Genomic DNA, 72089 nt, shown 5'->3' with positions numbered 1-72089 from the left:
TAATAAATAACTATTCCTGTTGTTCAGCAAATAGAGGTGACCGAGACTTCAATTTAATCATTTCTTCTTTCTCTCTTAGTCTAGCACCAGGCTATGACAAGAGTACTATATTTGGATGATTAATGTAAGCTGAGTTCTTCCTGGACAGAATGTATAACATAGACTATGTCAGATGTTTTGGCTTTTAGAACTGTCTTGCTTCACTTACAAAAAAAAAAGAAACAAGGCAAAGAAACTTATGAAATAATTCAAAAACTCACATTTTATAGAAAATAAATTCAATATTCAAAATATCACTGGAAACCTTTTGATAGTTTTGGCAAGCTATGAAAATTCTGTAGTCAAATACTTTAGTCTTTACAAATCCTATTCAATATTTAGTATTTTAGAGAGAGGTTTTTGGAGAAAGTGTGATGAGAAGGTGTCCTGGGTTCAGCAGTAGCAGTCATGTTTTTTCCTTTGTGGTAGCTGGTGCAGTGCTGTGTTTTGACTTCCAGCCTGAGAACAGTGTTGGTGAAGCCGAGTTTTCGGTTGTTGCTAAGTGATGTTTACCCTGACCAAGGACTTTGTGAGGCTCATGCTCTGCCAGGGAGGAGGGGAAGCCGGGAGGAAGCAGAGACGGGGCGCCTGACCCGGGCTAGCCGGGGAGGTATTCCATACCACAGCACGTCATGGCCAGGGTGGGGGGTAACTGGGAGTTACCCGGAAGGACAGGGGCTTCCGGGTGGAACTCGCTTTCTTGGCCGGTGGTATCGTATTCTCTTCCCTTGTTATTTTCCCTTATCATTGTTGTAGTTGATGGTAGCGGTGGTGATTTGTGTTGTACATTGATTGCTGGACTGTTCTTGTCTCAACCCGTAGGAGTTGCACTCTTTCGATCCTCCTCCCCGTTCCTCCGGGAGCGGGGAAGGGGAGAGCCCCGGTGGGGGGGAATGGGGGGACGGACCTCTATTGTTGTCAGCTCGGCACCACTCACTGGGAGTGAGTGAACAAGTTACCTGACTGGGTTTAAACCACGACAGTAGGTCAAAATCTGGATCTCTGTACCACTCTTTCAGAAACATTGGAGTTACTGATTGCCATTTTATCTGTTGTTGTGTTAAATAAAAAAGATGTTGTCTAATATTAATAGTACATAAATTACCTAAATACTAGTTCTAAATACCTAAATAATTGATCAAAACTTCAAGTGAACTCACAAGTCGATTTCTTAGCTTCCTCATAAAAACCTGGGGTACTTATACACAATTTTCCATGTGGTTATGTGACTTTTTTTTTTGTTATTTCTCTGTGGCCCCATTTCTTGAGATGAGAAGATGCTTTCAGCACCAGAATTGCCAAAACTGTTGTTTCTTAAGTTATTAATGTTTTTGAAAGAAAAGCATGGTTTTTTTTTTTTGTCTTTAAAAATACTCTATGCCAGGGTACTAAACATAAAGTTACCCAATGTAAGTTAAAACTTTATGTTTAATAACTCATGTTTAATAAATTATGTTTAATGTTAAAAGTTTATGTTTACTAAACATAAAGTTACTACATGGTATATAAGCTATCTTATAAAATCTTGCACAATGGCAAAGTTATACTCTTCTTTTTATACATTTTAACCTATTAGGTTTCATTAAATATTTCTTGTAGGTCAGTATCATCTCTTTATATTTAGTTATTGCTGTCACTGTCCCACAGAAAACTAGCTCCTGTAGTTTTCTCATTTGTTGTTTTTTTGTTTTGTTGGTTTTGTGGTCTTAGATTGGTTGTTTTGGTTTGTTGTTTGTTTTTTTTTTTTTTCCGTTACACCATCTAAAGCAAACTGTGTTACACAAAAGAAGGGAATGAAAGTCTTGTGAGATTTTCCACTGATATTCTGCTTAACTACAAATTTAAACTCGGCTAAAGTACATGTCCATGTATTATGTTAGGGTGTAATTATCTGTACTGGTAAACTATTATCCTTGTCCCTGAAGGAGACTTATGCTTATAACAGCAGCAGTCTTCTGAATAATTTTCAGGAATGGCTTACAGATAATTCCAAATGGATAATTGATTTTGTAGGGAAGTGAGAAAAGACTTTGACCATATTGATGCTAACAGAAAATGCAGCAGCACTGAATAAATATGCAAATAAATACTTGTTATCTGTGAGTATTACCTCCTTGACTGTGGCTATCATTTTTGAATAACACATGGAAATACAAAAAAAATCCAAAACAAAGTAGCAAATTCTGGATTCTTTTGCAGATTCTATGTAACCACAAAAACTAAGAATATCTAAGTTTTAAAAGAGCTTATGGAGTAAGGAAAAGAACTGTAAGGGGATTTGGACCACACAAATAATAAACCCCATCTAAAATTAATAGATTGACAAAAACAAAAAAAAAAGAAAAAAAGTAAAAATTGGGATTCTTGTTGTAGCCACAGGCCAGCTGATACTATAGATAAATGTATGTGATTAAACTGAGGAATCTGTGAGTAACACACAAAGTGAAGGAAAAAAGGGGAAAAAAAAGTCTAGTATCTTAGTAATTGCTAGAATAGAGAGTATACTTTCTTCTGTATATTGACTATTTTTGCACTGCAATTTTTTTAAGAATAACCTCAAAGAATTAGTCTATTTAGTAATAAACAAAACCCTGTCACCCTGATAGTTCCCTGAATCTGCATTGGATGACAGTTCTTAGCTATTAAAGTGATTGGATTAAGGGAAGATGAAAATAAAATTTTGAACACTATATCTTCGACAACTTGCAATATCAAAGCACTAGAAAGACTTATAAACTTTGTGTTAAATGGGAAATTCCTGTCCAACACGTTAAGAAATAAAATATATTTAAAATGTAATAATTCAGAAGCTGTACAGTATGTTTTAACATATGTTTTGATTTCCTAAGACTAAAAATGTCTATAACTCTTTTTACCATTTCCGACAGGAGTGATGCGGAGAAAAAGGGAAAATACACAAGTGAACTTCCACCATCAGAAGAATGTAGCAGAACACACTTCAAAGACTATAATTTTAATGTGTTGTTTCTTTGATGTTTTTCTTTCTTTTCTCAAGAGTTTGATCCTTTTATTAAATTAAAGGTCTGCATTGTATGATTGCCAAATGGCAAATTTTTCAGTTACATACTTCTTGAAGATGCACAAGAACTGTAACTCTATAACTTAGATGTTTGCTTTTTTTGTTTCATTCATTGGTTGTTTTCTTGTGGAGTTTTTGGGCATTTTGCTTCCCCCCCCCCCTTTTTTTTTTTAAACCAAAACCCCTTTTTTCTAACCCAGCACCATTTCTCTGACAGTAACGAGGGTAAATGCTTCGAGAAAGATGATAAGAATTAGAGTTATTCTTTTCATAGAACAATATGATTCTATCATTTTCCTGGGAATGTCTTCTCCCAGCATGCAGTATACAATGGATGTCTTCACACAGAAAGTGCAGCATAATCTCATGTAAGAGTTACTATTGGACCTGACCTATGCAAGGACATCTCCTACCTAATTGAACATGATTTATATTCTTGGCTACTGCAAAACTGTGTGACAGTAAGTTCGCAAAATGATCACATACTAAGTGGGAAGTCCAAAAATCACCAGACTTCCCTTGTTCTATATCATCTTATTTCTTCATTTTCTCTCTAGTTCTTTCAGTGTAATAACATAACCTGTAAATAGAGAGAAAAATCTTTATTGATTCATCTTCTCCAAGCTTTACAATACTCAACCATGTTTTCTACAATTTCTCTTTTTTTCAAAATAAGAAATTGTCATTTCCTTTTTTTTTTTTTTTAAGAAGCCATTTCATGCCTTTGGTCATCTTTGATTCCTTTCTCTGTACATTTCAAGTGATATTATATAATTGTAAGGACAAGAACTATATTAAAACTCTACAATGTGCATGCATAACGAATTAAATAGTGCTGTGAAGTTTTTCTCTATTCTGTCACAGACATAGGCAATATTCAATTTATTATTTTGACATCTACTGAATCTTGACTATTTTAAAAGTTATTGAATCCTGAAGTTTTCTAAATACTATCTTTACTGATCACTACACATCTTATTTTTTTGGTGATAGATAACTTAGAGTCTGTAACTGGCTCACCAGTCATTTTATCATATAGCTACACATAAATTATCGTATCTTTTTTGTATTTTGCCTCTTTGCAGTTAGCTTTGTATTGGATTTTCTTCAGTGATTTCGTATCATGTCCAAATGTTGTTATTTCACTATTCAATCTGTTTTCCAGCTCCAGCTTGATATATATTCCTGTGCAGGAGCAGTACAGATCCCTGTTTGACCTGATATAGTCATCACCCATTTCAATCACTGCAAAGATTTTTCTCTAATCTGTTTTCTCTCTTTCTGTGTCTTTTAAATAAGAGATAACCCACTCTTCTGAGAGCTTTTATTCTCTCAAAGATGCTTCTCGTGAGATTTTTTTTTTTTTTTTTAAATTCAGAAATCTTCAAGTCATGCATTTTGCTTGCTTTGAATGTTTACTTGCCATGGTGCCTGTACCTCACCCATTTGCATTGCAGAACAACAGCTTCTCCCCTTGTTCATGACCAATGTGCCAGACACAGGTATTTGACTGGACCTATAATCATCTGTAACTAATGTGCTGAGGAACCCATTAGAGAGAAGTCACAGTGTTCCAGCTGCTGGAGTAAAAGTTGAAAATAAAATCATCAGAGCCCCCTCCCATCTCTCCAAAGGCTCATGTCCAAGGAGCTGTATAATGTCTTATGTTCTCTGTATGATAACTGATTCACCAGAATTTACTGTAGCCCTTGACGTCACACAGATCAATGTTCTGAACAATATTTTTGTGCAATATTGCACCCCAATCATATTGATATTCAAAGTAAATGAGTCCTAAATATATGAACAGAAAATTAATACCCCAATATATTGTAACTATACTTTTTAAAATGTGTATTTCTTTATTCTGTCTCTGTGAACTAATTACAATACCATTATCATATTGTTCCACTTCTATATGTCTATTAAAACACTTTCATAGCAAAAGTTGTATTTTGAATGGTTAAAATATTTTTCCCTCCATCTTGTACTAATCTTCCAGTATAGTCTAACACAGCGCGGCATAGGTTTCTCAAAGTCATACACTCTTCTTGGATTTATCTTTGACCAGACTATTAATAATTATGAAGGAACTGTGAATGAAGAATGATTTTTATCTTTCTGCTAACACATTATCTTGACCCACAGTTTCACAGATAGATAGAGTTGTCTCTGTTTCATTCTGGGCCTTCCATATTCACCTATCTCAAGGTCAACAGGATGATACAATAATGAGAAAATACAACAAACACTGTCTAATGGAAGTAGCATTTCATTAAAAAAGCTGTGTTGACAACTCTACAAAGACAGCAGAGGAATGCAGCTTTTTAACTGAGCACTACCTGACAGATTCAACAATCAAGGGAAAGCCTTAATTGATGACATTTCATTAACATAATGACTTGAAGCTGGGAAAAGAGAGCCTCTTATTAATTAATCAAACAAAGCACGAACAGTTTCAGTCCCTTACTCTCTGCCATTTTCTATTAATCATAAGAATGTGTTTTAAACTCATTTGAATTCACTAAGTGTTGAGTAGTTCTGTGGGAAAACTGTTGGCAGACTGGCATGCTCAAGAGAACACACTTATGCAGGTATGAAACACATTAGAAATGCATGTTTGTAATTTAAGCTCTCATCTCCGCAGGAAGTGCTGATAATATGTCTGAAAAAAGCCCCACCAGATCTCAGTAGCCACTGGTATACAGCTGAAAGCTGCCTCTTCTCTTAAAATGTTACCTGGCTGCAGGTGTTTAATCCATCAGGGTCAATTTTTATTACAACAGTGAATGCAGGGGCTATGTTGATGTTTGTCAGATTAAACTCTTACAGCACAGTTTGTCATTCATTGGACAATTTTTCTTGTTATTCCCAGCAGTATTTTCTCTGTCTTTGCTTTGCATTTTGAATATATGAAGAAAGTAAAAACAGGGTATTGAAGAGCTCAAGATGGTTCAAGTTCTGCTTTTTGATTGTTGTTGCATTTCTAATTTTCTGGCGAGCAATTGTAGTCTGTGTTGGTGACTGCCTCAGTAAATTTTTAATAGCTTGGGAAGCGGGGGTAAATCAAGAGTCTTCCACGTTCCGAGTAGAAGGACATTTTTCCTTTCCACCTTAAAATACTTCTCCCCAGGGAAATTAAAAAAAAAAAAAAAAAAATTCTTTATAATAGCACTTATTTTGTAAAAGAGAGATTTGTTTCCAAAGGTTTCATGTTCTATTTCTATAACTTTTACTATTAAGTTTATTACCAACTTTGCAACAGAGGTCCTTCTCTTATGTAGTGGGTTATTCTAATCATATGTTTTAGAGGGAAAGGCCATAATCTTTCTTTCAAGAAAATGTATTTGTTGACTGTTTTGAGTGGAGCTCTGTTCTTCATACACATTGGCTGCAAGATCAGCTACAGAATTTGGCCTTTGAAAGACTGTTGATAGATTCACTAAATTGTAGTAATTGCTCAGTCCTTCTAAACTGGTTGCAGAGCTATGACATTTTAGGCGCATAAATGTTTCACTGCTGAAACCTTTGTTGCAAAGAGGGTTAAGGGTTTGATAAAAACATCTTTTTAGATTTAGTTGCCTCAGCTCCTTATTCAAGTGTATTTTCTTATCTAAATAATATTGAAAATCTTGACCCAAATATTTCTTTTCTTGCTGAGTGACAGCTTTCATTTCTTTTCCATTTGAAAAAGAATCAATAGATTAAGAGAGTAGTTTCTGATAAGCCTCAAATTTACTGAGGGCCACAGAAGAAAGGCATTTAGTGGTGATAAGATTACAGTCTCTTGCCATTGTACTTGAATATTATTACAGCAGATAATAAAGAAAAACTGATAAAGAAACTTTTTTCAAAAATTAGCATTGATTAATGTTGATGGGATTTGTATAGCAGATGTGTTCTTCAATAGCTAGGTTTCAGTGGTAAGGTTGATGCAATGCAGGTTTATGGAGTTGAAGCACTGCAGTATAGAACAATATATAAATAGCAAGGTTGCATGCTTTTGTGCCTTTCATTTTAGTATCTAGGCTTTTATGATTGTACTCTAGGGCCAGAAATGGTACGTTTGTATTTTTTATTAAGGTATTCATAGTCACTGCAGATGACTAAAACATTTTATGTTGAATTTGAAACTTACTGTACTGTGACTTCAGATTATGTCTGTTTCTCTGTATTCACATGCATAACTTTACCTAAGTTCACACAGAAATGAGTGATATTCACGCAGCTAGTGTGCAACACCTTTTTCAGTTGTAACATCAATGGAAACTAAGCAAGAGTGCAGAATTGATCAATAAATGTTAACACTTCAGTTATTGTTGTGGTTTAACCCCAGCCAGTTACTAAATACCACACAACTGCTCACTCACTCCACACCCTCCCTTCCCTCTCCCCGAAGTTCGATGAGGAGGAGAAAACCAAGACAACTATGGATAAAAATGTGATTCAAGGAAAAAGTTATACCTTATTTAAACTTTCCGTACCTTTCACATGATCTTTAATCTGGTTAAGGTTCCTGTACAAGGACTATGTATGATTTCTAATCTGTTTTACTTAATATATATTAAAGATACAGATAATAACAAATCAGTACAAGAAAAAGAAAATAAATCTGTATATAGTGTAAGAGAGGGCATGTACTCCTTTTTTCTTTAATTAGTTGCAAAACATTTTATGCTCTCAGCATATCTGAGAAAAAATAAACTCAATTTTAACAGCTGAAGTTCAAATTTCTTTGAATATTATCAGTAGAATAAGGTACTTTTTATTTATCTCAAAACCCCATCCATCTAATATCCTGGAGTTCAGATTTTTTTAAATTTTTGGAGCTGCATAAGAAGAGAATGCATCTGATTTTTTTCTTAGTATTTTTATTTCAAGCTTATTAAAAATCTATCAGAACTTGGTAATTCAATACCCAATTTACTCTAGTATGAAATTATTAAATATTCATACTTTGTAAATAGGAATTGGTACTACCAATTAATAATATTAAAAGCAATACTGACACGGATGTGAATATTTTAGGACTTAAAATTACTTCCTGAAAAATATATTTTCTGCAGATAATTCTAACCATTATGGAATATGTAGAGGACTACAATAGCATGAAAATCATGTCCTCAAAGGAAAAAGCTTGTATTTTCTTCATTCGAGCAACAGATTAGCTCAAAAATAATCTCTGGAGAGTGACTTTTTACAAGGACGTGTAATGACAGGAGAAGGGATAATGGCTTTAAGCTGAAAGAGGGTAGGTTTTGATTAGTTATTATGAAAAAATTCTTCACTGTGGGGGTGGTGAGACACTGGAACAGGTTGCCCAAAGAAGGTGTACATGTCGCATCCCTGGCAGTGTTCAAGGCTAGGTTAAATGCGGCTTTGAGTAACCTGGTCTAGTGAAAGGTTTTCCTGCCCTTGGCAGGGTGGCTGGACCTTATTGAAGTGAAAAACTATAGGAAAATAAAATGTAGACAGAAACAACTTAGATAATAGCAGCAAACTATTCCTTCCAGTTAAAGTTTTGATCATACCCAGTTAGGTGGGTTATATGTTTTACTGCCTGTGACTGATTGTTAGTGCATCAACCACCAAAGTGTGCACAGAAAGCAGGCATCAAGGTACCAATGGTTTTTCACCCTATTTTATTCTTGTGATGTCTCCGAGTTCCTAAGTAAGGGATCATTTAAACTGTGGCCTTTGTAGTAACATACCAGCCCAGTCTCCAGACAGATTTTGGAAAAAACTGATTTCACATATGTAGTGTGAATATGGACATGGAAGTAAATAGGTTGGAGAAAAGAAGAATGAAAAATTTACTGAGAGTTGTTATTGAAAAAGATTTAAGGCTTTTGCATGTATCTACTGCTGGAGACTCAGGTATCTCACAAAGCTTTCCTAACTACGGATAGTGGATATCTACTCAAGAACTGAGCTTTCGGGCTAAATCCCCTTTGTAGATTTAGCCCACAGTGACCTGTTACATTTTTATTGTCTCAGTGAAGTACTGTACTACTCATTTGTTTCTAAGGCATGTTGCAATGAAAGAAATTCGTAGTTCCAGATGTAATTTTATATTTTACTGTCTCTCATAGGAACTTATATGGAATTATTCTCTCAGCCTTTCTCAATGGGCTTTTATGGAAATACCATCTGTACAGTTGGCTTTCACACTAAATATAAAAGCAGACCCTAAAAAAAAATAATAAATATAGTTAAAAGTATTTGTTGCCCAGAGGTCTAATTAGAAAAAGGAAAAAATAATGAGTATGTTTCGTCTCTGGACCTGCAGGTCCTATAGTATATTCTGACAATGCAGATTTCTAAAATCAGTGCAACATATCAGAAATTAGCATTTTCATGTCAGAGTGTGCTGGGTTTGGCTATTTAGTTCAGGAACTTCTGCGAAATGAGATACAGTCAGGAGAATCACTATATTTGGCATTACAGATTACATCTCTTGTCACATGGGTTATAAATATCTGGGCAGTAACACTGTAAGAATATAGTTGACTTTCTCTTGTTTGCATTGTATTATATCCCAGGAACTTGATTAATATTTATAAGCAGTAATCAAAGATAACATGGGGGGGCGCGGGTTATTCTTGAGCATCCCTCTACAGGGATAAGTAATCACTTGAATAATTTCATGCAGTATAGAAATAGTAAATTGAACATATTAAGAATGACCAAGTAAAGCTTAAACATTGCAAGCAGAAATTTATTTTCAAACTGCAATATTTCAACTTCCCATAATAAAAATAGTTTTGATAAGTGAATTTTTATGATTTTTGTCTAACCATACAAAATCAACGTCTTGGAAAATGTAATTTTAAATATGTCATTATGATGGATTTTTTCTGATATACAAGCTAGGTTATGTATTGGTGTTACAAAATAAATTCTTATTACACATTTTTCTGCAGAATATATGATATGTGACAAAATTTTTGAGAATAAGACTTGTTTAAAACAGCACAATAATTTTAAACAACTTTCTTAGAGATCACATTAAATAAAAAAGATAACTTGCTTCTTAAACAAACTCCTTACAATACCTATTGAATTACTTGAATTTTACATGAGGTTTAGTGCTCTTTCATAAAATAACATTTGTCAAAATCAGAGGAACATTTTCAACATATTTAATACCTAAGAATTAAAAGCTATTCCTGAAATTTTCTATGTGAAAATTGCTTTGAAATATTATCATAAGATCTTGCCTGAAATGGATATATTTTCTGGTTTTCTACAAAAACATTATAGGTGTTCAGAAATGCTGCAAAACTTCTGGTAAGTTCTGCTTTTTATTAACATCTGCAAGTTCCTTTTGAAAGCTGAAAAATAAGATCAAAGTTTTCTATACAAAATCATTGCACCAAAAAAAAAAAAAAAAATTGTGTGTAGGTTGTGCTCATTCCTAAAACATGATTGATAGCAGGTTTTATGGACCTGAGAATCCTACATGTATAAATATAGGCAAATTAATAAACATTTTGTCTCATAAGAAATGCTTTCTGAATTGGATGCAAGATCACAGCTATTTTCACTTGACAAAAAATACTAGGAAACATTCAATGCACCACATAAACTCTTTTTTTTTCTTTTCCTGGTTACATTTAAAATTTTCTTAATACAAAGTACTGATAAATTTTAGTTTAACTGAACTCTGATGTTAAAGGTGCTCCATTTCAATGTGAGCCATTTTTTTCCATGGGAAAACAAAAGAAAAAAAATAAGAGAAAAGGATGCAAACAGGAAAGGCAGATAATTTTCTACAACAATAAAACTATGTACATGTGCATCACATCAGGTGAACTTGATAAAAATGATAGATTATTTAAAAGACAAATTAATAAAAGTGGGTAATTATTACTTATTGCTTTCATACAGTAAGTAACTTATATAGAGTGAAATGCCCCATGTAAATCCCATGTGTAATCTGAACAGATTCTATGCCAGTCATTTTTGTGACTTGTCAACATTTCTGCATGACTTCAAGTTACAAGTTTACAGCAGCTGTTGCCTGTTATCACTGTGTTTAGTAAGACAGACAACTGAAAAAGTTGCCTCACAAATATTTCTAATGAAAATTTAGCAGTGCTTGCTTTTATACTTGGTTGTTATTGTGATAATCACTTTTCAGGATTACATTAGCTTGATTTTACCCAAGTTGTAAACCCCTAGAATTTGTGGTCATCTGGTTAATTCTTCTCACCTGCTTATTCACCTGAATTCCTACAACTCTAAAACCCAAAAATGCTTACACTTTTTAATGTTTCCTAAATGTTTTTGCACATTTTATCCATAGGTGAGCAGCATATAAAAAGGCAGCCTTTGTCTACTTTTATTTTCAATACAGACAAGCCTGGATTAGGTGTGAAGTTTTTATCTCAATTATGCTTTTAGTAAATACATGTTTTGAAACAGGAAAGCTGATGTATCAGACAATGATACGACAAAAATACTTCACACAAGGACATTAAATTGCCTAAACTTACACATGAAAGACTGAGAAAGATTTTATTAGACCTTACATATGCTGTGAAAGAAAAATGCAAAAAAATCCAAAACCACCCAGCCTCCTGACTACACAAAAGATTAGTCTGAACATTCTGACTCTGCATTCTAATCTTATTTCCAGCTCTCTAAGAAAGTTCAGCAGAAATTTCTGTCTAAATTGCGACAGAATATCAACAGACAAATGAAGTAGAACTAAGTTAGCCTTTGATGACTGGAACCCAATATAGACAGATTCATGATAGAGAGAAAAAAAGATAGAAGTCACTGTCATGTATTCTTTATTCACCAGGACATCTATCCCATTCAAATATCAAAAACTGAAATGGGTATACTATGAAAGGAATGAAATCTTTTCCAGCCCTAGATGACACACCCTACTGCTCCCGCCATCCATGGTTTTACATTACCTCATAGTTGACTTAGTATATATATACTAGTTTAGGGACACTTTAAATGTAAGAGTTCTGTCAATGCCTGCATGTATTTACAATGTCGCATGTAGCTGTTCTATCAATGACCACTATTAACAGTAGCTGATATCTCTTCAGATGTTTTATCCTCACTACACTTCACCTAATTGAAGAATCTCAAGTTTAGGAAAATAAAATTCTATCAGAAAGAAAATGTATTCTTTAAGATCAACAAGAATATTTAATTAGGAATACATTTCTAAATATATTTCCTAAAAATATCCTCAAGTTGGAAGGGAAGATGTTTAAAAGGGGAATATCTTAACCACTGGCTTTCATCTTTTTTTTTTTAAGTCTGGCTGCACTCAGGAATGTTTAACCATTTTAGATATGATTATTCTGTGTCAGTTCTTAGCTTTCACATGTCACCAGATCTTCTATAAAATACCTTTAGAACGTATTGTTCTATACATGATTGCTAAATCAATGCACTCAGAACAGAATAAAATTGACCACACTCACCATCTGTTACAGTCATTTCAGATGCCAGCTCCAACTGTTGTATTGACTGACACTCTGAGAATGGCCTCATGGTTAAGAGAGAAACGTGGAAGTCAAGAGGCTCAAGCTATTCCCAAGTATCCCAAGCATATCTCAGGTTTTTAATCAGAAAAATATAACTGGTTTGCCTCTCCTAGGCAAATTTTAAGGTGCTGCTTAGTTTTTAAAAACTGTGGTGAGTTCTAAGGATAAAAATTTTTCAAGTTCAACATTTTAAAAATGAATATTTAAAAAAAAAATGCTTGTTTTCTTCTGTAAATTCAGCTTATTTGCTGCATAGTGAACCTGAAGTTATCTCTTATTCTCCCACTTTATGTGTGATATTTTTCTGGGTTATTTTTTTTATTAATATGCCACTTTTTTCTATTTATTCTTCATTACTAAAGTCCTGTTAGTGGTTGGATATTTAGACTGATCTTTCCATGTTCTTATTTCCTTTATTTTCAAACTGAATTCCTAATCCAATAAGAAAAATATATTTTCACTAAAATTTGGCTTTCATGTTGTTTATTTTCAGAGTATTTTATCCAAGATAGATAAAAATCATAATTTTATTTTCCTAAGAGTCAGGAGTCCTGAATTTTATCCAGGATGCATAAAACAGATAACAGCGGGAAGAGGGGAGGGGACTACATGTAACTGCATATAATCTATAAAGAAAAGAAATCATGGAACCATGCAGAGATACAAAATGCAGAACATCTCTGCATTGCCATCAGTCTGCTAGAGATACCCAAGCTAGCTTTAAACTAGTTAGATCATATGCTAGCCATAATCCAGCCGAAACAACACATGGCTCTGTGCTTTTCCTTTCTGTGACTGTTATCACTATGTAAACCTACCTGGATAGTTACCAGTCATTTTAGTGCCATACTGAGGGTGTGTTTTGTCCTTCTTTCCATGTTAGTGAAACTTGATCTGTAATTTATTTAAATAGCTCATAGCAGTCTAACTGATACGAGGAATTTGTTGCAGAAAACGGCTGCTTTTCCCTGAGAATATTCTCAAGAAACAAGTAATGATATTTAAGCATTATTGCATTAGAGTCTTCACATTACCTACAGTACAAAAAAAGTCCGAGACCACCAGGTGTTACTCCAGTATAAGGCACAGCGTCTTCTCTACCATGCTAACATTAATTAATCTGAAACATACACAATAAAAAAATCATCATATGTTATAAGATTAAAACAATTTGAAGGTGACCAACTTATTTATTCTGTTACTTTTAGGAAAGCCAACACCTGCTTTATCATTATATCCTTTTCTTTTTCCATTGGTTTTCATTGATGTATGATCATTCTTTTTCCTTCTTTGCAAATATGAAGGATTTACGCGTCTTTCTTCCATTGTCTTTTTGGTATTCTTGATCTTGGATCTTTTATGTCTCATCAGATGTGGCAGTAATCAAATCTCCCTCAGTGAAACTAAGAACATTCCTGGTAGGACTGAAATACAATTCTCTGTATAATATTTAATATGTTTGGCTTTACATGTTTCCATATTCATGGCTGAGGTTTTACTCATAGTAAATATTGTAAGGTTCACAACAACATCTCAAGCCTGTCTTTAAAGCAGCCATTCATATCCTTCTACAGCCAAGCATGGTGTTGATATGGAAGGATTTGTAGGTTGATAGTGATTCCAAAAGCAGAAGTGTAAAACTGCATAGTTTAGTTACTAATTAGTTATTAATCCAGTACTTCTCTTTGTGTTAGCTGTTTTCCAGTGAATTTAGCTTCCAGGGACAGTTAGGAAAAACAGTATTTTTATTTGGGTACTGGAAATAAAACTATGGCATTCTAGATGTCCAGTGTTATAATTCTACTTCCACAGAAAAAAAATGGATTCATGGTGCAGCCATGGTGCAAATCAGCATCAATTCCTTTGACAAGAGTGATGGATATGAATTTACACTACAAAAATGTTCAAAATACAATATTCATTGATGCAGCAGCAACTCTGGATATATTTCTTTCAGGTTGATAATTTGCTTTTAATTATATTGTTTAGCTGATCTTATTCAAACACTATTATTCCTGTACTTACATGTTATTTGAACTTACTGATCATGGCTGTGCCAGAAAGCAATATGGAATAAAATGGTATCTTTTCTAGAAAGAAACCAAAAAGTTCAGTTACAATCTTATTTTGACAGCAACATTTGTTCTATTGTGAGTTCTCCAATATTGTATTTTATATATTTCCTTTGGTTTGTTTCATCTTCAATTTAATTTCATAGAATCAGAGAATAGTTAGGGTTGGAAAGGACTATAAGATCATCTAATTCCAAATCCCCTGACATGGGCAGGGACACCTCACACTAAACCATACCACCCAAGTCTTCGTCCAACCCGGCCTTGAACACCACCCTCCCTGGGCAAACCCCTCCAGTGCCTCACCACCCTAACAGGAAAGAATTTCTTCCTTATATCCAATCTAAACTTCCCTTGTTTAAGTTTTAACTCGTTGTCCCTTGTCCTATCACTACAGTCCCTAATGAAGAGTCCATCCCCAGCACCCTTATAGGCCACCTTCAGATAAGGGAAGGCTACTATGAGGTCTCCACGCAGCCTTCTCTTCTTCAGGCTGAACAGCCCCAACTTTCTCAGCCTGTCTTCATACAGGAGGTGCTCCAGTCTCCTGATCATCCTTGTGGCCCTCCTCTGGACTTGTTCCAACAGTTCCATGTCCTTTTTATGTTGAGGACACCAGAACTGCACACAATACTCCAGGTGAGGTCTCACAAGAGCAGAGTAGAGGGGCAGGATCACCTCAATCGACCTGCTGGTCACGCTCCTTTTGATGCAGCCCAGGTTACGATTGGCTTTCTGGGCTGCAAGCGCAAACTGAAGCCGGCTCATGTTCATTTTCTCATTGACCAACACCCCCAAGTCCTTCTCTGCAGGGCTGCTCTGAATCTCTTCTTTGCCCAATCTGTAGCTGTGCCTGGGATTGCTCCAACCCAGGTGTAGGACCTCATGGTTAAAATTCATAAGGTTGGCATCAGCCCACCTCACAAGCGTTTTGAGGTCCCTCTGGATGGCATTCCTTCCCTCCAGTGTATCAACCGAACCACACAGCTTGGTGTCACCAGCAAACTTGTTGAGTGTGCACTCAATCCCACTGTCCATGTCACTGACAAAGATGTTGAACAAGACCTGTCCCAACATTGATCCCTGAGGGACACCACTCATTACTGGTCTCCAGCTGGACATTGAGCCATTGACCACAACTCTTTGTGCGCAGCCATCCACCCAGTTCTTTATCCACCGAGTGGTCTACCTATCAAATTGATGTCTCTCCAATTTAAAGATAAGGATGTCATGTGGGTGTGTCGAATGCTTTGCACAAGTCCAGGTAGATGATATCAACTGTTCTACCCCTGTCCATCAGTTCCGTAGCCCCATCATAGAAGGCCACCAAATTGGTCAGGCAGGATTTTCCCTTTCTTGTTATGCAAGTGAAGATCTATGTCAAATTTCCAATCAATCCAAATTTTGGCAATCAGAGGGTTGTATTCATTATCCTGACTTCTCCGTCTTTTATTTCTTATTCTCTTAATGTGAAAAATTAAGGTGAACTTTGTGTTTACTTAGTTTTTAAACCTAACACTTCTCACACATACTGATAAGATTAACAGATCTAGTTTGATAATCTTATAGGAAACATTCCTATTTGCTATTCCTGTGTATTCTGTGTGTCTGTATGTATGGTTAACAAATCTGGTTGAGCTCATATTTTATTCACAACCATACTGTATTTCAACATTTACTACGAGTATATGTTTGTACGAGAGCAACAATCTAGGTTGTTATGTCACAATGCCTCAGCTTAAGCAGGATGCCTGAAAAAGATACATTAAAGTTATTGCTGGCAGTTGGTTTAGAATTCATGCCAGGAGAAGTATTGTTACACAAGATGTTGGAAGAGAAGCAGTGCCAGATAACAAATTGTCATCATTAAGTACAGACATTTCCAACTATCCATAGTTAGAAAACAATGGGCTTGTAATCTCTCAGAAGAAGCCAGCCTAAATAAGAAGAAATAATAAAAAAAAATCAGTCTTTCCTGGTTATGGAACAATTATTAACCATATCAGACAATGTTAGAGATGATCCTTTTAGGGATTGATGTACTTGTGGTACCTCTCTTCTGGATTAATAAAAGTTTATGACTTGACTTGATGTTGTAATGTAGAAAGAGCATTAATGTCATGCTTATGGAGCAAGAATAGAAGTAATATTATTCAGATTGCCTTCTATCATTGTAAGACACAGATTAAATTTACATTTTTCACACTAGATATAGAGGCATTTAATTTTGACTCTAGCCTAAAGGATTTGAATGAACCCATGATACACAGTAATACTGCTTGTTTCATCAGAAATCTGTGAAAGGCTTTGGACATCTTTACCATAACAAGTCAGTGAGAGGCATCTCAGAAAGTCTTGTTCTGACCTCCATTTTGAGATTTTCTTTTATTTAGAAAGTTCATACAGATCTTGTTGGTTTGTTCATTGAAGTGTAATACAACAAACTACTCAGAGATGCTAAGTTTTCTCAGCAATGCACAGTCGCTGCATATCTGGCTTTTCCATCTTCCTGTATTTCAGTACAGACTGTTGTTCTTGCCCAGTAATCAGATATTTAATCAGATGCATTTCAGTGTTCACTTAAATTCAGGAGTGTATTTCAGACATACATATAAAAAACACCATCTTAAAATGTGATTTTTCAGAGATGTTTTTCCCAAGGAGAGCACCAATGCTCTCTCTGCCGTTACCTGTCTCTTACTGTAGTCTTGTGTTCCTACAGGAGGCACCACAGGACTGTTCTATATAGTGACTGTTCCTGGCAAACGCAGGCAATGGAACGAATGCCAACCCTTCCAAAGCCAATGCCTGTCAATGCCTGTTCCCTGGTTGGCAGAGACCACCCTACTCAAATGCTAAGAGGTTTGTTGGCTTCACCGTCTGCTATAATTCACCCTGTTACGGAAGAAAACAGCTGTCCCATGATCATGACCTGGAAACATGCCATAACAGCTCACTAAGTTAAAATCCAAACTTGACTGCTAGTACTAGGATTCAATCTCATGACTGTTGGTGAATGAATTGTAGAGCAGTCTTAAGGGAATAGAGTATAACTGATAAATTCTTAATGCTATGTCTGGCAAATGGTCTTCACTTGAAAATCTTTACATTTAACGCAGCTCTGACATTTTATGTGTTCAGTAGGCAGAGGAGTCAAATAAAACCTTCCTAGTGCAGCTACACCTCCTATCCCCTGTAGATATATGGTAGGTGTTATACATGCTTGTAGGATTTCCTATTCAGTTGTCAGATACAGATAACAGTCTGTGAGCTATCCATGAAAATGAGAGAGACACCAATATATAGCTCTCAAATAAAATAAGTCACCTTTCTCACCAAATGACATCTTTCTACTTTATCTAATCTGCATATCAATTCAGTGACACAATGTTGTGTTAAAATGCTTTGCTAAAGAATTTCACACCAGTATTACACAGCCAAATGGATTCACACTCTGAATAGAGATATTAAGTAAGAAAGATATACTATAAGATTAAATTTGGACCTCCAGTGGCTTCAATCTTTTATTTATTTCACTTCATAATAACCCCTAATTTAAAAGAAAAAAAAAAGTTTAACCTATGTACCACAAAGAATGACTCACGAGTAATCTGTTCCTAGAATCTTTGTAAGTCTGAAGGTCATCTATGAATTTTTTAATTCCCTACAAGTTTTTCTCAAACCAGTTCCAAAGCACAAACTTTCACTGGAATAGCTGATTTAGCTTTCATAGTAAAAGAAAAATCTAACAAAAAATAAAAAGAAGAATCTATAAAAGAATGAAGACTGGCAAAATTATACCATGTCAGATGAATGACTGTCAGTTTATATAGTTCAGTTTAGAGGAATCTACGTATACATCCGGTCATGTATACAGATTGATAGAGCATCAGATTGCTTGTTTTGACAAATCAATTCAATATAAGAACACTAAAAATGGAAAAGGAAAGCACTTTTAGAGATATCTATTTCATTTTTCTATCTACTTCAACTCTAGTAGTAAATGTAAGTTATGTTGAGAGTGTGTAATTTTTTAATACAAATATAGAATCATGGAATAGTTAGGGTTGGAGAGGACCTTAAGATCATCTAGTTCCAACCCCCCTGCCATGGGCAGGGACACTTCACACTAAACCATCTCACCCAAGGCCTCGTCCGACCTGGTCTGGAACACTGCCATGGATGGAGCATTCACAACTTCCCTGAGCAGCCCATTCCAGTGCCTCACCACCCTTACAGTAAAGAACTTCTTCCTTATATCCAATCTAAACTTCTCCTGTTTAAGTTTTAACCCATTACTCCTTGTCCTATCACTACAGTCCCTAACGAAGAGTCCCTCTCCAGCATCCTTGTAGCCCTCCTTCAGATACATGAAATCACTTCTTTAGTTATGTCTATTGTGAGATTTCACTTCGCTGTATTCAGTGACATCTAAAGTAAGTTCAGCTGAAATTCAGAACTCTTCAGGGCAGGACCTGTGTCAGAATTCTATAATGAACTCATCATTCATATTTTTATCACCACGTAAGAAATAATAATGATTCTAATAACATTTTCTAAATATAAATATTTACAACTTGATAAACCCCTCCCCTGGGAAATCATTTAGAGAGGTGTATGTGAGATGACTTGGGACTGCCATTTTTTACTCCTATATTTGCTTACCTCCACTGATACAAATGAGCAGCTGGGGATTTCCTCAACCTGGAAAAAAAAAAAGCAAAGGTGGCATAAAAGCAAAATAGCCCAGTGTTTAGCATGCTTAATACTCTAGGCCAGAATGTTTATTTGTGTTTTAATATTTGTCTCTGTTGTGCAAGAAGAACTAAGTAACGCTATTAGGAAACAAAGAAACCCATTTATTATCTAGGTATGCTAAATGTCATCACAGTTTTCTTTCAAGTTCTATTTTTTTTTCCTGTCTCTCTTCTCAGTGTCATCCTCTGAAGCTTCTTGGCATAAAACCACAAAGTGATATTTATTTTATCAAAAGAGAAGGAAAAATGTGAAGTAGACAGGAAGCAAAACCAATAGTTTGATTCTGAATCTTTTGGTAAAAAACATTGACAAAATTTTCATAATACAGTACCACTTCTATGGTTAAGAAAATAGAATCTGGGCTTAAGCACAAATATATTATTTCCTGCTCTCTTATTAGTTTTTATTTCCTTACTAAAAAAAAAGGTAAATTGTATGGTACCATGGTAGGGGTATATGAAACCAGAAATTTAGATCTAGAATAGTATTCTACTACTAGAAAGAATATTCAGACCACCAGACTCAATCAGTTCTACAGGCATGGAAGCCAACTAGTACTTTGGTCATAATTTCTGACTGGAATGCTGCTTTGTCAACTAGTGACAGCTATGTCCCACAGCATGATACCTAGCAATCCAGGGCAAATGCTTCTCATATACAACATATAAAATATGTACTATTGTTCTTACATGTGCTCAACACACTGCATGTGTGATGAAGAGTCCAACTGTTTATGCAGGGTCAAAAGTGCTTGAACATGCTGGATGCGCAATATATCAATATGCACCTGACAGGAGTCCAATGCTTTCCTTTGAACTTTCCAACAGTGCTCAGATTAAGTATTTTTTTTTCCTGGCAATTTACTATAGCATATTTCCCAATATTCTTTTGTGTACTTGAGAAAATAAGAAAATCTTGCTAATCAGAACTACTTTTGAGTGTGATTTATTGATAGTTTAATTGCTAACATAGACATCCATTGCTAATAAGGAAAACCAGCACTGGTACTTTGCAGTGAAAATGGATCTAAATAATGTTAAAAATCAGTAAATTGGACCTTTAAATATTATTTTTATACTGTATTATCATAGAGTACTTTACAAAGGTATTAGTTAGAAATTAATAATGCACAGACCATGCAGGCAAACAAAACACTATTTAGCTCTGTTGTAGTTCAAACACTGGTCAAAGACCAGATGCTGCAGATGAAAAAAGAATTTCTCATGGAATAATGAGCTCCTTCCACATTTACTCTTAGAAGCCAGAAAAACTATTTTGTCTGCAGTACTAAGTACAGGTAAGGATTTGTAATCATGGACATTATAACCTGCTTGATTGAGCAAGGAAGCTTCATCAATTGCTGTGTCATTGGCTTCACTGGAAGGCTGATATATTTTACAAGTATTTGATTTAACAGTTCAAAAAACTTAATGCAGCTTCATTATAAATGACCAGCTCAACAAACTTTTGCTGGAATTACCATTAGTGTTCAGTACCTTTCCTTATAAAATTACAAGTAAACAAAATAAATCTATGACATAAACCCTTATAAAAATTATTAAATATATGTATTAAACCCATTGTAAAACATAAATTAATAAATTTCTAATTATAAAATATCATCACAGAAAAATACTAAATAATATTTACAGTGACAATTTATATATTTAAGTGTATTTCCAGGGTGAAATTATACAATTTGCTTTTAGTAATAAGAATCGTTCATATTCATCTACGGAAGAGATGATACATGTTTTTTCATGAACAAGTCCATCTTTTATTTTTGTATGACAGGTGAACTTCCACAGACTAGACATTTCCAAGCAAACGATGAGTAGATGTAGTTAATGCAACTTTCAATCACCAAATAAAGATCTGCAAGCATAAACTCTGATCATCCCCTCAATTCCCTACTTAATAGGAGTCTTCACTCATAGTCTATGAAGCGAGCAAAGAGGGTCCATATCATAGAATAATCATCAACAAGGAATAGTCACAAGTGATTTATATTAAAATTTCCTGCTGGCAGTGTTGAGTTATCAAGCACAAGATCAGCTGACAAAAAGGTTAAGCTTTTTGCCCCGCACATCCTTAAACCTGAAGAGAAAATTACAGTAATTGAAAAACCTTATCAGTCCATTCATAAAACAGTTCTAAATTTAACTATAAACTTAACAAAAAATCTATATTTGCTTCTACGTAATATCAGTTTCTGTAGTGCATGTGAAGAACTGCCTCAGAACTGTATATTAAGTAGGAAATGATAATAACTGAAAAACTTAGCTGAATTCAATCTCAACTTTGGAAAGACATTCTTACCTGTGAAAGCTCAAAAATCCCTCAAAAGACTTGTAGCTCTTTATCTGCCATTGTAGTGACAGCATTTTTTATGGTTGAGAGAAAGAGAGGTGTGAATTCTGAAAGATAAATTTAAGCTAAGGAATGGGTAACCTGTGTTAAATAAACACAGATTAATCCTCTGACGTTCAAGAAGTTATTTGAGACTGATCTCTCTCCTTCTCCATGGAAATAATATAGCTATTCTCACTATGGTAAAATCCGCCACTCTTTAAATCTTTCTATGTCTTTATTTTTTTTTTTTTTCCCTGCTGAGAACCTTGAGCTGGCTCTGAATACCTGCAGCTTTTGGTACTTTTCTGTCACTTGCACAGCACAGGCTGCCCCTAGTTGGAAGGCCTACATGGTTACAAACCTAAAATCTTTGCAGTAGCTGATGCTGTCTGGAGAGGAACTTCATAATTTCCAATGAGAATACAAAATGAAATCTAAGCTATAAACATATTCAAGTCAGTACACAGTATTGTGTTATGGGGGAGCATATCAATACACAAGCCTTTTCCTTAGTGTGAAAATTATTTTCAAAGCTAAGTGAAAGCTCATTCAGATTATTGCAGAGTAAGAAAATAATTCTGTGTAACTGGAGAGATATGCTATATACAAGTGCTCTCTATTTATTTCATCTGTTTTTCCTTCATTCTCTTTTCTCACTGTGAGAAAGAAGACGTATACATTTTTCACATTCAAATAACTGCATTTCAATGGGATTTTAACCACAGCTTCTGAAAATGTTGTCCATACAAATACAGGCCAGTCTCATGGGTCTATTTTGGCATTCTTAAAACATATTAATGAATACACCTGATCTTGATCTCTGTTTTTAACTTATCTTACAGTTTGGTTTTCCTAGTGATAAATGGAAGGGAGAGACTGTATTAGTTTTGCTTTAAAATCAGTGACATGTAAGAAGTGTTTGATGAGATTGGGGCCTCATATTTCAAATAATGACATCATTTTGGCTTTTGTCCTTTGTTAGGGAGTATCTTTTGCAAGTGGTGAACCTATGGAAATACATATTAAACCTACTTCTTTTTCTGTCTCCGCTTGTTTTCACATACTTGGATGTACTCTGTGTTCACTTGATGGCAATGTTCTGAGAAATTTAAATGTATATTTAATTTAAACATTTATTGCTTTGGCAAACAATAAGTGATCACACCTTTTTTTCTTCAGACTCTTGATGCATACATTTAATCTTTGGTTAAAATATTATGCTTTTATTTGATGCAAAATAAAGCTTTGTTTTTTCTCTTTTCCCCTACTGTGACTTTCTCTTTTGCACATATTAACACTATGCTCTTTATTTAGGTAGGCTTCTAAGGTAGGCTTCTTTTTTATCTGTTATAAAAATTAAATATTATTTTACAGATCTTTATTTGGTATAAATCTGTAGCTGTTTTAGTTTCATTGGTGTTGTGTCAGTGTATCCCAGCTGAAGTTGTAGAGTGCAATATTTTATTATGAGGGCATGCAAGATGTAATAAGCACCTCATCAAAAGCCCTCAATGGCTTTTAGAAACATTAACTGAACAATTTTTATCTCACCAGTGTGTGGTAAGCAAGCATTATTAGATTCCCTGGCATTTTCGTTATGAAACATTTGAAGTTGTTATGTTTATAAACTGTTTCAAGGGAAAAGAACTACTTCTTAGTGACAGAGAATATTAAAAAGTCTTAAAATAGCATTTCTAAAGCAATTATAAAGATAACAGGAAGGTTCACTCAACTTTAAGATGTCTCAACCTGCACAAGCTTCTACCTGACCACCTGCTAAATTGCAAAGGTGATATAAAAAGTTTTGGTGAAGGAGGTTTGCCTAAACTTTAAAAGTTTGCTTTTTATATCCTAGGTCAGATTCATTGCATTGACCTAGAGCCAGCCAGGAGGAGTGAAGGTATAAATCAGTGGTTAAATGAGGAATTATGCAATTCTGTGTATGTCTGTGTGTCTGAATAAGTGTGCGGGTATGTGTATAAAGCTTGCAGTTTTTATAAAGGTATTTTAAAAGAATCACATAGAAGAAATCTATTTTAATATAAATTGAATAACTAAAAGAAAACTTTGATCTTTTGGACTTTTCATAAACCAGGAGGGATGAAAATATCTTGCATCACTTCTAAAAATATGGTACAGGCAGGGCTTTGGATTCCTTGATAACAGCTGGTTTTATAGGACACCAGTCTGGACAATGACAAGTGGGAAAGGTTTATCTCACAGAGGCAAAAGGATGCTGGGGCACAAATTAGCAGGGCTCATTTGGAGAGCTTTAAACTAGATTCGAAGGGGGATGGGGTTGTAGCTGGGCTTGCCCCAGTGGGGCAGCACTCCAGAACTGATGAAGACTGGGAGGCCTCCTATAATCCTAGGGTGAAATCGGTGTGCTCAGCTCGCTCCCTGGAATGTCTGTACACCAATGCGCGCAGCATGGGAAATAAGCAGGAGGAGTTGGAAACCTGTGTTAAGTCAGGAGACTATGATCTGGTGGCAATTACAGAGACGTGGTGGGACAGCTCACATGACTGGAATATAGTCATGGAGGGCTATGTCCTTTTCAGGAAAGACAGGCCAGCCAGGAGAGGTGGTGGGGTTGCTCTTTATGTGCGGGAGCAGCTGCAATGCACCGAGTTCTGTCCAGGGACAGATGACGAGCGAGTTGAGAGTCTGTGGGTGAGAATTAAGGGGCAGGCTGTCAGGGGCGATACTGTTGTAGGTGTCTGTTACAGACCACCGGATCAGGGTGAGGAAGTTGACGAGGCCTTCTACAGGCAGCTGAGAGCGGCCTCACAGTCACAGGCCGTGGTTGTCGTGGGGGATTTTAACTTCCCTGATGTTTGCTGGAAGGACCACTCAGCAACCCAGCCACAGTCCAGGAGGTTCCTCCAGTGTATGGATGATAACTTCCTCCTGCAAATGGTGGATGAGCCAACCAGGAGAGGAGCACTGCTGGATCTCATCCTCACTAACAAGGAGGGTCTGGTTGAAGCAGTAAGGGTTGAGGGCTGCCTTGGTTGCAGCGACCACGAGATGGTGGAATTCAGGATCTTGTGTGCTAGGACCAGTAGAACAGCAAGTAGAATTGCAACCCTGGACTTCAGCAGGGCAAACTTTGGCCTTTTCAAGCAATTGCTAGGGGAAATCCCATGGGCAAGGCTGCTTGAAGGTAAAGGGCCCCAAGACAGTTTGTTGGCATTCAAGGATTGCTTTTTCCGAGCTCAAGATGGGAGCATCCCGACACGTAGGAAGTCAAGGAAGAGGGCCAGGAGACCTGCGTGGCTAAATAGGGAATTGCTGGGTATGCTCAAGTGGAAGAAAAGAGTTTACAGGTCATGGAAAGAGGGGCTGGCCACTTGGGAGGAATATAAGGCTGCTGCTAGTGGATGTAGTAAGGCAGCTAGGATGACTAAGGCCTCAGAATTAAATCTGGCGAGAAGGGTCAAGCACAGCAGAAAGAGCTCTTTCAAATACATGGCAGATAAAACTAACACCAGAGGCAATGTAGGCCCACTGATGAACGGGATGGGTGCCCTGGTGACAGAAGATACAGAGATGGCAGAGTTACTGAATGCCTTCTTTGTCTCTGTCTACTCTGCTGCAGGCAGTCCTGAAGAGCCCTGTACCCCTGAGACCTTAGACGAAGTCAGGTCAACAGAGCGGTTTGCCTTAGTCGATGAGGAATGGGTTAGAGAACAGTTGAGCAATCTGGACATCCATAAATCCATGGGTCCAGATGGGGTGCACCCGCGGGTGCTGAGGGAACTGGCGGAAGTCATTGCTAGACCACTCTCCATCATCTTTACCAAGTCTTGGGAAACGGGAGAGGTGCCTGAGGACTGGAGGAAAGCAAATGTCACTCCAGTCTTCAAAAAGGGCAAGAAGGAGGACCCGGGTAACTATAGACCAGTCAGCCTCACCTCCATCCCTGGGAAAGTGATGGAACACCTTATCCTTGGTGCCATCTTAAGGCATATCAAGGATAAGAGGGTTATGAGGGGCAGTCAACATGGCTTCACCAAGGGGAAATCATGTTTGACCAATCTCTTAGCCTTTTATGAGGAAATAACACGGTGGATGGATGATGGCAGAGCAGTGGATGTGGTCTACCTTGACTTCAGCAAAGCATTTGACACAGTCTCCCACAGCATCCTCACAGCTAAATTGAGGAAGCGTGGACTGGATGATCAGGTAGTGAGGTGGACTGCGAACTGGCTGAAGGAGAGAAGCCAGAGAGTTTAGTCTATGGGGCGGAGTCTAGTTGGAGGCTTGTAACTAGTGGAGTGCCTCAAGGGTCAGTACCGGGACCAGTATTATTTAATGTATTCATCGATGATTTAGATGAGGGAATTGAGTGTACTATCAGCAAGTTTGCTGATGACACTAAGCTGGGAGGAGTGGCTGATACGCCAGAAGGCTGTGCTGCCATCCAGCGAGACCTGGACAGGCTGGAGAGTTGGGCAGGGAATAACTTGATGAAATATAACAAGGGAAAGTGTAGAGTCCTGCATCTGGGCAGGAACAACCCCAGGTTCCAGTATAGGTTGGGGAACGACCTGTTAGAGAGCAGGGAGAGGGACCTGGGGGTCCTAGTGGACGACAGGATGACCATGAGCCAACACTGTGCCCTTGTGGCCAAGAAGGCCAATGTCATCCTGGGGTGTATTAGAAGGGAGGTGGTTAGTAGGTCGAGAGAGGTCCTCCTTCCCCTCTACTCTGCCCTGGTGAGACCCCATCTAGAGCTGGGTCTCTAGAGAAGAGGAGACTGAGGGGTGACCTTATTAGTGCATATAAATATATAAAGGGGGAGTGCCACGAGGATGGAGCCAGGCTCTACTCAGTGGCAAACAATGATAGGACAAGGGGTAATGGGTACAAACTGGAACACAAGAGGTTCCACTTAAGCTTGAGAAGAAACTTCTTCTCAGTGAGGGTGACAGAGCACTGGAACAGGCTGCCCAGGGAGGTTGTGGAGTCTCCTTCCCTGGAGACATTCAAAACTCGCCTGGACACATGCCTGTGTACATTATCTAGGTGTTCCTGCTCTGGCAGGGGGATTAGACTAGATGATCTTTTGAGGTCCCTTCCAATCTCTAGCATACTGTGATACTGTGATACTTAGGAGTACTTCCACTGCTACCACAAGTCATCCTGATAGTAAGCCATACCTTCCAGGTTGCAAGGCCACTTTTATCATCAAATGGTTTTTATCTACCTCTTCAGGTTGCCTAGAAAATCAGTTTTTCTATCTCCCTATCTGTGTCTACGTATCTATCAATCATTTCTTCATATTCAGTATTTCTTCCTAAAGAATCTCCATTAAGTTATATCTACATGTGTATACATTTTTCTTGTTTTCTTACTCTAAGACTTTATCATGCCTAAATGACCAACCAGATATAAAATAGTCCAGTCCTTTTTTTTAAGGAAATGTTAATTTACTAATCAGCTTCCTCTTTGGCTTATTTTCCAGTTTTACAGTGCTAGCAAATTTACAGTCTAGTTAATTTCTGTTTTGTTTTCAAATAAAGAAGAAGGTAGTATTTTTTAATTTTCCATCTTGTCTGCCTTGTTTTGAGCAGATACTGATTTTCTGCATCCCTAGTATACTCTAATTTCCCCTAGTATAATTTAAAAATATTTTAATCTTTCTAAATTAATTTTTCTTTTTTTTTTATCTTGACTGTTATTTTTCTGTTATTCAGTATTGAAAAGTAATTATTTTTATCTTTTCTTTCTCAGATATGTCACCTTTCCTGATCTTCACTGCCTTCCTAAAAAAAATAAAAATAAAAATTGAGGTCTTCAAATAGTCTACTACTTTATAATATGGAACAGTAAAGGCTGTAAAACAGCCTGGCTGGTTTTCTCCCTGAAATGAATGAAATAGCTCTACTCACTGAGATGCTTATCTCTTTGCCCTCACCAAACCATGGTCTTTTTATTGTTTAACTTGGCAGACTCAGCTCTGGACATACGAGTATTACCCTTAGTAAAGGAAATTAGTGATTTGGGGCAATACTGTATTACATTTGGTTACCAAGACAGAATATATTTTTAGGCACTGCTTTGTTTATAACCTAATTTTCTCTCACTGCTTTGCAGAGGTGACCTTGTTTTAATACCTTCAGTACCTGATGTTATAATAGTGAAATTCTTTTCAAATCTCTTCTGTTAACGTGTTCCTGCTCTGAAACAAATGTAAGAGAACATTAATATTCTCCCCACAAAACACCTGTTAATTTGCTTGTAGTGAAGCTAGAAAGCTTTTTATTACAAATCACAAACTTCATTTATGTAGAATGAGTCACCAGGCCTTCTGAATAGCCAAATGAGTACCTAATCTCGAATGTTGCCTTCAGCTATAACATCAATCCTCTCTGGTTTTACTCATCTTTTATTAGCTATTCAGTTTTTTTTTTTTAATTTTCCATTCTGTTACAAAACTGTGTTGTTCATCTGTCAAAACAGCTTTGATTTGTGGTTTCTGTTTTTTGTTGTTTTTTTTTTTTAATATTAAAGCATCAGAGAAAAAGCACATAGAAAAATACTTGTTATTACAGGGAATTGTCAGTCTAATGTAAAATTATTAGCTGTTTTGCAAAATTGTTGACATAATTAACTTTCAATGAAAGTCATACTGCTGATAAACTGTATGATACACATCATATGTTATTTGCTGAATTGTTCTCTTCTGCAGAGGTCATTCTGGGAAAATTTATATGCTGTGTACGTATATGGTAGATGATATACACAAAATGTAAGTGATCTATAAGCTCTGACTTACCTTAGAAGTTAACAGAAGCTACCATCTTTAAGTTTCTGTACAAAGGAAAACGTGAATAAGGCCATGCAACTGGAAACCCTAAAATCTATGAGAAACCAATTAGAAGCTGGTCAAATTAATAATTAACAATAATATTTTAGGAAAGAGTTTACTGGATGAACAAAGGAATTTACAGTGACTTGAAATTACTTGTGCATTTTAATCCAAGCTCACTCAGTAATTTCAGCTGAAAAATAGTCACCTGGAAAGAAGGAACAAAAAGCTCATGTCTGACACCAAGAACTACTTCATCTTTCATGCAACAAGCTCAAGGCCAGGATGCTCATCCAAGATGACTAAACTAAGACTTTGTTCTACTTCCTAAATGGACTTTAACTCATATTGCCAACTCTTCAACCAAGTATGTTACTGGTTAATAGTCTACCAAATAAATTAAAGCGAAAGGAAAAGGAAAGGAAAGGGATTGAAACCCACATGCACAAAACTTGCAACTGTCTTATATAGATACAAAAGTCCCAGAACTGTAGAACCAAAGGATTACAAAATTTTTGAGGTTGGAAGAGACCTCTTGATATTATCTGGTCCAACCCAAAATCTGTGCTTATTTTTGCATTACTGAATTGTTTAAATTTCTATGTGGATTGGCTATGAATACCTTATTCCCCAATGTATGACGGAATGGTGACGGGAAAGCTCCCACACATACCAAGTTTGGTTTCCCCAGTGTTGTGATTTAAACCCTAGCCAGACAGCTTGTTCGCTCACTCACAGTGAGCGGTGCTGGGCCGGAAGCAATCAAGCCACCCCCCCCGGGGGCTCTCCCCTTCCTCTCTCCCAAAGGGATGGGGAGGAGAATTGAAAGAGTGCAACTCCCACTGGTTGAGACAAGAACAGTCCAGCAATCAATGTACAACACAAATCACCACCTCTACCACCAAGGACAACAATGATAAGAGAAAATAGCAAGGGAAGAGAATACAATACCACCTGCAGAGAAACAAGAATTGTCCAACCCAGCAGCCCGTGTCCTTCTGGGTAACTCCCAGTTACAGCCCCCCCCCCCCCCCCAGGCATGATGTGCTGTGGTATGGAATACCTCTTTGGCTAGCCTGGGTCAGGTGTCCTGTCTCTGCTTCCTCATGGCTTCCCCTCCTCCCTGGCAGAGTATGAGCCTCACAAAGTCCTTGATTAGGGTAAACATCACTTAGCAACAACTGAAAACATCGGTATTATCAGCACTGTTCCCAGGCTGGAAGTCAAAACACAGCACTGCACCAGCTACCAAGAAGCCAAGAAGGAGAAAAATTGACTGCTACTGCTAAACCCAGGACACCCAGGCAGAAAAGTGTTTCTCAAACCTAATTCACTCTCCACTTACCTGACCAGAGAAAGAACCCTCACTTCCCACCTGATCCACATAGGCCTTCACTTTTTATTTCAGCTAGCTTAAAAAAATGCAAGTGCCTTCTTTGAGATTTAAATATCATTGTTTGATCATACATGGATAACATATTTATTTCAGTAAAGATAAACAATATAAACACAACAAGAAAATGCTCATTTCTGTTAGATTTAAATTATTACACCAATTTATTCAGCTGGTTTTCATATAGAAACAACTCAGCACAGCTCTAGGGTTTCTAATCTAGAAGATAACAAAAAAAAAAAAATCAGTAGGTTGCTGAAGAATTGAATGAATATATTGAGAGAAGTAATGATCTTATATAACCACAAAGAAAACATTGAGACAAAAAACCACTGAAAGAAATAGAAGTCTTAAAAATCAGGAGCCCTTTGTTTATATGCTTGCTTCCGTAACACCATATAAGCAATGTTAAGCTTCATTTTATCATTAGCAATGACTGCCTAGTGAGTTATTAGGATGTATAGCCATATGACTTTCCTGTAGCTTCTTGTAAGAAGGAACAGAGACATATTTGCTAAAAGAACAAGGTGTCAGAAAGGGCAGGATGTCTTCTTTTAGTTAAGTGTTTTATAGCACATGGTGACCACCAAGGGCACAACTGGTTTAAACTTGGATTTTAGACTGTCTTTTTCAGCAGTCTAGCTGCCCTCATACCATGCACAGGGTGAGGAGACAAGTACTGGGAAGGTACAGACTGAGGATCTCAGAGACCTCTCTGTGCTCAGATTGTGAGTAGGCCCTGGGAGACAACTGTTGCCTCTTAGTTACAACACATTACAGACATCCTTGAGGTGTATATTTATGCCAGCCCTAGATCTTAAGGGTGGCTGGATAATCAGAGTATATCTGGCACTCTTGTCAATCTTGTCAAAGGCTAAGAAGATATGAGCCTAGGGCAACAAATAAGCAGCAGTAACATAGCGTGATAGTGCTTCCTCTTTTGTCCACATTTGAATTTGTTGCTTACAGAGGTGGGAATTTGCAGAGGTCACCAGCTGCAGTCCATCCTCTGCTCTGAAGTACCTCTTCCGCTGTGCTCCAACTACAGCTTCATTCTCTCCCATTTAGGAAATGACATCAAAAGATCCCTCTGCCTGACTCCAGACCTTTACTCATTTTAAGGATCCTTGTCCTATTCAGTTGCTTAGTCTACATAGAAACAAGCACTTTTCACCAAGCACATTTTTTGCAGATCACAGATTCTTGACTTTTAGAAGTCCTCAACTATCTCTTCATGCAGAACAAAAGAGATCAGAGTCTGCTGGAATATGTGCAATAATGTCGATTAGACAAGCCATTATAGGAAGACTGGAACTTGTAATTTCCTTATCTGTCTGGCACCTAGAATGACTAATGTAACCTTAATGAAGCCTATTGCTTTTGTAAACCCTGGCTATAACTAGAAATTGGTTGTGTGACTTACCAGGCAGCAGATCAACGATTGTGTGATTTCCTACATGGAGGTTAACAATGTACTGAAAATTTATGTAAGTTGTTTAGTTCTACATTGAATCAAACCATTAGGCTAACCAAACAATTACACTGTCCAGATTATTGTTAATATTTGTATAAAATTTATTTAAATATAGTCCTCAGCACACAGAATATTCTTCAGAGAGAAAGTTTCTATTTTTCACTAAAAACCTCTTCTGAAAAAGCAGAGTTTGATGATAAGCTGATAATAATAAAGACGAAGAAATGACTGCTGCATAATATTTAATGGACATTTCAGATTATATATTCTGTTACAGAAGTAATAAGAAGTAGATTAACTATTATTTTGCATTTGTATTCTCATCCACTTAGAAGAAAGACTAAAATTCCTGCAAAAATTCACTGAGAATAGAAGCCTATTCAGGTAAATTTGAAGAAATTTTGAGTTCATTTTTAATTAATTGAGTAAGAAAGGAACAGGCACACAAGATTCTGTTTTGAAATGTAACATCTCAGGTTTAATTTCCAAATTATTTATAAGAAAATGTCTAGGACAAAAAGGAATAAAATGCTGAAAGACTTATATTTTTAATTGTCAGAAAAGAATGTTGAGAGTAGTCCTAAACTGAAAAAAAGCAACAAGCATAAAGATGCCTATACAAACTCATATATGAATACGTACATATATACATACGTATATGTGAATTAAATTCATTATCAGAGCATATGTATGTTCAACAGTCCCAAAGGCTTGAGAAAGTTATAATTTTCATGTATGCTCTTTCTATTGCTACATGTAATGTAAAATACATAGTTAGGAGTCTGAAATCTGATGTGTCACACTAAATTGTATCCCTTGATGTATCACACTAAATTGTATCCCTAGAGGTCACTGTTATTCTAGATGAACCACATAGTAACAGAATTATTGGGCAGTAAAAGCATGACCCTCAGAAGTGGAACGTGCAAAAATAATTTCTAGATAATTGAGCACAGTGGTAGTTCTACTACACAGAATGCTAATTACAGTGCATGCTGTTTCCAAATCATTTGATTATTCTTCAGATTTAGATAAGAATTCATATTTTGATACGTAATTAAGGAATTAAATTTCATAGGAAACCACCACCTTTGGAAATAAATGTATTTCATTAGAGGAAATCCTTATTATCCATATACCTATGCTTAAATTTTAAAGATGAGATAGCAAAACATTTTGTCCTGGTGTTCACAATTCAATACTAAAGAGTTTCTAATTATGATGAGACATACCTTTCTACACAATGTTCAAATAATAAGACTAAATTTTTGTATTTTCCCCCAACCTTCTCCCCTTCCCCCTTTTTTTAAGGACATCTTGTTGATGTTCTCATCCCAGATTAACTGGGGTCATCCTCCATATACAGAAGAAATGGCATGTAGTATTTAAAAACATGTATCAACAACTTTGTTGCATTATGGCATAGAAAAGCAGTATTAATGAGATGCTTATGAGATGTTATGAGCATGAGCTTGGATTATTTTATTTTCCCCATGAAAAGTATCAAGTTTAATTAAAAAAAAAAAAATCTCAACTGTGTCACCCCATCTGCAACATTTTGCATCTGAAGCTAAAATATTTTCATTCTGAAATACATTTGGCAATGAGTGGCCCACACATTCAGTTGCTCCTTTTTGATTCCTTACCATCACCCTTAAGTTTCAGAGAGGACATCACACTTACTATTTTGTCCACCCGAATGTCATTAAATTTGCAGAGTTAGTCCTTGACTGGTCACTGATAGCCTTAGTAGAGCATAGGGAAATACCATGGAACCAAATAATGGTTTCTGGTGAATCACATCTTTCTTATTCTGGTATTTTTAGATGAGCTTCTCATCCTTTTGAAGAGAACAGTTTATGCATTGCCAGTCTAAAGTACTGCATTATTTTGCAGTATTTTTTTACTGTCCAAACATGTTGTTATACCTACTCATTGGGAATGCTTGCTGATGAATTTGTGTCAATATCATGAGGCCAAAAAAAATTCCCCAGTGTGTTTTATGTAGCTGTAAGAGGGATGAAGAATGCATACTATATATGCTTCAAAGGCTAATGACATGTTAAATGAGCACTTCCTGAAAGTGACAGAAGAGTCAAAGAATGAATTACCAAAGTTTAACTTTCTCAGCTTTTAAAGAAAATGCAGACAGCTCCTCTTATTAATTACTAGTAATAGCCTGTAAGAACACCTTGAGTGAGAAAATGTTTTTTCAAGATTAGCATTTAAAGAGTCTTTATTGACGATCTGAAGCTAACAAAGATATGTAAGTGGTATATTACCCTCTAAAAGTCTTGCTTCTGGTTGCTGTTTTTAAACTAATGTTTTGATAATCAAGAAGATAAAGTGTGTTTTGATTTAAAGACTGTAGTCTTTCTATTGTGTTGGTCAACTGCATTTAGATCATTTTGGTTTCAATTATCGTCTTTCATTGAACACTATTATCACCCATCAGTCCCTGAACAAATATCACATTGTCCATCTTCCCAGGCAAGTACTGTAATTACTCAATAACTGCAATATTGATTCTGGAGAACTGAGTCTTACTGGTTGGCATACCAAGTTGCTTACTGACTCAGAATTGCAGCAGTCAGAGTTGGTTTTAATGTAGTTCTAAGCAAGAAGTCACTCAAATTAAATGTAAAATTTTCTCTTCTTGTTTGGTGCCTAGAGTTCCTAAGATTGTGTGTTTAATCAGATTTTAAATCACATGTGAACTTAAAACCTCCAGCTTTGCAAAGATTTGCCGAAGGCTTACAGAGCTTAACATGAGCAAAAGCATATCGGAGGTTGCACAACTCCTTTAAAAAATACATCTGCAACATATTACCAAGATGTCATATTGTGAAACATCAAATCCCTGAAGAGAAATCTTGGTGTAAAACATCACACAGCCATGATCAGTATGTGAGCAATACATTCAGCTTCTCATTTACAAAGACATTTTCTCACTCTTGCCTCATAGAACTTTCTCCTCTTTGCAATGCTTCCAATGGCAGACTAACAGCACAAACCACATCATTAAAATGAAAATCAATTTATTCAGCACTTGCATGCCATATGACGTGGAATCCATTTTTGAAAATTAGAAGATCACCACCAAAGGATATTTATGAATCTGGCATTGATTTGCTGTGAGTGAGAAACTGGAATGAACCTCAGATACACACTCAGAGACTGCAACTGCCTCCAGCAAATCCATGACAGAGTGTGTTTAATATCTGTCCCATGCTATTTAGAAGCTGCCTTTACCAGATTAGTTCCTTTCTGATTTTTGTTTCCCTGAATGGATAGGTCATTGAACTGTTGACTGCTAAAAGTAACGATACAAGATTTGCATGCAGAAACAATGCACGGGATAACAGCCCCACATTGGGATCTAACTGAAATGGCTCATTTTAAAAAATTGTTGGTTGTTATCATGTAATCTGTGTATATGGAGAGTGAGAAAAATTCCATTCTGTTTTGTAAGAAAGCTTCAGCAGTCATTGACCTGCTGATCACTGATTTAAATGTCAGGTTGGTTCTATTGCAGATTTTGTTATTTCTAATTTTTCTCCTTCCTAGCTCCCCTACAAACCACTCCCTCTCACAAACTGTCATTTACAATCAGTGCACATTTAGAACAGCTGACTCTCAGAGCTATTTGGTCCAGACCTTGATGCCCTTTTTTTTTTTTTTTTTTTTTAAATCAATGTGTTTAGTATGACTAAAGCAACTCTGAGAGAGCAGGAAATAAATGGACTGGCAAATGCACACTGAAATGAACAAGTCAGTATTACAGGCTCAGTCATAATTTTTGTGCAGTATTTTTATTTTCTATCATAAGGAGCAAATTCTACACCACTGTGTCAGTACAAAACTGGTGCAGCCCCAACACAGTCATTCCATTCTTGAAATTCTCTTCTGCTACGGAGGACTTTGCATTTGGGTACCATCACAAGAGCCCTATAACTATGTTGCATATCAGAAATATGTTGTAGTGCTCCTGTGACCTGCTGAGAGATGGACACCATTTTGGTCACAGCAACATAGCTATGTAATGATGCCTGAAACCTTTTCCTGAGAGGCTATAGCTTATTGCAACTTAGTAGGGAAAGCCATATTTTGTTTTATGTTTTTATTCTGTGTTCATTACATAATATTTACCATCAAGGATCTAGAATTGCATTTACATTCTCCCCCTGTCATGGTTTAAGCCCAGCTGGTAACTCAGAACCATGCAGCTGCTTACTCACTCCCTGTCCTTTTCCCACCCGCCCTGGAGGATGGTGAGGTGAATCAAAAGAATGTAAATCCCACAGGCTGAGATATGAACAGTCCAGTAACTGAGTTATAACACAAAACTACTACTATCAATAATAATAATGATAAGGGAAATAACAAGGAGAGAGAATATAATTGCTCACCACCCACCCACCAATACCCAGCCTGACCCGAGCAGTGATTTGGGCCTTCTGGGTTACTCCCTCCAGTTTATATTCTAGGCATGATGTGCTATGGTATGGAATATCCTTTGGCTACTTTGGGTCAGGTGTCCTGTCTCGGCTTCCTTCCAGCTTCCCGTGCTCCTCCTCACTGGCAGAGCAAGAAACTGAAAAAGTCCTTGATCAGAGTAAACATTACTTAGCAACAACACAAAACATTGGTGTGCTATCAGCATTGTTCTCAGGCTAAAGTCGAAAACACTACACTGCACCAGCTGCTAAGAAGGAGAAAAATGACTGCTACTGCTGAACCCAGGACACCCCCTCATTCAACATGTTTGGATCCCACTGACTTTTTTCAAAGGTTTCTATGGACTTGTATAACTGTGTGCTCTGCAGATTTTGCTACTTCTCTAGGTTATGAACTAGTGAATGAAATAACTTCAGGCCTAATGCAGGGTCTTGAAAAATTATAGTATTCTCTGATTTTAATGAACCTTAGTCATTTTCCCACCTTTATTTTTTTCAAACACTTCTAGCTCTTCTTTGAGAAGGTTTGGACTCCATTAATTTTGCAGAGTAGGCAAATGGTTTGAGATAGTCACAGAGAGTTATATGGAAAATTACTTAAAGCCTAAATCCATAAACATTAAAAGCCTTTTACACACCTCTAATATTATTAAAATAATTTTTAAAAGAGATAATGTGAGTATATGCCATCATTAAGGGCATTTTATAAAAGCAAAGAACATCTTGAAAGTAGTTAATAACGTTCCCATTGCTTCCAACTGCATCTTGAAAATTATCCAATGTTTTCTAATGCTGCTTGTATCATGTCACACTTAGTTACAGTTAGAAAGAAGCTAACTTCTGTGCTTAGAAGAAAAGTTAACTTCATAAAAAAAAACAGATACAACTTCAGCTCTGGAGTCTGCTGTATTAGATTTTAGAACCTGAGATCATACAATGTTTTAAGTAATAGTATCAATAGTGGTGAAATAATTTATAATAGCTGAAAATAGAGGACAAAAAGCTGAATTTCCTATTCATTTCAGAAGGAGGGGTTTCCATATGGGAAAGTTGTCTTCATAGGACAGCTATTACTAAAGAATCTCTACATCACAAGAAACCAGCACAAACAGGCTGACACTAGTCATTTACTTTGCATTCAGCTGATCAGCATAACAGGACTACAGAAGGGCATATGAGAAACAGAGCAGGAGCAGATCAAGTTATGCTTTAGCTCTTTAACCACTTTGGGCCCAGCAAGTTCCCTAGTGGAGAAGAGGTGGCAGACATCACATCTGGAGTACTGACCTGGACCAGCCCGAGCTTAGGCTTGCTCACTGACTTTTTTGTTGCACAATGGTAATATGAAACTTCTACATTTCAAAATAGTCAGAGCTCTCTTTGTGATCAGCATGAACTCAGTGGTGAATTACAGCCAAGAAGCTGAATAGAAAGTTATTCCCTACTATCTCTTTGTGAAGAGTGAAGGCAATAAGATTTGCATGAAAGAGTTCAGGAATGAGCTCTGAGGCCTTGGTGCTTTGACAAGCTCTGGGGCAATTAGTTGGGTCCTTGAAGACCAGACAATGTGGGGGCTGTGAGAGGGTCTGCAACATTGTGATTGGACTATCTACCTAGAGAGTTTCACAGTGCCCAATGAGATTGAATGTTGTATGTATGTGCAGGTTTAGAAAGTACCGAACAAGGGGACAAAAAGCACTTGGTAACAATAAAAGAGGATTTGAGTCTCTTCATCAACTTGAATCCATGTCATGAAGTGCCACATCTCTTAGCATTAATTGCCACTTCCCATCTGAGCCTGAGCTGGACTGATCTTCCTTTGTGGTCCTGGAAAGTATCAGCTATTAGATCCATCTCCCAGCTGACACCTTTATCTCTCCATGTGGTCACCTGGAGACAAGAGAGAAAGACTAATCTCAGGTTTTGTCTTTACTCTTAGCTGAGAAGATGCAATTAAGGGTACTTTTCCCAAAGAAGAGTGGAGGTTCACCATCTGAGTTCTCTCTTCAGTGGTTAGCTTGCAATAGCTAACAAAAAAAGCTGAAGCCTTTCCTCACCTTAAAACCAAAGAAAAGATTCAAGCTATTAGTTCACTTTAAACCAGGAAGAAGTGCTGTTAATGTCTGCTTTTTCAGTGAGAGCAACAGCACTGTTTCTGAGCTCTACTTTTGTTTACCACTGCCTAAAATGGAACAGTTGAGCATAACGGTGCTAAACTGCTCAGGCTGAAGAGGCCACTTATATTTCAAATATTTGTTCTACCCCAAACAGTTGCTAAAAAAAATTATCTGAGTTCAGGAACTAGTCTGAGCAATTATTGTAAGTAGTGCTGCAAAAAACCAAGTCTAGTGCTTGCTTTTATACTGATGAGATGTTTGCCTAAGTATACTCCAATTTAGGTGAAGTAGTGGTAGACTCGCATGACCCAGTCCCAAGACCCTATTAAATAATATGGTTGCAGAAAGAGAAATAAACTTAGCATTATTCAGGATCAAGTCTATTAAACCCTTAGCTGTTTCTTCAATTATTTTTCACTCATTGGTTGCTTTATGTACATTCAGTACACAGTAAGACAGTGTGTGATAGTGTGCAACTTCTCAGAGGGTGAACATGCTGCCAGTTTTGGGGCAAATTATTGATTTTTCATATCATCAGAAAATCATAGCATAGTTAGGGCTAGAAAGGACTTTAAGATCATCTAATTCCAACCCCCGTGCCATGGGCAGGGACACCTCGCACTAGACCAGGTTGCTCAAGGCTCTGGCCAACCTGGCCTTGAACACTGGCAGGGATGGAGCATTTACCACTTCTTTGGGCAATCTGTTCCTGTGTCTCACTACTCTCACGGTAAAGAACTTTTTCTTTATATCTAACCTGAACTTCTCCTGTTTAAGTTTGAATCCATTACCCTTTATCCCGTCACTACAGTCCCTGGTGAAGAGTCCCTCTTTGGCATCCTTGTAGGCTCCCTTCAGATACTGGAAGACTTCTATGAGTTCTCCACGCAGCCTTCTCTTCTCCAGGCTGAACAACACGAGTTTTCTCAGCCTGTCTTCTGTTTGATCTCTGAAGGCAATCTAGCTCCCACCAGGAGCTGAGCTTTTCTTCGTAGTAGAGGCTACACAAGACGGTCACTGATGAAAAGTGAAATTTTTCAGGAGTCAGTGGAGTCTGACTCCAAGAACTTGAATTCAATAAATACATTCTGAAGCATGTTGGCAGCCCTCAGTTAGGTCTGAATCTACAAGCTCTAGCTTACAGGTTCCACTAAGCACAAGACTCCTCAAGATGAAGATGTCTTTGTCTTTCACAAGTGAAACATCTTCTCTGGAGGATAGGAGAAACTTCAAAACCAGCAAGAGGTGGAATCCTATTCCTGACACAGACAATGGCTTTAGTTCCCACTGTGTTCTAGCTCAGCAGGAGCTCAGAGGAAAGCAAAATACTTTCGATTAGCCTGAGAGTGAATGACTCAGCTCCCGCTGAGTCCTGAGCTGTGAACCTCATAAACATGATATTTTCCCCCTACCATTAAAGTAACGTTAGAATTTTGTAGTGTGCTGATAGCTTACCAAACTCCTACTGAAATCAAAAGAAATCTTTTGCGCTGCTTCAAAAATCATTGTGTCGGGTCATATACCTGGGCTAAATCTAGTTGTGGCTTGAAAGCCCTTAAAAAAGATAATGTTTTTATTTTTTCTTTCTTTTTCATCTAAGGGTATCACTTGATAGGAGAAAGTGACAAAATTGGAATTTATGAAGGTCAAAAGCACCTGCAACTGCCAGGTAAAAATTTCATACAAGGAGTTTTCTTTCTGATGTTCACAAAGAAATTAAAAGTTGAAGGATTGCTTCCCATTCAATGCAGTTTAAATGAACACTAAGGACATCAGTTAGGCTAGGGTGAGATGTGAGTAAGACAATAAACCATTTAATACACAGTAGGACAGAGAACTAATGTGGTGCCATATAAAATTATGTTGTTTCTGTTCTATCAGTCTTTATTTTAAATCTTCCTTTTACTTTTTATCATACTATGCTCTTCTGAGTTTCCACAGTATTTTTGTTTATTTGTTTTGATTTCTGCATACATTAACTGGCTGTGAATGTTGTTTTTGGCTTGCTGCCTCTTTCCTGCCTTAGGGAGTATTTCTTTGTGGCTAACAGTAGGTGCTGTGTCCTGAAGTGTCAATTCAGAACAATGGAGACAGGTGGGCCATCAGCAGGAGTAGTAAAGTGATATGCTGCTGTAAATATGAAACTGTGAAAGCACAAAGAAACAATCTATTTTTTGTTTCAAACTTCAGGTGTAACAGCTCCTAAAAATCTAAAAACCAGATCCACATAGGAAAAAGGCCATCATAGCTTTTTCTTATTTTTAGAATTTTTCCTCAGTTTTGATATGTATGTATAAACAGTTTAAAAGCAAGAGAATATAGCAAGTCTCAACACATGGATAGTCTAATAGCTGCATTTGGAGAGCAGTCTTTCTCCTCCTTACTCCTTCCCCGCATGGAGAAAATTGCAACTGAGGTAATGTTTCTCCTTGAGTAAAGAGACAGACATTTAACATACTTTGATGATATCCTAGATAGGAAGAACAAACAAACACAATATTGTTAGTAATATTAGTAATATTATGCTATTATGTGTTTCTGTCAGTTTTGAAGTCTGGAATTGTTCTAAATGAGCTCTCTCTTCTTCCTCCCTCTTTCTCCTAATACTGACATAAACGTGCATACATTACTTAATTTTCATCAATGCTGAAGCAGAGGAGAAATATCTCCAGTCTGTTGGAGAAGCTTTGTTTTCTTTTGCTTTGATGAAATGATTAAAGACAGCTTTATTTTTTCTAGTATCTTTAAGAATATAAAACTGACTACATATTTTAAATCTTGAAACATGTCCATACTTGGGACTGTATGATTTTAATGATTGAATGGAATTTCTCGGCTTTCAAAATGTTAAGAAACCGTTGAAATGTTGGTGAAGATGGAGGGGTCACTACAGATTTTGCTACTAAGAGCAGGAAATGTTTTTTGTTTCACACTCAAAAATGTACTCCCTTATCTATAAGTATTCTGGTTCACTTGCTAAGGCAATAGAGTAACAGCCTTTGCTGTGTCCTGCTCAACCTCTTCTATGTTCAAAGTGCACAATGAAATAGAAAATGGCTTGTACTTAGAGCTTCTAGTGTCCTAGTCTTGGCTGGGGTATCTAAGTAATTACAAGCTACTCATAAATGAAGCAACATCAAACCTAAACAGACAGCCCCATTCACAGATGAAAAAGAGATGAAATAAGAGAACCTGAGTCTCACACTTGAAAGACCCTGGGTGAAATACTTGCATTTTATCAGCTTTGTTGCCTTGAGCTTGTTACAGTATTTTCCATTTCTTAGAAACACTGGAAAGAACCAGCATACTGTCTTTTTCACAGAAAGAAATGTGAAATTCTTTTAAAAAGACTATTCTGTCAAGTGAAATTAAGAGCAAGGGATGTATCAGTAGTTTTATATCATAAGCACAATATGAAAAACTTCATTGAAGAGAGTAGTAAAGTGTGACACTAAAAATCCATTACCTTTGAATATTTATGGCAACTTGTATCTGAAGATCTTTTTCAGTTATAACACTGTCTTCCCAAATAGTAAATCAGGAAGTTCTTCCATATCTTATCTACTCTGACCTATCTATCACATGAAGTCAAAATTCACTGTTAGAATGCAACTTAATTCTAACAATGGAGCATTATATAGAAAGGTAATTTCCTCACTTAGCAGAATCCAAAGCAAGAAAAGAATCATTTATAACAGTGACACCTCCCTTGTAAATTCTAAGTAATATATATAAAAGCAAGTAGATATTCAGAAATAGTGTATTAGAATCCTTTATATTCAGCACAAATAAAACACTCAGGAAAGTCCATACTTTATTAATTGAAGCCTGGCATCTTCTAACCATGTTCCTTTGGGGGTTGTTTTTTCTTGGGGGGGGAGGGTGGAGGTGAGAGAAGGGAGGGTGGTTGTTTGTTTCCCTTGCATTTTTACTGTTTTTAATTAATACTCATTCTCCAATTTAAACATTTTAAGAAAGGCAAAATGCTAATTATTATGACAGGTGCCTGAAATGTTAGAACTTTAGGATACTTAAATACATGAGTTTAACTTTTTCCTGCTCTGGCTGATGATGACCTCAGCATTATTGTGTATGAGCACTTAATTCCATCATGTAATATTTCATCCGTTTCTAGAAAATAATTGTACTTGCAGGAAGTTGTTATCCCATTGCAGAGGTGGCATTTGGTTGATGGATTAAGTGACTCTGAAATATTGATTGAGTAGATATGGTTCTTAAAGTGTTTTTCAAACATTTTTAGAGTACTTTGGGAGGTAATACACATAAATATAATCTGCTGCTATTAGTCTCAGAGAAAATGCTAAGTTACGCTTAACTTCTACAGTTGTATACATAGACTTCCAGTATTTATGTTTCTTAGACAATTTTGCTGAATGAAAGGTAGAGAAAATTTGCAATATTTATCAATGAATATCTAATATGCAGCAAAATATCTCATGGTTTGAGTTTTGATCAGAATGCATAAACTGCAAATTTAACAAATCTTTTATTAAAATTAGTCAGACATCTTAGTACAAACAATAAAATCAATCTGATTAATATAAGCCCATGTTATAATAAAGGGGAATTTTGCCATGTAAGATTTACTCCAGTGTTAAATTGACCTGTGTGCTACAAATTTGGCTTTGCCTCTCATTTCCACATTCTTGCATTTGAATGCTTTTCTTTCAAAGTTTAGCTTTCAAACTATAAGCTAGTTATAAACTGATAAGAATTGATCCTTTGCATAGCTGATATATACATTTTAAAATGTTGATATATATACATTTATTTATATACTTTTTTATGTAAATATATTTTTACAAATATACATGTATAGAAATCAGAACTGAAAGTGGAGCTGCAAAATGTACATCCATACATAAAAGTTCAGGCTTTTTCCACTTCTCCCACAGCAAACAAAGCAACTGACAAAAGTATAGGATTTTTTCTTTTTTTTTTTTTTAAAAAAAAGGAGTTTTCTGAAAAAATCCATTTAATGAGTGCTCACACAGATTTTCTGGCCTGTCAGTAGTCTGCCTGGAAGGTCTTTGTCCCTTCAGCCAAAAGATTTACATCTGCCAAAAGCCTCTGTCATGACCATAAGGTGGCTTGGGAGCTGCTGCTTGCATAGTAAGAATGAAATTAATCAAGAAAGCTCCCATTGTACCCTTTTACAAGGAAAAATTATTGTTTTACTTTGATTTAAACATTTTCTGGAGGAAATTTTGATTTTTGTTAAGGTAGGCCATTTTCTGTCTGAAAGGGAAAATAATTGTCAAATTAAATTGTATAAATCTTTGGTAAGTCATATTTTGGCTGTTTTAGTCATATTGGCATTTTAGTCATATTTTGGCTGCTTTAAAGAAATACTGAGTCCTGGAAGTACTTGTAGAAAGGCAACAAAATTAGACCTGAAATTAATATCAAATATTCAAAGAACCCTCCATAGTTTCTTTGGTCCTCAGTTTCTGAAATGTGGTACTCAGCCACTTACTTAATCAGTCAAAGGGACTACTATAAGAGGAAAACACTGACTATTTTTTTCTTAACATACTAGGAATCTATGTGAAGAGCAGCCTGGCAATATGATCCTTTATCTTATGTGGAGAAGAATGTGGAAAATCTCAGATGTTTTCTAGTGGGAAATCTTTATTTCTAAAAAGAAATGCCTACCTTGGAAACTGTGCCTTGACTCGGCATCATTTTTTCTTTTTTTTTTTTTTTTTGGTGGGGAAAGGTTTTTTTTGTTTTGTTTTAGGGTACTTTGGTTTTGATGATTTTTTTAATTATTTGTTTGTGCTTTGTTGTCTTTTATTTTAATTTTAGGGTGATAAGTGAGCATTCCCAAATAGAAAATCTAGTGTTATATTAACAGTCTAATGTCTCATCTGGAACAATTTGGTTTACTTGTGTGAGCATAACATTCTGTGGCTGCAGGTGGCTAGATGGAACAGAGACAATGCTTCATGTGTGCTCAGTGTAGATTCAAGACACAACTTGGGAGGTCTTTGTGTCTTGCCATGAAATCCAGCCTGCAAAAAAGACTGAAGCATGAGATTCTAACCTAGGATTCCCTGGAGGTCACATAATGGCATTTCTGAATGTTAATAGTTTGGCTGAAAATTAATAGTTTTCATCAGAAAATGTTTTGGATTTTTGTTTCCTGACAGAAAACATATATTCTGCAGGGCAGCAGGAGAAAAATGGATAGGATTTGTTCTATTAAAAAAAAATAAAAAAATTAAAAATGAGATGCTGTAATTTATGTCATTCAAGCATTGCCATCTCAAGAAATCCTTTGCTTCCTGCTTAATGAATATTTCTTTGCACTTTATATCAAAAATACAGCAAAGCATTATATTTAAGAGATTAACACAGCAGAAACAGAATCTAAAGGGCTTAATAGAGGGTGAAGCAGAAGAAGGGTGAAACAGTTGCTCTGCAGAGCTAAAAACAGAGAAATTTCTACTGCTGCTCTCCTGGAGCTCTGTAAGTAAAAGACATTATTTAGAAGGAGTTTTTGTGATAGACACTCCATAAATACACATTCATTTCCAAAGGAGGTTACAATAAAGCTAGAAAACAATTTGTTATGACCTCAATGAGCAGTACTTGCTGCCACACACAGTAGTCATTTCTGAAATTTTGAAAATTGATGGTAATGTTGGGCCCTGAAATGAAATAGAAATGAACTAGGCTTCTTTAAAAAATCAAGAAGTACTATTATGTTACACAACATTAAACATAAGGCAAGTGCTCTGTGCAAAATGCAAATCCCTGTTTCAGATAATAAAGACACATCTGTTGTCGAGAGTGTCCTACAACTAACACCCATAAAAAAATGCCATGAGCTGTAAATTCAACAAGAAATTTGGGATTATTTTACTGAATGCTTCATCCTTAAATAGGTGTTGTAAAACAGTTCTTGACTTGTTGAAGAGAGATCTGAAACAATTTATGACCTGTTTTTGTTTGTTACAGGAAAAAACATTGCCATCTTTGTTCAGGATCCCCTGGGCTCCTTGCAGGTTGATGATAACTTTTCTGTTCTTTCTCATTCTGAAATTTTAATACAGTAAGGAAAATACTTGGATTAAAAATGTGACATGGTGTTTAAAAGTTTTCTCAGGTTTTGATTTTTATTTTATGTTATTATTTACTCAAAAAAAGGTGTGTTCCCATTATTATACTGTCCTTCTTAAGCCATTATTTGTCTTTCATCTTAGATTTATTCACTTCTGTCTTTCATCTTAGATTTATTCATCTTCTGTTTCCTTTGATTTGTAACATGTGGCTTTAGATAAGCTTTCATTAAGACCCCCAGAAGAGTACAAAAATTTTTTCTCTCTGAAGAATCAGTACAATTATTGTTTCAGAAGCAAGATTCTAGGCACTATCTTTCTCACTGAGAGAATCTATATTGTATTATTAACACGGGGCTGTATTAAAACTTTATTTGTGTAGACATTACCACCAATTGCACTTAGAAAAAAACTATACCCAGTTGTGCAGGCCTGTGTCTGGACAGCTTTTGTATATCTCCTCCCTAGGTGCAGGACTTTTCACTTCTTTTTGAATTTCATGAGATTCCTGTCTTCCCTAGTCTCCTACAGCATCTCAGAGTGTAGCTTTTTGCTTTAGAAAGCTATAATCATGGCAGCTCTACAGGCTGAACTCCTCCAGTTATTCACAGGACGTGGGAAAAACATGCACAGATTTGTGTAATGTATCACAAAGTGCCAGGGGCTTTTGAAAAGAAGGCAGAGGGCTCTATGGACCATATACTACGCTAGCTACTTATAAGCACTAAGGAGGTACTTAGAAGTTCCAGGGCAATACATTTAATACCACTCTTAGCAATTAAAAAATATAAATAGGCACACATCCCCAGAGCATACAATTACAGAAAACTTTGTTAAAATATGTTAAAATGTTATAACATAGAAAATACAATAATTGATATCAATCGTGCAGTCTTAAGCAGGCGCACTTGAGCGCATGGCTGCTGCCATCATCTCTAATTACATAACTACAGGTAACTTTGTTCATATTTCCCCCCATTTCTTAAGAGAATTTGAAAAATGCTATTTTGTTGTTTTATTTGACTCTGAAACCAGCTGAGTTGCTGCTGTTGGAGAAGACCCTCAAGAACTCTGCCTGATACATTATCAGGTATTGTTCCAAATAGCAACCAATTTGTAAAGTTACAAACCATTGAAACCATAAGAAACATTCTGTCTTTTGGTAAAGATGTAGGACTGCATTTTGATATCTGGTCTTTTCTTATGGAACTATGGGTGATGACCTGACCTTAGACTGTCCTGGTACAGTCAGGAAGGAAGCAGAAATAAATGAACATTCACTTGCTCTTGCTTAGTCAATGTGTTAAGAAACGAAGCTGTTGCAGAATGGTAGTGTAATTTTCTGTGGGTATGGGTGAAAAGAGTCTGAGTAGAAGGAACTCTACTCCTGGACTGCTGTGGCTTATTTTACTTCTTTTTCTAAGCTGTGCCTAACAGTACAAATTGGTACACTGAGTATAGCATATCTTTATATCTGAGTATAGCATTTCTTCATATCTGAAGAGAATATTTGCTAACAGGTCTCAAGTGATGGACAGTTTTATTGAATATATCAGAGTGGTCTTGAGTTTCCAGCTACAGAAATTTTAATTCATCTCTTGGGGGAATAGAGCACTGTATTTTAAAATTTAATTTGTAAAACCTGGAACTATGTAGGATCTATATAATGCTGATCTAAGAAAAGTTCTTCCTTTTGTGACAGAAGCCTACTACTGCACTCAATAATACTTGAACCTGAAGATCTAGGACAGTCTTAACAAAAAAAAAAAAAGCAAATCAGAAACACGACACGAGGTCAATTTTGACAGCTTTAAGCTGTGGTATCTAAAAACCCAATAGGATTGTATGATTTCTCAGAACATACAATGGATTATAGGAGAATACAGCCTGCAGGCACTCTGTTTGGATATATGCCCAAGACAGACAACAGCATATGCTCAAGCAGAGGGGACATCAGGGTAATGGAATAAAAAATAACTGTGTGTTTATCATGAGATGTGAGAAGGTAACCAGAATCCAGTAATCCCTAGAGGTATTTATTTCTAGGTGCTACCATTAGATGCTAGGCGCTTGGTACTAGGTGATATTGGTGTTTGGTTCTAGGCATCTGTATGTCATTTCCCTATGGAATAGAATATACAATACTAGTAATCATCAGAGTGTCAGATTTCCTTCAAGCACCAAATGCTCCTTTTGCCAGTAAACAATAAGAAATGTTAAGGACTGATAAATCTTCATGATGGATCAGCACAAAATAACTTAGGACCAGTGACCATGTAATCATGATTAATTTGAGGAAATGCTCTATGCCTAATGGACCTCAAACATCTACATCTGCCTGTGCAATGCAGTTGTTGATGATAGCTCTCTAATTGTGTAGGATGGAAAAATTAATTTTCCAAAGGATCTTCCTTTTACTTTGTATTTTAATTTCTTCTTCTATGTGTAATTCTTTTCTCAGCAGAAACAAGAGAATGTCCATAAAGAGAAATACTGATGGATTTTTCTTTGCATGTATAGTCTCTTAAGGAACAGTATTTTAGGCAAACAGCATAACTGGTCTCTTCTGTTTGCATCCAGCCTCATAAAAGCTTCTCAACATAGGGCTGAGAAAGCAATGCAGTTGTATGCTCAAAAGAACAGATTTACAAAAGGAGTCAGATAACACTCACTTACAGCAAAATCCAGAGGTGAAGTTCTGCATCTGGTGCAAGCGTAAAGCTATGTATCTGAGAGATTTTCCTAGTGATGAATAATTAGAAAAGGAAATCATCTTCAGGACTCAACTACAAATTCTCATGTAAGGACTGTTTCTTTGTTGTGTCTGAATACCTGCACTATGGGAAAACATCTCCTTTTGTCTGAGAGTTAGAAAGAGCAATTAGTTGCCTATCTATGCTTCCCGGCACTACGCCTTGAACATCTGCAGATTTTGTAGTTCAGAAGAGGAAGAAGCCAGGCATGGATCTCAAGATTTCAGCTATTCAAATGGGATGTAAACTTGGTCTTAAATCCAAGATTCTCAAACAAATTTACAGTATACTGTCAGTGAACCTGCTGTCCACAAGACACTGATTGCGCAAAGTGCCTAAAATGTCCCTAGTAAGGAATAAAACCATATTCTTTTGGGGATAACAGCTCATACTTATGCTTTGAGTAATTCAAATTCAATTACTCAGTGGTGTGATACAAATTCACATTTCCCACCTCACCTAAAAAGATCTTCAGCTACAGGAACTGCAAAGAAGCTCTGCAGGATGTACCCTTAATGCAACCCGTTAAAGTGCTCTACCTGTGTGGCATAATTAAAAAGACTTGTGAGCCTGTCTCTCAAGCCAAACAAGAGCTTGGAGTGCTTATCTGGAATCCTCTTCACAGTACAGATGTACTGGTCTCTGAGATAGAAGGGTAAATACACATAAAGAACTGTCCTTGCTCTTTGTTATTTTCCTTGAATATTTCCTATAAAACACCGTGGTATATTTAACTGAAAATAACTATTGTTGATGAATATTTATTGCTATCTGTATTCAATGAGTCCAGCAATACAGCAAGCTGAACAGAATTCAGACTCATTTTGAGGTGACTGTTATGAAATTCAACATGATGGAATAAAAAGGTAATATAAAAAATATCAGTTGTTAGGGTGAAAGGAATACACTAACAAAAAGAGAAGTTCTGCTTCCCCTGCCACACTGGACTACTTTCCTACTGCTTAACAACAGATAAGATGCCACTTATTTTCAGACAGGAAAACAAAACAGCAAGAAAGCTGCACGCTAAGCTAGTATCACTGCAAGTGTCCTGGGCATTGGCGTACAGAGACTTGGCCTATAATGAAGTCATTTGCATTCACATGCAGGCCTGGTTGTGTGGACATCAGTCCAGACTCTGGGAGCTGTTGTTTCACTGAGTCAAAAAGAAATTTGCACATGAAAGCCACATCCGCATTACTTAACTCTGCAGCTCACTCAGGGTCACTTTCCTTTTAGACCAAAGCAAATCTAAACCTATGATTAAATCTTCATAGGATTTACTTTATTTTTTGTGGATACCTGCTGGACTTGACAAATGGTGAACATACTCCATGCAAATATAATTGGAGGTGTTACTTATATACTCTACATTTCTGAGTCTTGTCTTCCTTACTACAGAGCTACATAACTGCAGAATTTTCTCAAACATCCCCAGGCAGCTTTTCTGCCAGTTGGCAGTGTGAAAGCATTCATCTTTTCAATATCTCCATGCTTTTCCAATTTAATTGCCAAGTTTATTCTCATGTACAACCAGAATTGAAAGGAACAGGCATGCATGGTGTTAAATATTGATTGATTGCATTAGATTGAAAAAGACTGCAAATTGTGTGTCACTACGAGATTGATAATTCAAATTAAAAAGCTATACTAGAAGCTAACACTGGACAGCAACATACCTAAGAAGGCTTATCCACCTAGATACACGTGTATACACATGTACGAAGTACCATTTATAGCTATCCAGTTGCAAAAATACATTAGTGATTCTTCACAGTTCCTGACACTGATACAATAATTCAGTGGAGGGAGAGAGGGAGGAAGGAAGGAGGGAACGAAGGAAAGAAGGAAGGGAGGAAGGGAGGAAGGGAGGAAAGAGAAACATAAACCTCAGTGTTTGTAATGTCTGGGGAATGTTATTACTGAATTTAGTCACAAAGTCTTTAGCTTATTCACTGAACAGCTACAGCCCCAGCACTGACAGTGGAAATTCCTCTATAGTATCCTGTTAATGCACTTCAGTCCTGACCTGAAAGAACCTTTATGGTTGACAGGATAGTTTACTTTTCACGTCCATTCAGCCTTTGGCCTCTGTGCTAAGACTGCCAACAGGGGTGCAAATTAACACCAATTATTCTGACGTTTGATGTACTGGGCTGAGAGCACCGGCTCATTTTACACAGGCCATCACCCAGCTGTCAGATGTTAATGACTTTTGGTTACTTCTGACCTGTTTCAGATTCATCTGAGTAGCTCAGAGTTGAAAGGGTCCCTATTAATAAGAAACTGACCTTTCACAAATTCAAGTTTGAATGTTTATTTTCCCATTAAATAATAACAAAGCACCAAAGCCCAGCCTGTTGCGTACTCAGTGGATTTATGACACTATAGAATTTAGCTTATTCATGTCAGTTGTGTTGGGCATGGAAAGCAACAAATGCCCCTCAAAGCTGATTAAATTAAGAACTATATATGCATTAATAAATGATGTATTCTGTGCATAGTTTAACAGCAAAATATTATGCAATTATCTCTGAGGGTGGAGGAATAATGAAGGCATTTGTTAGAAAATAATTCCTTTGATATTCACTGCAGAAATTATGTGTTTACTATATTATTTGTTAACATTGCTCAGTCAGTCCTATGTTGTGTGGATATATTCTTCCCTTATCTTAGAGCATGGTTGGCTTCAAGATGCTCTTTCCTTATAACTACCAGCAATGATGACTTTTTTCCAGAACAGACTCTGAAGAAGCTGATTATTGTGCAGTTTTGTGATGGTAATTTCCGAGATCTGCTTGCTTTAGGTACATGATAGAGGCTTAGTTTTGCAGTCTGTAAACTTTTTCATCTGCTAAGATTTTAATATCTATTGAGCAATGTCAAGGTATGGGAATGGCCAGTGACAGTACAGAATGTACACCACTGCATGGCACTGTGTCATGTAGGAATCAAGGTAAATAGAGAAGGTGAATGTGGTTCCCAAAGTCCCATTCATTTGAGACTTACTTATCTTCAAAGTATTCTATTATTTTAGAATTTTAGGAAGGTAAGCTATATGTGCAGTGATAATTAAGACTTAGGACCTTGTTGAGAGAAAATGGCCAAGCTTGATGACTGGATATACAGAACTGCTTTATTCCAGAGAGTCTAGATTGAGAGATGATAACAGTCTTCAACTATAAAAGGAAGCTTAATGTCTTTGTCATATCTATGATTGACAAGATGAGAAATAGGAGCTTAAATTGAAGAGGTTAGGTTAGACTTCAGGAACCCCTCTCAGTAAGCATTTTTAAGAACATGATAGAAATGCTGTATCATGAGGGTAACAAAATGCTCTAGCTGATCTGAATATAGATAATTAGCTGTCTTAGAGTACAAGAATTAACTAGATAATCTATTGAGTCTTTTAAATTCCATTATTTTGTCAGCTGGCTACCGTAAACAATATTACCTGAATACAGAGAATTTTTTACATTGGGTTAGGTAAGAGAGCTCTTTATGCTCTAATATAAATTTAGTCTGCAGGAAAGATAACATGATTTATCTAAAATGGAGGTGGTGACTTAGTGAGTTGACTGTCTGTCAAATGAGTTGTGGCTACTGCCTCTTTCAAAACTCCCCAGAAAATCACAATGTTTACTATCTTAGGGGCATGTGCTACTACATAGACCTGAGCTGAAAGCACATGCATTGGAATGAAAACTTTTAAAACTTTATGGCATTTCCCTCTTACATACATCTTTGGGGAGAAAGCCTTAGAGTGATGTTGGTCACTATCCTTGATATACCATATTATATGTCAAGAACTGACAGAGCTCTGTTCATATCCCACCTCACAAGGAAAATGGTCTGAAAGACTGAAGACTGACATAAATGGATGAATGTGCTTCAAATTTCATGTGGTAAATTTGCTTAGCACTACTGCAGTATCTGCAGTAACTACAAGACATTTGAAAGCAATTAAAGATAAAATATTTCAACTGTCTCCCTGCTTAATTTAGGAGTTATTAAATCAGGTATGATAGGCAAAATAATTACCATGAGATTATTGAAATCTTATTTATCGCAGATTAACTATTCAATAGATAATAATTAAGGTTTTATGAAACAAGGAATAATAGTATTATAACAATTTTTATACATATATAACACCCCCCCATCCCCACCCCCCATCCTGCACTGTCAAAGCCCTTGTGGCTCCACAAGAAGAGAGCATAAAATTTTGCACTGCATGGATATCAAGAAAAGAAATCTGAAATAAAAATCAACCATGGCGTTTCAGGCATTAAACTGTGCTCTATTCTCTTCAATCCTTCCAGCTTTTGAGATTTTTTAGAAAAATATTATAAGAAAAACACAATTAATATCTTTGGTGGTGATGTCTAGTGAGTTACTAGAATATATTTGTAAAATTTATGGTACTACTGGTTTTCTTGCTAACAACTCAACAGCTGTGACACAAGGCTCCTGGCTTGCTTTGCAGCTCCAGAATAAGAATAGATGATAGAAACCTTTTTTACTGTCTCCAACATTCCAGACTCTTTAAAGTATAAGGCGGAGTTACGGACAGCCATAACTGGGTACAATGCAAAGATATATTACATTAGTACAGTGACAGTGTGTAGTTGTTTACAAAAATGTAACTAATATTCTACCCAATACTCTTGACTGTCTTCATAACCACAGGTATCTTTCTATATGTGGGTGTAGTAATTTTTTCACACTGCTGTTCCTCATAAGTTGTTGTGGTTTAAGCCCAGTCAACAACTCAGCCACTCAGCTGCTCACTCACTTCTCCCCCCCTTCTTCCCCCCCACTCCCGGAGGTATGGGGAGGAGAATCAAAATAATGTAACTCCCATGGGTTGAGATAAGAACAGTCCAGTAACTAAGGTATAACACAAATCACTGCTGCTGCCACCAATAATAATAATGATAAGGGAAATAACAAGGGAAGAGAATACAACCGCTCACCACCCGCCAACCGATACACAGCCTGACACAAGCAGTGATCTAGCCCTTCTGGGTAACTGCTTCCAGTTTATATAGTGGGCGTGACATGCTGTGATATGGAATACCTCTTTGTTTAGCTTGAGTCAGGTGTCCTGCCTCTGCTTCTTCTGGGGTTCGCCTCCTCCCTGGCAGAGCATGAGACTCACAAGTTCCTTGGGCAGAGTAAACATTACTGAGCAGCAACTAAAACCATTGGTGTTATCAGCGCTGTTCCCAAGCTGAAAGTCAAAAACACAGCACTGCATCAGCTACTAAGAAGGAGAAAAATGGCTGCTACTGCTGAACCGAAGACATAAGTATAATAATGCACATCACAGCAAAAAAGTAACCCATCAGTCCTTGAAATATTTCTGAAGAAAATGGAACACTGGTTATCATTACTTTTTACCATGCAAAATCCCCCTTGCGTCAAAGATTTAGAAACATAGCACTGTATGTTTCTTGTATGGATGTTGAGTTTTCAGTGGGGGGAGAGGGAGATAAGAGTTGTGTACATATATATTGCAAACTCTTTTTAACATAAGAGGTCAAGTTTATAATTAATAATAGCTTGTTTATATTGCAAGAGATCTGAAGGTTTCCAAGTCAAGAAGCTAAAGCGTTTAGCTACTGTGTTGTTAAAATAGAAGAAAGCTGTTGCTCAAATAGGGTAGGAAAACAAAATTCACAAAACAGTAAACATTAGACAAGTTCTCCAGCTCTTTATTGACACTCCAGAAAGTGCCAATAAAAAATTCATTCCAGTTTTCTTATTACTTTCCTTCAGCCATAACTATGGTTTGTCCCTTGATAAATTTACTCTTTTCCACCCTGAATCCATTCTAATCCAGAAATCTGATTTTATTATTTCTTTTAGTACTTCTAATGCTGCATGAATGTCAAAGCTTTTTACAGCCAGATATAAATATCATCTGTATTTTTCCATTTAGATAATTTGTTCTGAATCCTTAAGCATCCTGATTATTTTCTGGGCTTAGAGAGTTTCATATTCATCTCTAAAGACCAAAACATATATGGAAATGTTCATTTGTTTGTTTTCCAGTTTTCAGCAATAAATCATGAGACAATCTTCTAGGTCTTGCTTTCCAATGTTTTTTAACCAATCCATTTCCTGTTGCTGTATAATTGAGAAGCTTTTGTCAAAGTTTTAAAAGATGAACCATTGTCTAAACTCTTTCCTCAGAAACTGGGAAATACTTATTTATATGGATAAAGAAAGGCAGACAGCTGAAAGCTGGAGTTAATGCACATGTATTGGAGGGTAACATGAAGTTCTACTAGAATGGGGACTCTTCAGTATTTTTAATAGCATAAATAAACCAATCACACAGCAAATCTTCACCTTTTTATAGAGTTAAAAGACATTGGAAGTGACAGTGTTAGAGACAGATAATCAATAAAACAGTGAATTACCACCACCTACTAGAAAATTAGTATTTTTTTCTTCTTTAGACTTGCTATAATAAATACAAGTGATGTATAAGAACTCACTGTATAGCAATTATAGCAATTAGAAAATATTTACCCAACACAGCAACAAATGAAAAACTGTTATGAATGGGTTATGCAAACAATTTAGAAGGAATCTGTAAGAGTTAGTAACACCCAGTAGATTTAATAGTCCATCCAGAATTTGTCCATAGAAATATCAGATTTTTCACTGAGATTTCACTCCGTCCAGTGACCGTGAATAAATTATGTTCCCATTTGCAGTTAGGAGATTGTCTGATACGGAGATAATGACACTGTTTGTGTCTATGTTCTATTTGTTATTGCATTGGATCTGGCTGAGGTGGAGATAATTTTCCCCATAGCAGCCATCATAATGTTGTGCTTTGTATTGTAGTTAGAAAGGTGTTGGCAACACACCACTGTTTTGGCTTCTGCTAGGCAGAATGTGTCTAGCCAAGTTCAACCCGTCATAGTTATTAAACTAGGAAAAAATATGTTACTTATATAATAATTCTATATAATTATATAATATATGAGTAATAATAATAATAACATGTAAATAATAATATTCGTTATATTACTTTGAATATTGGATAATTTAGTACGTTCTGTAGTTGAGATTCCTAGGACTTTAACTATTCTGAGGTCAAGAAATTTATCTTGCCAAAATGAAAAAATATCACAATCCTTTTTTTCTGTTCCTGATTTCTTTTTAAGCAATGACAACAAAATGATATTGTTATGCATGTCAGCTGAGTTCTAAGTAGATTAATTAAGTTTTATTTCATTTCAGAAACCTTGTGTCTAAGATGCCAACATGGAAATTTTCTGCAAAAAGACTTTGACACTCGAGACAGAAATCAGTTTTATTGCCTTTCAGTAACAGAGAAGCATCTGTAGCTTTGTGAGGAGTGGGGGGAAGGCATGTTTTCTTTTAATCTATTACTTCCTCACACATTAGGAACAACAGAAAAAATGGCAGGGGAAATTAAATCTAATAAGGTTGTATCTGGCTCAGAAACTAAGAGCATTGTGCTTGTTTTAATGTCCTTAATTTAAAAATTAAAAGGGAAAAATGTGAAAAGATGTTTCTTTTACAGAACTGTGAAGTGTTTGAGTGAGCGCATGAATATGCTGTAGCACAGTGTCCAAAAACTGAGTAATGACACCACCTGGACACTCAAGGCTGACTCATGTGTATAGCATTTCTTGCTTCCATTGGAAGGAACTCATCTCTCCTAAGTACAGAAAGTACTGTTTCTAACTCAGGAAGGGGATGACATTGCCTTGACCTATTATCCAGCTGCCCAGAGAGTAGTTCACACACAGGTCTGAGACTGTTCCTCCAACCAAGAGGAAGCTTTGGATGAATTGCTCATTCATCATTCCAACATCATTAAATCAAGCTCTTCCTCTGTGTTGTTGCTTTGTTACTCTTCAGTACTAGCAAAGAATCCAAGCTTAGCTAAGGCTAAGACAAACAAAATAACTTTGTACTCCAACCTGTTGTTCAGTTAGCTTTCAATACTGATCTGTCTTATGGTAAGATCCTGACTGGAGGAAAGATGAATAGAGTATGTGTTAAATTTTATGGCTCATGTGTCTCTCTCAGACTGAAAGGCATCTGTACTATATTTTTTCCCTTCTGCTCTGTATTATCTAGTACTTTTTTTCTCATGCACAAGAACTCAGGATATAATTAATCCACATTTAAAAAAAATATACATAGAAAGAAGAGATGCTAAAAAAGAAAACCAAACCAAAAAACACCAACCTACAGAAGAAAAAAGAGTGCTCTTCTACATTCTATGCAGAAAAGTAATCAGGTCTCAACATTTGCAGCAAAGAAATTACTCAATCTTTTTCCCAAATGTCAGAAAGACTCTATTAATGAAGAGGTTTTAAGAGCTGAGCTGAAGATTTCATGAACAGCATAATAAAAGTTCAGTAAGATATTCATGTATTATAGTTTCAAACATTTAGACATTTAAATTGAAAATATGTTAACTTAAAAATTAACCAGATATTTTATTTGTTTTTAATAATTTGCCAGTATTTGCTGGTCTATCTGGCTCATAAAGATCTCAAACAGTACAGTTACTATATGGGTTTTGTTTTCCACTCCTGCCTAATGTCAAGACTCACAATGTCAAAGAGAAAAAAACTCAAAACTTTTTCAAGATAGAAAATTCCTTCAAGTACTGAACAAAAGTTTGAATCAATTTTCCTTGAGGATTACCTATTTATGTTCTTACGTATTCTCTTCTTTAAAGAACTGTTTACCTCAGCTGCTCTGTCAATATGCCATATAACATATATTTCCTTTCTGTAAATTGATCTAATTTAATTTTCTATTTTAACAGAATAAAAAATACAGATGTATGTTAATTCACTTTAATCATCACTTGGAGCATTGGAGTTTGGAGACTTCACTGTACCAGTGTCCTGGATTCAGCAGTAGCAGTAATTTTTTCTCCTTCTTGGTAGCTGGTGCAGTGCTGTGTTTTGACTTTCGGCCTGGGAACAGAACTGATAGTGATGTTTTGGTTTGGCCAAGGACTTTGTGAGCCTCATGCTCTGCCAGGGGGGAGTGGAAGCCGGGAGGAAGCAGAGACAGGACACCTGACCCAAACTAACCAAAGAGCTATTCCATACCACAGCACGTCATGCCCAGGAGGTAACTGGGAGTGAGCCGGAAGGGCTGGGAGACTGCAGGGTTGGAGGAGGTATGGGTTGGTGCTTGGTCGGGCTGAGGGGGGGCGAGTTATCGGTCAGCTGGTGCTGAGGTGTTGTATTCTCTTCCCTTGTTATTTCCTTTATCATTATTATCATTGGTGGTAGCAGTAGTGATTTGTGTTATACCTTAGTTACTAAACTGTTCTTATCTCAACCCGTGGGAGTTGCATTCTTTTCGATTCTCCTCTCCATCCCTCCGGGAGCAGGGGGAGGGCAACAAAGGGGGGGAAGTGAGCAAACGAGTTACCTGACTGGGTTTAAACCACGACAGTTCTTTTTGGCGCCCAACGTGGGGCACGAAGGGTTGAGATAACGACAGATCTGACCAGATTAATAGTCACTCATCACAATGACGATTTATTGGCTCTCAGAGTTGTTTCTCTTGATCTCACAGCTTCAGAATGTTGTAACTTACGTAGAGCCGGTATTTGCTGTGTTAGTGTTTATCAAGTGTGGGGCCTGGGCTAAGGTTCTTGTCTCACTGTGCTTTATGGCAATGGCTTGTAATACGGGCGGGCTCCAGCAGCAGGGCGGGACGGACGTGGCCGTGGACTTGTACCTGGCCGTCCGGCTGCTCTTCACCGTCCTGGCCCTCGCCCTCGCCTCCGTCTTCGTGAGGCTGCGGGGAGCCGAGGGGGAGCGGCCACGGGAGCCGGCGGCTGCTGAAGCGGCGCGGGAGAGCGGCCCCGGGGACCAAGCGGCGGCGGGAGCGGGGCCGGAGGCCGCGAGGGGACGGCTGCTGGTGGAGGAGATCGGGGCTGTCGAGGAGCAGAAGGAAGCGGCTGCCGAGCAGCGGGAGAAGGCGGCGGAGGAGCCGAGCCCCGCGGAGGAGCCCAGCTCCGCGACGGCCGAGAGCATGCCCCGGAAGCCGCCTGCCGAGCCCCAGGACGATGCAGGAGACCACGCGGCATTTCCCAGCAAGGCAGAGGAGGAAGAGCTGGACTCAGGAAAAGAGAAGCTGGTGGTGGGAGAGCCGGCAAGCACAGCAGCTACACCAGCCCCAGTGACAAGTACAGCAGCATCAACTGAGAGTTCTGAAGGCTCTGAATGGCCTTTGGGTATCCTTGGGACCTGCCTGCTGACTGTGATGGGGATCGGCATGTTGGCACACACACAGGCTGTGTTCTACCCACAACCATTTTGTCTGATCTCAAAAGTTAAGCAGAGTCAGGTTTGGGTCTTGTCTGGGGTTAGACAACAATATAGGGGGACCAAGAGGTTTTCCCCAAGGCTGGAGAGTCATGAGTGGCAGGGTGTGTGGGACAGTATAGGCAAGTATCTAGTCCACTGGGCCCCTCCAGTGCTTTGGAAGCATCAGAGATGGAAGGCAGCTGTATGGAGTCCCCAGCAACAAACTGCAGAAACTGCTTAAGGGGACAGTGAATTTTTTTAAGCCTGGTGGGCCCATGGCACTTCAGGCCATCAGGGCAGAGATGCAACATAGAGATGGACTCATGATCGAGGGGTGGACTTAGCAATGGACACTACTGCCCAGGTTATTCACGAGTGTGAACACTGCACACAGTCTCTCCTGCTCTGGGAGACTGTTACAAGAGATGGAGCCTGCCATCATGGACCAGATGGACTCAGCAGCTTTATAGGGACTGGTCTATGCACTAAGATAAGAGTATATTGAAAATGTGGGATCTGAGCATGACGTGAATGGTATGGAATAAGGGGTGGATAATGTCCTGGGTTCAGCAGTAGCAGTCATTTTTCTCCTTCTTGGTAGCTGGTGCAGTGCTGTGTTTTGACTTTCAGCTCGGGAACAGAGCTGATAGTGATGTTTTGGTTTTGCCAAGGACTTAGTGAGCTTCATGCTCTGCCAGGGAGGAGGGGAAGCCGGGAGGAAGCAGAGACAGGACACCTGACCCAAACTGACCAAAGAGGTATTCCATACCACAGCACGTCATGCCCAGGACGTAACTGGGAGTTAGCCGGAAGGGCTGGGAGACTGCAGGGTTGGAGGAGGTATGGGTCAGTGCTTGGTCAGGCTGAGGGGGGCAAGTTATCGGTCGGCTGGTGCTGAGGTGTTGTATTCTCTTCCCTTGTTATTTCCTTTATCATTATTATCATTGGTGGTAGCAGAAGTGATTTGTGTTATACCTTAGTTACTAAACTGTTCTTATCTCAACCCGTGGGAGTTGCATTCTTTTCGATTCTCCTCTCCGTCCCTCCGGAGCAGGGGGAGGGCAAGAAAGGGGGGGAAGTGAGCAAACGAGTTACCTGACTGGGTTTAAACCACGACAACCAGTAAAGTAGGCCAGAGCTTATTTCCTGAAACCAGCAAAATCATTGCCTGTGACTTTAACGATGCATATGTAGATGCTGTCAAAATTGCTCTATAGCCTGACAAAAAAAGTCCCAACAGAAAATTTTCTCCATATATATTATATTAAAGCTCTAGAAATGCTTGTCTGTCTCCAAACCAAGTCCTCTAAATTAATTTCTGGCCCATCCTAATGACAAAAACATTGGTGTTTTTATAGTATTGGCCTTAAACATAGTTGTTGTTTGTATTCTTTCTATTTAATAACATAAATCAAACTATTTTTAATTTTATCATGTTTTTAGACACTTACAAGCTAGTAATTAAACACATATTCCTAATACAACACATGTATTTCAACAGTTATTGTAGCAGAAGGTTATTCCCTTTATAGATCTTTGGCTAGCTGTGATTCATGTGAATAGGTTTTTAATGGTTCCTAGATTAGATTGGGAAGAAATTTTTCTGAATATCTGATAAGATGGAATAGACTTTTGCACATAGGAGCATAGACTACCTTTTAGAATCATGTTAGGTTTTCCCCATTGAAACATTTTTATGACAGTGAAAGCTCTTGAGACACTTGTGACGTTTCCACTCGCTGGTTCTACCATCCTGGAGCACAACGGTTATACTTGAGGCTCCAAATACTGGAGTTGCTGCTTTCAAAGCAAAGAAAGCTGAATGAAATAACCCTAATCTAATGTCTCAGATTAGAAGAACTAATGGTCTTTTGTTACCTTAAAATATATGAAACTAACAAAACTCTGAGTTTGAAAATCTGGGTTGTTCTGTTCCTTAAAAAAAATTAAAAAAAATCAACAAACACGTATTTATTGTTCTGAATTCTCCTGCTCTATTTTCATGGTCTAGATTTTTTTCTACATAACTGCAGCCATCTTCCATACATGTCCACTCAATTTCTTGTCAAAATGTTCCTAAGCTTTTGTCCTCTTTCCCTACAATTGTATACCTTAGCCTGTCCCTCCATTTCTTTTTATTTCTAGTAATTCCATACAATCCTTTTGTAGCCGATTCACCTATTTTACACCTCCCCAATTAATCTATTTTTTCCTATATTCTTGCAATCATTTTCTCACATATAAAACTCCCAAATCTATTTTCAATTACTCTTCCAAACTTGGTAATCAAGTATTACTGTTGTCTGCTTGCCAAATTATCTTATGTTTCCTCTTTTGTGCTGGTCAACTATAGTTTTAGCCAATATAAATTCAACAAATAATCCTTTAACTTCTAGTGTTTAAACATTTTACAGTAGCCTTAAATTCTTTGTTTCTTTATGGTATTTTGTTTCCTTACCTTCTGTTCAAAATCCCAAGACATACAAAGTCTCTGTTTTAAACTGTTATCCTTCTCTTTCTTCTCAGATTTTTCTCAGTTTCTTTTCTCACATTCAGCTCATCACCTAGTTAAAATTGTTTTTGGAGATATGTGCATAAACCATTACTTCAGCCCTTTTTCTGCCAGTTGATCCTCTAATTACACCTTTTTCACAACCATTCTATTCAGTTTATTACATGTCATCTACGCAGCTCTCAGTCTCCAGCTTCTCTCTTCTACAAACTATCTTTTAAGAATTTTTCTAACTCAGCTTTCATGTCCTTGCCTGTTTCAGGTGTATGAAGAGAGACAAAGAAATCAGTTGTATTGTATGGCAGGAACAACAGTTAGACTTAGAGAAGTAAAGTATTCTCCTAGTTTCCGCTCCACTTCCCAGTTTTTGACAGACTGGAATTGCTACAACAGGCAGTGTTGGGCAGGAGACAAGGAACCTATTACTCAGAATAATATCTTCAGGAGCTCATTAGGAGTATGAAAGATCCCTTCTCCAGCAAACTCAGAGTTCATCCAGAGCTTGGAATGAGGGAGAGTCCAACTCTTACAGAGGAGTAAGGTATCTAGTTTATGGAAGATGGTATCTTGCAGTTGTGAGAGGCAGAAGCTGTAAAAGTGGACTGTTTTACTAAGTATTTTTGTCATGATATTACAGGCATTCAAATAAGCCTTTTTCTCTCAGAAATAAAAAAATAACCAACCAAACACCAAAGAACCCCCAAATCCAAAGAATATATACTGTGATGTATTGCTCTTTTATCCACTTCAAGCAGTAGAGCTGAGCTTCTGGATTTCTCTGTGTGTATTTTATTTTATTTTATTTTATTTTAGTTGTTCATGGGAAAACAAATTTCTTCATCTTTATTTCCGGATATAATTTAGCTGAGATTACTAACCGACTGACTTCACCTGAGAAAAAAAGCTTTTGGATGTTGCTGCAAGGTCCACATATTAATGAACAGATATTTAAGCAAGAAGTACAGAATATGCTATTTTGACTGTGTTGCCTCTGGTTACAGTAATTGCGGTCAGATGTAGTATGCCAGCTTATGCCTGACATACATTCTCAGTGAGAAGGCAGCATTTTGTAAAACAGGAAAGCCTCTTGGTAAAATGAAAGGTCTCTCAAAGCTTTCAGCTGGCAATAATGCACCACCCCAGCAGCTCAGTGTATGTCAAGTTATAACTTCACTGACAGCCAGGCTACATGTCAAAAATACTGCAGTTGTTATCTACGAGTAGAAGCTATTTCCTTCCACTTTTATTCCCTGACACTTGCAGTCTTAACCCTGTTAAAATGAAGGCTAATTCTTTGCCATCAGAATCCTTAGAAACATGCTACAGTTACTTATTAAACAGGGAAATAGTCCAAGTTTTAACTAGTGTGGGTGAAAAAATATTATATTCATAAATGAGCGCAACACCTTAATTGGTTAACAGACCCACAACTCTGCAGAGAAAGTCAGATATCTACCTGATACCCAGCTGCTGGAACTCGCATCTGGATCTTTGAGTTAGCTGACAGATGTGAAAAAACTCATGCAGGCAGACAGACAACTCCTTGCTAAAATTGCTCCACAGCAGAAGAGGTTTTTATGAATTGTTAATTTCAGTACGCAGAGTTTGCTGTGCTTATGAGTGATTAGTTTCAGACAGGGATATAGATGGGCAAGCATGCTTCACATGATCTTTCCCAGTCCACCTATTCTGGTGCAGCTTTTGAGGAGGATAATGTTGGTCTCTCAGACAAGTATGTTAATCTACTTGTGTTATAAAACATATGTATCTGAGCCCACCGAGGAATTTTACTACATGCAGAGTTAGATTGGCACACTTTTGAAAATGCTTCCTTCCACACATTAACTGTGACAGTATGGAAGAAATTTAGCTCATATTTGCTGTCAAAAGTGCCCAAGTAGTAACTGAACACCCGTGCTCAGCTTTTTCTTCTACAAAAGTAATGAAACAAACTCTCAGCTTAGGTTACCTGTCATAATGTTGAGTGACTCAAAGCAATTCAGGAGCAACGGTTTAGGCTGCTAAAGGCTGTCACTGCTGGTTCTGTTAAACATGCGCTGCTGCAAGCAGCTGGCACTAAACATCACTATACACTGACTGACAGCTTAAGTAGAAAATGTAGCATAGAGCTACATTATAAAGACAATTTTTTTATATAAAAATAAACCTTAATAATAAGAACATAATCTGGTTTGTGGATGTGTTATGTTTTTTCAGGCTAATAGAAATTGGCAAGTAAATTTTTACATAAACTGTGATTTGTATTTCAAAATGAAGAACTGAGAATGCAATAGAGATAAGATGAAACATGTTCTAAAAGGAAGATCGAGAGACTTAGGTTTATGTAGGCTTGTATTATTGTCAAAGCCTTTGACTTTATACAAGGCATTTCACTCAAGTATCTAAATGTAAAACATGGTTAATGGTATTTTCCCTTCTCCTGTAAATTGAAAGAACAGTAGTTCTCACTTGAAGTGCTATTTTATGTGCATGGTCCTTTTTTTGTATAGGTAGTAACAACTACTTAGGTTCTACTCAGCTTTGTTATTTCAGTGAAAAACTGAAGGAAAATGTTTACAATTAAAGGTCTAAAATAAAATGCATTTCCAGGAAAAGCAAGCAAGGAAGCAAGTTTGCTACTAAATCTAAGCCTAATGTATAAGTTTCAAGGTTTGATATACAGTACCTATTAACAGGAAGTTATGACAAATAAAGATAGCAAATGTATCTGTCACAGAACATTTTCGATATTTTGTCTAACATGGCCTTTATTCCAATGAGCAAAAATCCACAAACATTTTCACTCTCATGCTTCATTAGTCCACAAATACAGGTATATACAGACACACATTCACATACACAAATCTAAGCTTTCATATAATTTCTTATGGCCTTTAGAAAATATTCTCCTGTTCACTGCAATTTTTTGGAAAGAACACTGATTAACATCACCAGTAGAAAAATCAGACTTAGCTGCTTTCAAAGAAAAAACTATAACCAGTATTTTGTGTCAAGTTCTCTCTGCTGTTGCTTCAGATGTGAGTCAGTGGTGTACTGCAGCATTGAAGGTAATTTCCATTTAGTGATAAAAGCTGTTTTCCTCTTTTTTTTTTATCTTGTCTTTTGTCTTCTTTGTATTTCTACTTGCCCCTTATCCATCTAATACCACTCAAACATCATTGACACACTTACACTTACCATACCCTGGTGATTCCTATCCACCTACATGACGTGCCTATAGCACAAATGCTGATGATGCATTATACGTCCAGCACTTTTTGTCGCAGTGACATTCCTCAACAAAGCACTGCCTAGGGGCAGCTGCTGGTTCACTGCCACTCTCTTATGCAGCAGTTATTCAGTTCAATTATATGTTGACGATAAGCAATTAAAAAGCACTCGTGCAGGACTTCTTATTTACCAACATTCATGATTTTTCCTTCTGCCATCTGCAAATCTAATTGGAGACAAAAAAAAAAAAAAAAAGAAAAAACATCTGACAGTTTTTCACAATGGTTGGATTAATTACTGACTGTAAATATATCTGTATTAACCATTGTGTTTCTAAAATAAAAGCTCAGGGAAGGTTAGAAAGAGAGGAAAAGAAAGAAAATACTTGTGTGTTAAAAGTCACATTCTCTAAACAGCATGTTGCTAGTGTTTTCAATGAATGTACAAATATCACAATGATAAAACACATGAATGAATCTCAGGGGTTTAGATCTTATAGTTAGGAATTATCCAGATACCAAAGAATCTGAGTAGAATTCTGGTGGGTAAGATAAAGCTAATAAAAAAAACAAAGCGCCTCAGTTATTTACCTAATATAAGTCAGTATATGCTAGAGTCAGCGAGAACCTCGGTACCCCCTCTATATGATATAGAGACAGCATTCAGAACAAGTTGCCTTGATTTATTGCTATGTGAACTAAAAGAAATTAAAAACTTCAATTTCTTGTAAGAATCATATTTATTACAGAGTTCCAGGTGTTTTATATAACAACAAAAAACCCCACCCTAATAGTTTTATTTTAAGGGCTTAGTAACTGCTCAATATATGATCAAACATGAAATTAATGTAAAGAAATATTTGATTTTGAGACAAGTAAATTAATATGACCTAAAAAACCATTGCTTTATTACAGGTCACTTCAAGCTAGAATTGTCAACAAATTAGCCTTTTAAATTAATGAGTGGATAATAGAACTGCAGATAGGTAAAGTTCTTCCAGACAGGGCAAAATGCCCTACTTGTGTAAACTGTGATCCATAGGCTTGATCTAATTATGTGTATTTGACAAGAACTGTAAGTATAAATACTCACTTTAGGCTAAAAGCTCCAATCCTATATGTTGACTAATACATGATCTAAAATATATCGGTTTGTGCAGAGCTGATTTTTTTTATGGTGGGAATACGCAGCCCCTGAACACGAATAATAATCATCATTAATAATAATAATTAATAATAATAGTAACAACAACAACAGGACTGACATTTTAATTTGTTGGCAGTTTCAGAAATCTGTTTGAGTTAAAGCTACTTAGCTTAGTAAAGGCGCAAATCAGTTCTACAATTGTAGTTTTATGCATATAAGTCTCCTTGCACAGTGTGTAAGAGGACAGTGCAGCAAATTTAAAGATGAAGATTTCATAAACAAAAAAAAATATCTGAAAGTTATCAGAAATAACTGCAAGGTTATTTCCAAAGGTTTTCTATGAAATTATTGAGGTTTGAGTCCCAAACCTACAAAACAAATAGATCCCGAATCAAAACCCATAGTTACCACCTTTTTCATGAATATTTACATAAGGCATTAATAAAATACCTAAACAGCTTTCAGGTAAACCATTTTGCCTTCTAAAATTCAGTAGCTGCTTTGATTCTGCCTGTCTTTTTCATAGCCTAATTACAAGATGGTCTACCTGTTCTGCCAAGTGAAAGAAAGAAAAACCACTACTGAAATGTCACTCTGACCCCATTCAAAACATCAAAGACTTCAAAAATCAGGTCTTGAAGTAAATCCAAAGATGACCAGCCTTTGATTAATGCAGTTTATTTCCTCCTCTTGAAAGTCCTGGAGCCCTAATAATGAACTGCTCCTGCTACTGTGCACCGGCAACATCCAGTAACTTTGAGTTGAATTGACATAAAAGCTCCATCAACCAATTCAATATTCTTAATCTTTTGTTTATATATGAATGAGATATTAATGGACAACAGGGAGAAGGCAGCTGGACCACACAAAGTTGGAATATATGGAAGGGAGTTACTTGATATATTTATAGAATTCAGCATAGAACCATGAGGAAAGAGCACATTGCTAAAGGATTAGGACTTAATGTTTCTCATAGATTCAGCTGTAGATGTAGTTTTATCCCACTGGAAAAACATGGATAAAAATGTATTTAAATCTAAAATTAAAGAATTTAAACAAAACAGATATTTCTACTAGTATTCTAGAAACTGCGAAGAATTAAAATCAGAACAGTTTAAATTTAGAATTATATTACCAAATTTGTTCTTCCACTTTATACTGCAGAAAATTAACAAAGGTTTTCTGATCTTTCGTTCATGTCCTTTCCTTTAGTATTTCATAATGCATGGAGTTAGATTAATTACAGCTTATAATTATTTTTATATTAATTTCAAATTTTGTTTTTAGATGAAAGTTGCTTAAAAATATTGTTAAATGTCTATTTTAATAAACTTGTTGCTTGTTTGTTTCATATGGCCATTTTTAGACTAGAGAGAGTGCAAAAGATTCCTATTTATTTGTGGTAGAGTTCACATTACTCAATGTCAAACACTCTTCAGTTCTTTCCAAAGTAACCTGTGTATAATGGCACTCAAAGAAACGGTAATATTCAATTTTTTAAAGTTTTTGTGTAGGAAAAAAACTAATAAGTAATATGAAAAGAAATTAATTTTGTGTTTGCCCATAAAACTTAAATAAAATATTAAAGAAAAAAAGTAAAACCACACATAAATTTAAACACATTTTTGATACTGTAATTATGAAAGAACAAAAAGATTGAGCTAAGTATTAAAAAAACATTAATTTCTATGCACTTTTTTAGTTCAACTTTTTTTTAAAAAAGACTTTGGAGTATCTTTTAGATGCTTTTTGGAGTATCTTTTAGATGCTTTTTGGAGTATAAGTAGATAACTCAGTAGTTAAATGATAATAGACCTTTTAAAGGCCCTGTAACTTCTGGATGATTTCTTGATCTACAGAGAGCCACCCAAGATTCCCAGTGTCACCTGCTTCAGCAGCTCTGTGAGCAGTGCCATCTCACTGTAGTTCATAGAAATTTACATGCTGTAAGGAGACTGATACTGCTGAGCCAACAGTCTTTGGAGAAATTGACAGCTTCTCCGATGCAGGCAGAACAGGATAAAAATACAGGCGGACCATTCAAAGGGAATGAAGAGGAACAGGTTTTGCTCAAACAGTTATGCGTAATTCACAGCTGTAACCCCCCATCTCAGGCAACATGACCCTGTTTAGGGAAACAGAGGAATACAAATAAGTAAACTTTGTATCACCACGACTATACAATAAATATTTTCACATTATAAAGACCTGTCAGTCTGAAATATTGTTTTCTGCTATCAGAAGGAAAAGTTACAATCTCCCAAGAATTTTCATTAATATAGTTTAGCATTTTACATGATACTTCAAGCTATTCCTTGCAAGAAAATGATCAGAATTGTGACAAAACACTAAGAAAGAGGTCATCTATAGTGAAGGTCTTCTATAGTGAAGAAATTATTTACTTGGTTAAACTAGGCATAAAAGGTAAGGGTTTTGAAAAAGAACTAGCAAAATATAGACTTTTTGTTTGTTTGTTTTTTAAGGGCAGCTTACGTTGTAATTTCTACCATCAATACTTCTATGTCTGGTGGACTGTAAACTGAAATATATAGTATATGTAATATTATATATATATATTTTAGTTCTCTTGGTAAAATATTTCCTGAAAACTTAAATACATATCTTTAAATCATGATAGAGTGACAGTGAATATCAATCTTTAGGGTAATAAAAGTCAAATGCAGCCCATCCTCAGGACCCTAGTCAGATGTCTTGCTGCCTGTAACTGCAACTTACAGTAATAAACACTTATTTTTCAAGACTTAGGTGCAGCAACAACTTTTTTTATTACATTTATTGCTTTTAATATATTATAAAACTACTTAGAAAAATAGAATTTGTATACAATGCAATATATCTAAAGCTTTTTACTTGTACACTGCAGTTCAGCTTTCTTAAAAATGAATATTTTTGTGCGTGTTTGTGTAAATTCCAGCATTTTGGAAAGTAGGAAGACTGTGAGATATCAAAATTCCAGTTAATACTGTATGATACAGTTTGTTGGCTTTAACTTAAAACAGAGACTTACATGCTTGGCTACATGTGGAAGCAGGAAAATTAGAAATTTAAGGAATGTGGTTTTCTTAGGATTAGGCAGGAGGAGAAGGGAAGGGAAGAGAGAGTAAAAGAGAAGAAGGGAGAGAGGAGGTGGGGAGAGAGACTCTCTCTTGCCTAGAAGATAATTTAGAGGAACAGCTCATTTGGAAAGGAAGCTGTAAGCCCTTCTGTGTGAAAAGGAGGAAAATTATTTGTATTCCCCCAGGATAACACTAAATCTACAGGAGATGTTTAAGACAGCTGAATTACAGATTTGTGTAAAGTTTCAAACAGTCAGAGTAGTTTGTTAAAGACAGGGAAAAAAAAAAAAAAGGAAGACATTTTCAGCTTACCATAAGGTGTCGTAGTTTAAACCCAGTCAGGTAACTCGTTCACTCACCACCCCCCCTTCTTTCCCTCCCCCTACTCCCGGAGGGACGGAGAGGAGAATCTAAAAGAATGCAACTCCCACGGGTTGAGATAAGAACAGTTTAGTAACTAAGGTATAACACAAATCACTACTGCTACCACCAATGATAATAATGATAAAGGAAATAACAAGGGAACAGAATACAACACCTCACCACCCGCTGACCGATAACTCGCCCCCCAAGCCCGACCAAGCTCCGACCGATACCTCCTCCAACCCTGCAGTCTCCCAGCCCTTCCAGCTAACTCCCAGTTACATCCTGGGCATGACGTGCTGTGGTATGGAATAGCTCTTTGGTCAGTTTGGGTCAGGTGTCCTGTCTCTGCTTCCTCCTGGCTTCCCCTCCTCCCTGGCAGAGCATGAGGCTCACAAAGTCCTTGGCCAAACCAAAACATCTCTATCAGCTCTGTTCCCGAGCCGAAAGTCAAAACACTGCACTGCACCAGCTACCAAGGAGGAGAAACATGACTGCTACTGCTGAACCCAGGACATTATCCACCCCTTATTCCATACCATTCACGTCATGCTCAGATCCCACATTTTCAATATACCATCACTCTTATCTCGGTGCACCCTTATCTTAGTGCATGGACCAGTCCCTATAAAGCTGCTGCGTCCATCTGGTCCATGTCAGGCTCCATCTCTTGTAACAGTCTCCCAGAGCAGGAGAGACTGTGTGCAGTGTTCACACTCGTGAATAACCTGGGCAATAGTGTCCATTGTTAAGTCCACCCCTCGATCATGAGTCCATCTCTGTGTTGCATCTCTGCTCTGATGGCCTGAAGTGCCATGGGCCCACCAGGCTTAAAATAATTCACTGTCCCCTTAAGCAGTTTCTGCAGCTTGTTGCTGGGGACTCCATACAGCTGCCTTCCATCTCCGATGCTTCCAAAGCACTGGAGGGGCCCAGTGGACTAGATACTTGCCCATACTGTCCCACACACCCTGCCACTCATGACTCTCCAGCCTTGGGGAAAATCTCTTGGTCCCCCTATATTGTTGTCTAACCCCAGACAAGACCCAAACCTGACTCTGCTTAACTTTTGAGATCAGACAAAATGGCTGTGGGTAGAACACAGCCTGTGTGTGTGCCAACATGCTGATCCCCATCACAGTCAGCAGGCAGGTCCCAAGGATACCCAAAGGCCATTCAAAACCTTCAGAACTCTCAAACGATGCTGCTGTACTTGTCACTGGGGCTGGTGTAGCTGCTGTGCTTGCCGGCTCTCACACCGCCAGCTTCTCTTTTCCTGAGTCCAGCTCTTCCTCCTCTGCCTTGCTGGGAAATGCTGCGTGGTCTCCTGCATCCTCCTGGGGCTCGGCGGGCGGCTGCCGGGGAATGCTCTCGGCCGTCACGGGGCTCGGTTCCTCCGCGGGGCTCGGCTCCTCCGCCGCCTTCTCCCTCTGCTCGGCAGCCGCCTCCTTCCTCTCCTCGACCGCCCCGGCCTCCTCCACCGGCAGCCGTCCCCTGGCGGCCTCCGGCCCCGCTCCCGCCGCCGCTTGGTCCCCGGGGCCGCTCTCCCGCGCCGCTTCAGCAGCCGCCGGCTCCCGGGACCGCTCCCCCTCAGTTCCCCGCAGCCTCACGAAGATGGAGAGTAGGGCGAGGGCCAGGACGGTGAAGAGCAGCCAGACGGCCAGGTACAAGTCCACGGCCACGTCCGTCCCGCCCTGCTGCTGGAGCCCACCCGTGTTACAAGCCATTGCCATAAAGCACAGTGAGACAAGAACCTTAGCCCAGGCCCCACACTTGATAAACACTAACACAGCAAATACCGGCTCTACGTAAGTTACAACGGTCTGAAGCTGTGAGATCAAGAAGAACAACTGTGATACCCAATAAATCAGCATTGTGACGAATGACTATTAATCCAGTCAGATCTGTTGTTATCTCAACCCTTCGTGCCCCACGTTGGGCGCCAAAAAGAACTGTCGTGGTTTAAACCCAGTCAGGTAACTCGTTTGCTCACTTCCCCCCCTTTCTTGCCCTCCCCCTGCTCCCGGAGGGACGGAGAGGAGAATCTAAAAGAATGCAACTCCCACGGGTTGAGATAAGAACAGTTTAGTAACTAAGGTATAACACAAATCACTACTGCTACCACCAATGATAATAATGATAAAGGAAATAACAAGGGAACAGAATACAACACCTCACCACCCGCTGACCGATAACTCGCCCCCCAAGCCCGACCAAGCTCCGACCGATACCTCCTCCAACCCTGCAGTCTCCCAGCCCTTCCAGCTAACTCCCAGTTACATCCTGGGCATGACGTGCTGTGGTATGGAATAGCTCTTTGGTCAGTTTGGGTCAGGTGTCCTGTCTCTGCTTCCTCCCAGCTTCCCCTCCTCCCTGGCAGAGCATGAGGCTCACAAAGTCCTTGGCCAAACCAAAACATCTCTATCAGCTCTGTTCCCGAGCCGAAAGTCAAAACACTGCACTGCACCAGCTACCAAGGAGGAGAAACATGACTGCTACTGCTGAACCCAGGACATAAGGAAATTGAATATTTGAAATTTGAGAAAAAGATTAAGGAGCAGAACAGTACAAAGCTCAGCAGTGTGCCCTTGCAGATATTCTGCAATCAGAACCTGTGGTGTAAAAAACTGAGGCAGGAATAATACCCTATACATTCTCTAAGACCCTATACATCCTATAACTGACATGTAAAAACAAGTGCAGTGGCAGTAACATTTGAGCAGGGAAGTTAGAAGGGCAGTTAAAGGCAGCTCACATAATGTTGATAACAGGGGAAAAAAAAAAACATAAAACACATACAACCTCTTGAGTAAGATCATTTGATTTGTCTAAAACATTGTCTTTAGAGGAAAGTATTTTAGGAAAAACAAGAGCACTTTAGTGAGGCCCTTCTCAGCTGTTAGCAAGATAGGTAGAGATACAGGCATTGACTTTGGGATAGGTATCTGGTTTGCCCAGCAGTCCACTTCTGCTACCATCTGTACTCTTAACTCTTCCATGCATGCTCCCTTTAGAGGAGAGCTATCACAGATGAGTAGGACACATCCTCTCATCTTTGATGGCCCTGAATATAAACAGAATAATCACAAAAAAATGATGGAGTTACAGCAGCAGGTCAAGGCTGTGTCACAGTGCTTCAGAACCTTGCCTCATGGAGCTAATGTAGAGTGGGTAGTGGGGATAGAAGGCTGACACCCTAGAAAGACAGGAAAAGTCTCTTATCAGGCTACTGTGAAAACATCTATGACTATTTTAGATTAGACAGTAATGTAAGCAGCGTTAAATGAAAGCCTTGCTGTAGAAAATAATAGGTCTGCTTCCTAGTGGGTCCAGAAGATACTGACAACATTGTTGAACTCCCAAACTTGGTTATTTTGCTTAGACTAGAAGCCCAAACACGAACTTGGCAGTGTTTAGGAACATAGAAGCAACTGTAATTTTTAAATTGATATAATTTTCTAATTGTGATGTTTTAGAATTTGTGATTGAGCCATTCATTCACTCTCCTCATGCTGGTCCCACTGCCACAGAGATATGTGCTCTTTGAATGGACT

This window comes from Pezoporus flaviventris, unplaced genomic scaffold (assembly GCF_033815535.1).
Source record: "Pezoporus flaviventris isolate CSIRO_AGI_PZ_B2104156 unplaced genomic scaffold, CSIRO_AGI_Pfla_v1 ptg000036l, whole genome shotgun sequence".
In the NCBI taxonomy this organism is placed as follows: Eukaryota; Metazoa; Chordata; class Aves; order Psittaciformes; family Psittacidae; genus Pezoporus; species Pezoporus flaviventris.
Note: the sequence above shows the minus strand (reverse complement) of the source record.